The sequence below is a fragment of the Cygnus olor genome, chromosome 5 (genome assembly GCF_009769625.2).
Source record: "Cygnus olor isolate bCygOlo1 chromosome 5, bCygOlo1.pri.v2, whole genome shotgun sequence".
Taxonomy (NCBI): domain Eukaryota; kingdom Metazoa; phylum Chordata; class Aves; order Anseriformes; family Anatidae; genus Cygnus; species Cygnus olor.
The window spans coordinates 33196049-33246800 of record NC_049173.1 but is presented as its reverse complement, the minus strand read 5'-3'; the positions used below and the strand labels follow the sequence as shown (position 1 = coordinate 33246800).

Genomic DNA, 50752 nt, shown 5'->3' with positions numbered 1-50752 from the left:
ATTCACCAAGAGTCCAAGAGTGTGTGGAGAATCAAGATGATTACATTTTGTGTGTAGTAGTAGTGTAAGTCTACAAGAGGGAGAGGTTTCTGTGATTCTCACATGGGACAGATTTCTGTGAGCAATTTTGGTGACGTGTTTCAATTGGAAGCCTAAATTCTGGTCTTTTTTTTTTTTTTTTTAATGGCTGTGCTCACCCTCACAGTAGTTTCAGCTTAAACAGCTAATGTTTTCTCCCAGCTATGGACACAGGTATCAACATCTAGTTGCTTTATAACATCTGATCTACTCAACTTCTGTCAGGAACAGATTGTAGACAACGGTGCGGACGAACACATACTGTATTGGAGGTCTGGATTCCCAGGAGATTGAGCTTGCCTAAATCTGGGCTTCCACAATGCCATCTCTGCCACTCCTGGCTGCCCTGCCCAGCCCATTCTGTGTGCCAATATTAGCTCATGTGTGATTGAAGAGTGAGCCAGTGCAGCGCCACGCACCAGATGACTGTGATCCATGATCTAAACACAAGTGCTGGTGCAGAAGGGCGGGCGGGAAGATGTGGCTTTCAGAAGAGGTAAGGGCACAACAAAGGCAGTTCATATTTAAATTACATGAACTGCCCTGGAGATAACCTGGTAACCAAATTATAAGGTGAATTAAACCCTGGAATTCCTCACAGATTTTCTCTGCAGTTGTGGTACTGGTCATCCCTCTGTCTCCCTGCCTGTAGGGTATTCTTACATTGTGATCAATACAAAAGTATCCCTCATTCATAAAAACCATAGGCAAACACAAGTACTTCCCCAAAAGCAACAACCTCCGTAAGATACCAAGAAGGGTGTAATATATAGGCAGGTTCTCAGACACCCCTGTACCTGCTTTGAGGAAAATGCTGCAGATGCCTGTATCCCCCACCCAATCAAGAGACTTTCTCCCATTTGTGTCACTTCCCCAGTGATGCAAATGGTGTTTCTGAGTGACCAATTGTCTTATATGTACATACTTACTATAGGAAAAAGAAGGTCCCACAGTTGTCTAGACATGGGTATCATGGTTGCCTGTAAGAACCTCAGCTGGAACCTATGTAAGAATCTATAAAGCAATTATAATTAATATTGGAAAAAATCAGAGCTTGAAAGGAGTTTGCCAGAGCCCACCTCTTAAACATTAACCACTCTCCCATGCTTTCCAAGCTGATTGTCAGGAGCAAACATCCTGCAGACCAGTAAGCACTGCATGGAACCATATCACAGACCAACTTACTACAGCTTTTCTGACAAATCAGTAAATTTTCCCACTCCAGAGCATGCTGTCCTTCAGTTAACACACTGAATGCCCTAATGGAAACTATGAGTGTAACTTGTAAGTGCCAAAATGAGCATACAAACACAAGAGAGAAAGGACAGAAACATGTTTTTGCATTGAGAAAACCTTTTTCCCATGGCCAGCACACTCTGGCTAATCCTTCAGTTCTAAAACTATTAACTCTTCCGGAAAGTAAAAACCAGGGATGTGGCAGAGGCAGTGGTCTTACAGCATTTTATGGTTTTCCTAACTATGCATTTTCAGCCCAGCCCCTCACTGTTCAGTGTTAAGTTCCTGCCCTCCCCTGTTTCTCATGGACAATGCAACCTTATCACCTTCTTTTGCTAATTTCCTCACCCTTTCCAGTTAAGTGTTAACTCCTCTTTTCACTTGAAGTGTCTAAAAGATTGACATAATTAAATTAGCCCCGGAGCATTGTCTCTCAAGTTACCCGTAGTCTGAGGTTTGCTGTTCCTTTTCAGATTTAAAGAAAGGGCTTTGAGTGCCTTAAACCTTGCCTGCTTTTTCACATTTATCACTTGATTGAATAAAAGATACACTTTCTCCAGCAGGTGGCAACATACTTCTAAGTGATTTATAGAACATCAAAGAGGTAAAACTCATTCTGTGCAAGTCACATAAAAGATAATTTGTCTTTGAGAAAGGGGCTGAATACAATATAGGTGCTTAATCTTTCCTTGGAACAATTAAGAAAATACTTTTGAAGCTAGTGGCATTGTCATTTCTTATTAATTTATTATTCTACAATCTTAAAATCCATTATAATACTGTTGTTGTTATTTGCCTCCACATTTAACTAGTGTGGCAGTGAACAGATGAACCTGGCCCCACTTTTAATTCCAAACAGGAAGGAAGATGTTCAGAGGCCAGGACAGAGGGAGCTGTTTTCTCCCACTGTTTCTCCATATTTATTTTTTTTTCCTTAATGGCATTTCAAAATCACATACCTCTGATGCGCAATAGTAACACCCATTAGCTGCTGTAAAATCGTAAGGTATTTTTATTGCTGTGGACTCAGAAACTAAGGAGTTCCTATCAGTCAAGAAATCTATATGGGAAAGCAAATGCTACGATCTTTCTTCCTTTGATTTCAGATGTGGTAATTTTTCTGTGAATAACAGAAGCCTGGTATTCCACTGGCTTGTGCTTTGTGGCTATTTATGCCTTTGCAAGGTTGTAAGAAAATGATATGGAAAAAGCATTTGACATCACTTCCTGCAGGCTGCAGTGACTAGACAAGGTACACCACAAGGGAAACCAGACACAGGCTCTCATCTTTACCTTTTTGTCTGTCACTTCTTTTAAGTGGTAATTATGCTTGATTTTTCCCAGGGAGGATATACACTCAGGTGCATGACAAAATGCCCTGTGACTCAGCATTAGCTGTCTCCCTGCCTGTGATTATGAAAGTGGCTTGCCAGGCAGCGGCTACATTTGACTTCTTGAGCGTATCCCATGGCATCCTGTGATCCTGTTTGCTCTGGCACCTGTGCTCCACCACAGCCCCTCTCTTAACTGAGATCTCCACCCACCCTGCCCCACTGCATGTTGGCATTGCCTCCTCTTTTCATCGCCCCCCTGCTTCTTACTCTTTTATACTTCCTTGCACGCAGCAGGGTGAAAGGATTCAGAAATGTACCCAAGCGCATCGTTTACAAAGGGAGTGTGTTGACATACACAGCCCACTTGTACAAAGGGAGGGGAAGCTGTAGGCCTGGTTTGCTCAGTACCCACAGGCCATGCCAAGAGTGGCCAATACATCTTTCTCTCTCCCCTGGGAAGAAGAAAGCCCTGCTACTTTTAAAACCAAGGACGGCCATCTCCCACAACCTGCAGTGCTTTTTCTGAGGCAATCTGAATAGGGTGTGCAAAGGTCTGTGATAGCGGCTCCCAGCCTGTGACATCCAGGCAAATTGGTCTGTGGCCACACCTAATTATGAAGTTACAAATGAGATCAACAAAGGTGGAAGAATATGATGTCATCCAGGGTAACTGCTGCTCAGTGAAAGTCAAGAGCAGTAGCTACAAAAAAACTGAACATCGTAATGCTGCACTTCAGAGGGGAAATGTGGAATTGTTTGAGCTGGCCCATAGGCTTGCCCCCCCTACAACAGACCAGCCCTAGTTTCCTATTCCCCTCCTCATCCACATCGACTCAGTGTTTTTAACTTAGTCCCTAACTGGGCATTTCCTGCCACAGCTCTAGTGGGAAAGGTGGCTATAATTAATAGAAATATGCAGAGAAGCAAGTGTCTTTCGCTAAATAACTGTTCTGTTGTTGTCGTTGTTGTTTTTAATAATGGGACTTTGTGCAGTTGTATAAAGGTTGTTGGTGACAATCACGCACTGCCTAAATACATAAATTGAATTTCCACTTCAATTTGCTGTGCACTGAAACGGAGAAGCTTTTCTGTTTGATTGAAGCAGAAGCTACAGATGGTACTGGATCTCAACTGAACAAAGGTTGAACACTAACAGTACCTGAAATCTTAGTCTGCCTGAAAATAATTTGATCTTGTGCACTTTATTCCCAGTGGACAGGTATCCACATCATGAGGAATACTGCCATAATTGGTAGTAAATATAATTCCCAGGAGAGAGGCCAAATGCAGTCTTGGAGACTGAGTATTTAATACTCAGCCAAGAGCTGATCTGTCACGGCGTACCTGCTACGAGTGTGCAGCCAGCCTCCATGGCTGGCACTTCAACAGCTCTAGGAATGAGACAGACTTTCACTGCAAAACCAAAATTGTTCAAAAGCCTTGCAAAACCAAAATGTGTGACTGCTACCACCTGACTCCTTGCTGCATTGTGAAACCAAACCTGCCTCTTCTGTTAGACGTCAGGAGCAAGGCAGAACCTGAGAAAGGAACCCGTGGGAGCTGCTGTGTTTATTTGCTTAATCACTTAGTTTAAATATAGATTAAAAATCACTTAAGCTCATCCAGAAGTTAAGTGCGTGTCAACCAACAGCTGTCAGAAACTGCAAAGCAAAAAGAACACAGTCACAGAAGCCAGAGCTTTTAGGAAGGGAATGAGAGAAAAAAGGATTCAGTCACTGGAGTGGGGCAATAAGTACATCTTCCCAGTGGACGTCCTTTCCTAACAGAAAAGCAAATAGGAATCTAAAGCTGCCAGTTTCTTCTCATCTCTCCCCTCTGCTGCTGCCAACACTTGCTAACAGTGAATAACTTGGTGAATAATCCCTCATTTACATTCATTTCTTCCGATTGAATGGAAATGCCACAGTTCACAGAATGTCACCCTGTGCTTGAAACACACTGAGAAACTGCTGCGGGATGTCCCGTGCCGCGCTGCCTGCCCTGGCTGCGGTGCTGTGCGTCCTGTGCCGGTCCCACATGCGGTGCAGGCACACCTTGGGTGTTACGGAGGGTAAACCGCCTGCCCAGTGCCCTTCTGCAGAAGCTTACATATCCCCTGACTGTACTGACACTGAAGGGCTTGGCACTGGAAAAGGCTCTAATGCAAGCCTGTCGCTTGAATTAGCAGCCACTCGCTGCAGCACAGCTATCTGGCATGTGTTTTAGCAGCAGCCTAGCTTGCAATACCGTCCCTGCTAACGTAGCTATAAAAAATCAAGGGTTTGCTGGTAAAAAAAAAAAAATGCGGAAGAGGGAGATGAAAGGAAAGTGCTAGAGAAAACTGCAGAGAAAAAGCCTCCTTGCCCCAGGAGCCCTGTGGGCTGTCCCCAAGGAGCGCACACGCTTTGGAGCGTGGAATTAGTCAAAATTCTTGAACCCGAGGAGCTGCGGCGTGTGTGACCCTCAGTCAGCCATGGGAAATCGCATTTCAGACTGTGCCTGGCTTAAAGCTTCTTAAGCTTATACTAACACGGGCGAAGCACACCGGTTGCTCTCCCTGGGAGCACAAACTGCGGCTGGAGGCAGCCGCGGGGAGGGTAGGGGCGGGCCGAGGGGAGCGGGGCCGGGCCGGGGCGGGCCTAGGGAACGGGGCCGGGCCGCGGAGCGGAGCCGGCGGCAGGTGCGGAGCTGAGGAGCAGGGCGAGAGGCGACAGACGGGAGGCCAGAGGGAGGCAGGCGGCCCCGCACGGCAGCGCGCAGCCTCCTCCCGGCCGGGCATGGCAGCGGCCCCGCCGCGCCGCTGAGCCCCCGGTGCCCCCGGTGCCCCCGGTGCCATGCCCCCTCAGGAGCTGCTGGACTACCCGCCCGCCCTGCGGAGGCACAGCCGGCCCCGGGGCAGCGGCCCGGAGCTGGGCATCAAGTGCGTGCTGGTCGGCGATGGAGCCGTGGGCAAGACCAGCCTGGTGGTCAGCTACACCACCAACGGCTACCCCGACGAGTACCAGCCCACCGCCCTCGACACCTTCTCAGGTGAGGCGCCCACCCGCGCGTCCCCACTCGTGGCTGGGACACAGGGGGACATGGAGCCGGGAAAAACCCATGCTTGGACGTGGTTCCTCTGGGTCAGACCCAGGCCCACGTCGCGTGAAGTTCAGCAGCGGGAGCCCCGCTGTGAGGATGAGGTGTGCATGGCAGTGGCTGGGCACCTGGGTCTGGGGGTGCTTCTGCGGGTAGGTGCAAGGGGGCTTCGTGGCTTTTTAGCTTCAGAAACATCACAGCGTTGTGCTGCAGGGTTTCTGCTGTCAACCGGTGTTCAGCAGAAACTTGCTCTTCCCCATACATCCAGTGAAGTGAGGCTGGAGCAGAGGTTGCCAAAAAATTGAGCAGCTTAATAGGGCTGCCTAAAATGCCTTCCTTCCCTGTCAGCTGAGGAGCTCTTGTTAGTTTCCACTTTTGCAAATGACATCTTTGTTCTTGTTCTCCACTCCTCTTCTTCTGGGCTTCAGCTTCTAATATAAAACCCGGGACAATTAAAAGCCCTTTGAAAGATTGCTGATCTTCACCTGATCCAAAGAAACGTGCAGTACATGATAGCATAGATAGGTAGATTAGAGATGGGCTCAAGTCAGACAGGGAACTAGACTTGCAATGTGTCATAGTCTCATGGGCTCTCAGAGGGAACACTTTGTTTGTCTGAATGTCCTCCCAGTTGCTCACTCTTGCACCGGGAATTATTGATTGTTCCTTGACCCTCTCTAAGCTCTCCCGCTGTCGCTTAAAGGGAACAAACTGGGATCATGCTGGTGTTCAGGTTCCAGAAGCCTTTTGGGAAGAGATGTAAAGAGCCTTTGAGCCCTTCCGTGGGAAGGTTTCTGCTCTCTCTGCTTCCTTCATGCCCATGGAAGGGCTAAGAGAGGTTTGAAGTTACTGCAGCCATCAGCCTCCGTGTTTTCTGAAGGGCAAATTTGTAGTAAAATGATCCAGAAAGGTGGAGGCAGTATGAGTTCAGAGATTTCCCTTCTAGCAGCGGGTGATTCAAGGATAGCTGCACACAGGGTTAGCCCCAATCTTAATGTCTCAGTACTGAGCCTGACTTCCAGAGGTGCATAGCATTTGCAACTGATAGAAATCAAAAACGTCATTAAAAATGGGTCTTCCAAAGTTCACTTTCTTCTTATTGGGAGGAGCAAAAAAATGGGAGAAGAGAGGAATTTTCTTTCCCACTCCTACTCTTAACGTGGATAAACTTGAAAAAAGCCCTTCCCTGGATTCACAAAGCACAGTTCAGGACCCATGTTGGAAATTTCAGCCCAACTCCCTCCTGTCTTGGGGAACACTTGCAATTGAAGCTGCCAGCAGAGGTGAGCTTCCCTGTTTACATCCCAACCCAAATTCTGGTCAATGGGATATAAGGTCAAAGGGCTATAAAGCCAGTACAAGTTAAAGAAGGCAATGAGATAGGAGAAAGCATTGCGTTATCGGGAGCAGTGCCGGGACTGTGACCCAGCTGCATCCATCTGGGCGCTGCCAGCAGGCTGAGTGTCACTGCCAGGCACAGCAGCCTTGAGTGAAACGCATACCTGGTGACCTTTCCCCACCAGGCTATCCTGTTCTGCCGGCCCCTACGCTATTGTACCGAAATCCAGCCTCATCCTCAGGGTGTGTACCTGGTGCGGGCGGTAGTCAGAGGCTTGTCGCAGAGTTGCTGGCGTAGCTTAGGCTAGCAGCAGGTACGAAAAAGCCTTGTGCAAGCACTGGAGCAGCAGGTAATATATGTGGTGCCTTTCTTCTGAAGACTGTAAAACGTTTCAGAGATGCTAATTCGTTCTCTCGGCACACTTGTGAGGCAGAAGAAACCAGATACTAGAAAGGCAAATGCCCAGTGCCTCGAAGATCAAGTCAGGATCTAGCAGGTTCTTTGATCAGGAACAGGTTTCTCTTCCTCCTCTGGGGCAAAGATATGGTAACAACCCAACCGTTTCCCAGTCCCAAGGAAGCAATGACTTTCAGCTATACTCGGTGAGGAGTGGCACAGTGGTGTATGCACCCACCCCTTCATTTTTCCTTTGTTTGCTGTCTCCCACCAAATTTCAGTTCTCGCTTTGTCTGTGTCTCCCTCCTTCTCCACAGGCTTCCAGGGAGGAAAGATCTCCTCCAAGAGTTTGTTTTAAACTCTCCAGGTCAGTTGGTTCTGTCACTTTTGTCACCTGGCTAATTACTTAAAGAATAAAAGATTGATCTAATTCTCTCTCTTTTTTTTTTTTTTTAAACAACACAAGAAGAAAAGGACAATAAACCTCATTCTGGGCACAGAGAAGCAGTTTAGCTAGCTAGTGTCAAATGCCAGCCATTGTCACCTTGGCACAGGATGTCTGCCTCTATTCAGCAGAGCACAGCCCCATCCACATTGTCAAGACTTTAAAGTGATTTCCAGTTTCCCCGATATCTTTCTTTTGCCTCAGTTCCTAGCCAGTCTCTGTGGTGTCTGTGCACTTAAACATCTAACAGTTTCATTCCAGATTTCCATCAGAGGTCCTGCCAGCCCTCAGTCTGAGTCAGCTGATACCACATGAAGGCTTACTGTGATTAGGGAGTGAAATGGAAGCAGACCTTACATCTGTAACTCAGCAGTTTTTCAGTGTGCAGATAGTCTCTGAAGGGGATTTCACTAATCACCATTTCCTTAATAGCTTCTTTATTTCAAAGATGGTTTTAGGTATTTGCTTTTCCTTAGCTGGGGCACTTCTGGAATTGCTTTCTTTTTAACAGATGAGAAAAACCTCCAATAACTCATTTAATTAAGACTGATTTGAGCATCTACCCTGGGCCAAGAAGCTAGGAGCAAGTTGCTGAAGTTCTGTTTGTGTTTATCCTTACTTGTTTTCTTGTGGTATGGAAGAACAACAAGTTGTTCTCAGGGCACTGTTCAGCTAAGGGCTTTTCTTCTCTCTAAAGAAACAGTAATACGGAATGATTCTTTGAAAATACTGGAAAACAACCCAGAACACCTGAGGTTTTCTGATAAAATCGGAAAGTCTGTGAGCTGGTCTCATAACATTTTCAGTGCAAACTTCAGCTGTTTCAGTGAGGTTTGTGAGGGAGGACAGACTGAAGTGACTTCAGGGGTCTCTTTAGCAGGATACAAAATGGAGTGCTCTGGGGAAAAATGTATGCGTGTGTGCTGGGCAGCTTCCTTAGACTCATCTGTATTCTCTTTCTGCTACAGTGCAGGTCCTGGTGGATGGAGCTCCAGTCCGGATCCAGCTGTGGGACACCGCTGGCCAGGTGAGTTCTCTCAAAGGAGCTGTCAGCTCTGGTCCTGTGGGATGGGGACCGTCTGCAGGCTTTTGAGGAAGGCAGTGTTTAAGTGGGAAGAAAGGAGATGCGCCAGTACAGCATCAGCCGTTCACTGGTATGGCAGGCACAGACCGGTGAATGACAGACTGCCTCAGCTGAAGCATGGCATGGACACAAAGTCCGCATGATGCCTTTTGGGTGTTGCTGTCCTAGCTAATGTGTGAAAAAGTCTCTGCGGTATCACACTGTTAGAGTTCAGCCCAGTGAAGACTTGTTTTTTTCCCCTTTATTCTCTGCAGGAGGACTTTGACTGTTTGCGCTCGCTTTGTTACCCAGACACCGACGTCTTCCTTGTCTGCTTCAGTGTGGTAAATCCAAGCTCCTTCCAAAACATTACTGAGAAATGGATCCCTGAGATACGAACTCACAACCCCCGGGCCCCGGTGCTGCTAGTGGGGACACAGGCAGACTTGCGGGATGACGTCAATGTCCTTATCAGCCTGGATCGCTACCACGTGAAGCCCGTGCCCCGGCCTCAGGCAGAAGGTCTAGCAGATAAAATCCGCGCTGAAGCCTACCTGGAGTGCTCAGCACTGACCCAGAAGAACCTCAAAGAAGTGTTCGACATGGCCATTGTCAGCGGTGTTGAACACAAAGCACGGCAAGAAAAGAAGATGACAGCCAAAGGCATCAAAACTCTCTCCAAGTGCCGCTGGAAGAAGTTCTTCTGCTTTGTCTGAAGCTGCTTTAGGGGGGGAAAAACGAAACGTGATGCCAGTATTGCTCTGCACCTTCTTGGAGTGACTGCTCCTGTGGTCCCAGCGAGGAGGATATGATAAGCTGCTGGGCTTGGAAACCTGGCTCTTGCTGGGTTGCTCTATGAGATGCCTGGGAGACGTGAACTGGATTTCAGATGTACCAGGATGTGGAATTGCCCAGGCAGCTCTAAGTATCTGCTGGACACAGCTGTAGTGTCCCAGGCTAATGGGAGCCTTTAATACACCAAGACTCAGTACTGCAGAACAGGCAGGTACCTTGCATTGTTCAAAATGGCCATTTTTCTGTCTGAAACTAACACACTTTCAGAGTCCTGACAGAGTGAGTAGGGCAGCGGCAGTTATGGGCAACTGCAGTGGGGTCAAACACAGGCTGCTGAGTTTGTAAAGCTGGGTTTCCTCCCTGATTCTGCTTGTCAAAATAGGTAGAAGTCACTTGGCTGTGAAAAAGCAGCATTCTTTCTTGAAGGCCCTATACTGTGAGTGCCCTTGAGGTTTTTCCTAAATAAAGGCCGTTAGCTGGCTGATGAAGAAATGCACTGGGACCTGCATTGCTTCTTTAAGCAAAATGATCTCTGAAGAGGACTCTGGACTCCAGTGAGTGCCAGTGCTGTAGCACCATCTGAAGAGGCAGTCGTGAGCTTGGGACCTGTTTTTAAAAATCTGTGTGTGTGGTGATCCGAGAGAACAAACAGGTGAAGAGCAGTGATGGGTGGCTCTGTCTGCCTAGAGGAGACCAAACTGTGTCAGTGAAGGGTTTGTAACACTGCCAAGAGGTGAAATGTAGATGGGGAGGTACTGCATGTAATGAAAGAGAGAGAAAAAAGGTAGAAAAGGAAGGGAATAAAAAGGAAAAAGAGATGGAAGGAAGAAAGATGGGGAAGGAAAGAAGAATGAACATTGTTGAATGACAGCTGTGATTCTACTTAGTTGAGGGATTCAGGGACTCTTCTAGGGACTGGGAAAATTTGCTAGTGATCTCAGTTTCACAGTAATAGTGTCCATACGTTAACTTTTGAATCAAAAGGAGGTGTTTGTAGGGAGATCATTCCTCTTGGTCAGTAAAATTCTCAGTTGCAGCTCTAGACAGGAGAGCAGAATTTACCTTGTGCTGTCCTTCCTGAAGTTGCAGAACAAGGAATGGAGGGCTCAGGGCTTCTTTCTCTTGAGCTTTCCTTTTGTAAAAATCACTGCTTGATCTGCTGAAACCAAAAGCAAGGGAAACCCATGAAGTTCCTGCCAGAGAAAGACATTTGACGTGTTTGCTCCATTGCCTGCTCCCCTGTTTCTCAGGGGATTCATTTCCCGGTGAGTCTACTCACACTTCATTGCAGAACTTGCATTGATTTCGAAAACTTCTCTCACAGAGACATTTCGTTCTGGCTTATGTAGCAGAGAGTATGACAGGTTTGGCAAGCAATGCTTTTAATACTCAGGGGGTTCTCTGCATCTGGCTATGGCCCATCACTTTGGGAACGCTCTGGAATAATGTGATGTATGGGGATTGTTTGCCCTGCACCAAAGTCATGCATACTTGGGACTGTACAAGAACAAGTACAAGTAATGCAGTGTGGCTCTGGATCCAAACAAAAGCCTGCAAACATCTCTCACAACTGTCTCTTTTTGTGACACAGCTCACGTAGTCCCTAGGATGTGACACAAGCCTGCTGTTTCCCTGGGTGGGCAAGTCTTCTTGCAGAGGGCTGAGGCCCACAGCTGTGGAGCTGCTTGTAGGGTAAGGCTCAGAGACCTGAACAGACCGGTGTGTCAAAATGAGCTGCGAGCTGACAGGACTCCCCCCACCTAAATGCCATCTGGGTCCAGCGAGGGGTCCTAAGATGGAGAGTGCGAAGGCGATAGCTAGAGCACCACAAATTCAGTTTGTCTGTTGGGTCTTTATGCATTTCTTGAACCTGAAGAGAACTTCTTCATTTCTTGAACCAGAGACCATGGGCTCTGGTGTGACCTGCTAAGGACTGTGCTAACCTTGTATGGAGCAAACCCACAGGTGCAAAGAACAGCAGCTTCCCCTCATGCTGGGGGGAGCAAGCGTTTTCCTGCAGTAACTTGGTATAAAACAGGGATTCTTTCATTCTGGAAAAGAAACTGTACTGAGAGCTGCTTTCTTCCTCTGTGATTGTGTCAAATATTTGTTCAAATAAATTTTTTTAACGTCTGCAATTTGCGTTTGTCATTTTGTCAGTGCAAAGTAAGCTGGGCCTACAGATGAAGGAGGAGATACTCCATTTTACTGACAACGGGGTAAGAGGGGAATTGTCCCACTTCTCATTCCTTGTCTAAACCTACACTGGCAAGGATTAAAATTCCCCCCATTGCTGAAAGCCTCCGAGATCCTCCTGTCGCCTCACTTACTGTTCGTCTCCAGTAGCAAGTCTGCAAGGTTGTCAGTGCCTCTCCTCAGAAGCCACCATCCAGGGACCTGTCCGGAGGCCCCCAGAGCACTCACTGAGATAAGCCCATATGGGACTTGTATTGGGAGCCTTAATAACAGCACGCTGCTCTGTCATTAGCTGGTGGGTAATTTAGTCACCAGCCTCATTTAGCTTCTTAACTTGGTAGTTAAGCACTACTCGAGTGCTGAAAAGTTTTGTTCCTGACACATACGACACAAAGGCTGTATCTAAGAAGCTCACAGGACTCATCCTTTCAGCTTTATCATCAGCTCCATAGGTATGTAAAAGCTAAGGAGGGCTTCTATCTGTCCACATCTAGGGCCCCAAATGGAAAAAAAAAACATAGTGGAGCACAGGCGATGAGCACATGAGATTCAGGAACTAGAAGGGAATAGGGAATTACTCCTGATGAAAGATGATTTTTGATTTATTTTTTTTACCAAAGCCTGAGACTACTCCATCTTTCTGCAGTCTGCTGTGTGCAGGTGTAAAGCAACCTATGAGGATATTTGGAGCCAGCTCCCAGCTTCGCAGCTTCCCAGCATTCAAGCTTGCAGAAAGACCTGTGAATGGAAATAGCAGGAAAGTGTGAATTAACTTCACATGGAGTGAGTCATTCCACTGAGCCATATCCTGTCATGTGCACAATAAGCACACTAAAACTCCCTGAAACCTGAAAACCCAGCCAGGCTCCTGGGAAGGGTGGGGGTGAAGCTATCTCACTCATTAAATGGAGTGTCCTCACAAAGCCACCCGAGGCTCCCTGAAGAGAGCCTTGCAGTACTGGACCTGTGCTGCTGCTTGGCTCGGGTACAGTTTGGGCTTGTTTCTGCGTTGCAGTGCTGCTTGACCAACCTGCGCTGTGAGATGGTGCTGAGAGCACAGGATTGTTCCTGGGAGACTGTTGCTAATACAAACCACCCCACCAGGCTGGATGAAGCCAGCCAAGCCCAGTGCTAGGCCAGCACGATTCCACCCAAGTGTCACTTACTTTAGACCAGAGGGGATCCTTATTTGATCTGGTTTGTCCAGTAGCACAATGATCAGCATCAGATGCCAAAAAATGTACGTGTAGGGTAGGGACTCTTGTACCTTCTTTTTGCTTAGGACTCTGACTCGGGTCCTGGTCAGCAGACTCCTGCACAATCCTCTATCCAGCAGAGTAACTCATTGGCGGGTTCCCACCAGTGTAAGCAACACTGCAAGTCCTTCAGTGCAGGTAAGCACCACGTCGTGCTGTCAGTCAAGTCCTGCCTGAAGCCAGTGTGCTAGCTGCTGCTCTCAGCTGCCAGCTCCAAAGGATCAATGCTCTGGTGCTCTGCTGTCAGCAATAGCACGGACGTGGTATGGAGGGGGCATTTTGTTTCCTTTCCCTGAACATAGCATATCCTAAATGGGTTTAGCTGTGCCAAGTAAGTTCCTAGCTAACAATGTTTTTCTGAGCTTCCACTAAAGGGAATTAATCCCCAAAATAATACCAAATTTTGTCTGACTCAACACGTCCTTCTTCCAGAGCCTGAAGGGCAAGTCCTAAAGGTCCCTTCGGGAGAACTCTATGCCCTGCAGGTTATGTACTATTTACTGTGAAGGGACAGGATGAATTCTTACCAGGTCAGGAGCAGACACGAGCCCAGCAGTGGGGACAAGCAGAGACTCCCTGAGCCCCACTGAAATGCAATTACCACATGCGTGGCACCCTCCCCCATTTCCTGAGAGGGGTAGGACTGACAAGGTTAACAGCCTTATCGCCTTCTTAACGCCCCCAAATTTAATCCTCAGGTGCTAACTAGCTTTTTCTTCAGATTGTCTCATGGATAAATATCATTAAACTTGGAGCAACCACTTCCAGCCTGGAAGGAGGGGGCAGGCTGACTTTTCCCAGCTGCAGTGGCAGCACAAGCAGCCTGCTTCAGCTTTGCTCCTGGTGCCCCTGCCCCGTGCAGGATTAATCCCTCTTGTGTGGGCCTGGTGGCCCCATGAAAAGACACATGGGAGCCCCTGAAGCAGGCTCAGCAGCAAGTGGAGGCAATGCTCAGATAGGTGCTGGCGGCAGAAGAAATGTCAGTCCTCTTGTAGCCTACGCATTGGTGTGGCTGCTTCTCTTTCAACCCTGCTGAAGGTCATTTATGCCCAGGGGACACTTGGGCCTGCTTGGGCTGCTTAAAAATCTTGGCCCTCCTTTACATCGTTGCCTCTCTTGGAGCCATGCTAAATCATGTTTTAGTGCATCCAGAAGATAATGTGTTTACATGAAGAAACCACTTTAATTTTACAAGATAGCTCCAAGACTGACCCTCCTGTGCTGGAAGATGCTGGTCAAGACCCAGCTCAGAGCAGGCATCTGCTCCCAGGAGAGGAATCAAAGCGCTGGCCCAGCTGGCACCCGAGCCTCCTGGAAGCTGCTTACTCATGCATCTGCCAGAGTCCAGCCCTGGGCTCTCCGTTCCCACCGTATAAATACAGCATTGTACTTGCAAAGACCTATTGCACAAGACAGCAGGGTATGTTTCAACGTATCCCTGAGACAGGTTCCCTCGGCTGCGGCCCCACGTGATGCCTGTTCCCAGGGTGACACCGTGCCCTTTCCAGCTCGCGGACCCAGCCGCTCGGCACCCAAACTCGCCTGACTCGTTCTGGAGGAGCAGGAGGAGATGTGGGTCCCATCCTCCCCCTCCATCCCCTCACCCCCAGCGCTGCGCCCCGGGGCGGTGTTGTGAACTGAAATACACTGGTTTCTGCTCCTATGGAGGAACGTCAGGTGTGGGAAATTTGGCTCGGGGACAAGTTTCACCACGAGTCACTGAGCCAGGCTTTTCTTTCCCATGAGATAATCTTGGGCGGGGCAGACAATCTCTTAAAATTAAAATACAATGAAAATACACGGGCTTCCCAGGGTTTAGGGTAAATCTCCCTTTCCTTGTTTTCTCAGAAAGCGAGCCAGGCTCTGCTGAAACCTTCCCCAGGCCTGTGGCACGGAGGGCAGCGCTGCACCTAGGAGCCAGGCTGGGGTCTCTGGGCCAGGGGCTTGTGCCTGCTGCTCCCCACAGCCATCGGCTGTGGCAGGAGCCCTTCTGCAACACCATGGCAAGGGTGGCCAGCTTGGCCTCCTTCGGAGGCACCTCCACGGTCCTGCAGAGGAGGATGGATATGGCGAGTCAAGCTGAGCCCCCTTCCTGGAGCATCCCCCACGCAGGAGTTTCCTGCAGGCTGTGCAGCCCACAGCACGGCAGAGCTGCTCCTCCACCATGAGCAGGGCCAGGACAAGCTGAAAGAAGTCGTGGGCTGAGGACTACCTCCTCAGTGCTTCCAATGTGCCGCTGAGCCACTGAGCTCAGTGGCCATCGGGATGGAGGGAGTGCCAGCTGGAGGCTGCGCTGCTTTGATAATCCCCCAGCCCTGGAGACTTTCGTTGCTTTCTCATCCGGAGGGGACAGTCAGCACCATGTGCTGCAGCAGGGCCCGTCGTGAGAGGACTCGGCTCTCCCAGCAGAGGCTGGGTCCCTGCGGGGCTGTACGGGAGAGGGAGGCTGGGAAAATGCTGCCTGAGCAGCGCAGATGGGCTTGAGGCAGTATTGCCGAGCACGGGCTGTTCTCCTGCCGGGAGCCCCGGGTCCCCGCAGCAGGCTGGGAGGCAGGAGGAGCACCAGGGCATGGGCAGAGCTTCAGAAACTGCACATTCATCTTCCCTGCCAGTAAGCCAGAAAGCGCCTGGGGTGGGATGATGACGCACCGCACACCTGAGATCGTTTTCATGGGAATAGACCCGTGAGAGACAGCGAGAGGAAGAGTCAGGGAAACTCTCCCAGCACTTCAGCCGGTGTCAGCATTCACGGGGCAGATTTCACAAGATAAACAAAAGCCTTTAATAACCACGGTGGAGCGAGGCTTTGAAACACTGTACAATCTCTGCCAGGAAAGCAGAGCAGCAGAGTCCTCGCACGGCATGGGAGCTGCCGGCCAGCGAGAGTCGCAGCAGCTGAAGAGAAAAAAGCCTTGCAAAAACCAAAACGTACGGATCAGTGGGTACCCGAGCTGTACTCCCAGCTGTGGGTAGTAATATGCACAGTGCTATATATAGTGCCGATTAATATTCATGCCTCTGCTAAGGGGGTTTAATAAGATGGAGCAGATGAAAGATGTCAGCCACTCTGGAATATTATCTGGGCAACAGTGCCTAATCTGAAGGGAGGATAGGTGAGGTTATGCTAGGCTGTGATATCTTCTGTAGGGTGATTGGTTTTGCTTCTTTTAAGCCAAGCAGATTTGTAGAATAACAAGAGTTATTAGCATATAACAGTAAAATCTTACATGTATGAGACTCCCATCAAAAGACTCTAAGCCTGCAATACAGGGATTATGTGCTACACAGGGAAATGCAGCTATTACCCTGAGAGGAGTGTGACATCCTGAAACACCTGGTTAGCTGCCTTATGAGTACCAGTAGGAGCAGGGGAACAGCTTCCTGGTCCTGCCTTTCCATGCAGTGGATTTATTCATTGCCTCCAAACATGTCTTTTCCGATGATGAAGGCACTGCAGCAGGTGCTGGGAGAGAGGAAAAGTCTAAATATGGTTTTAGTCACCAGCAGCTTGGAAGTGCTAACTCAGGCTTTAACATCATTCCCCTATGTGGTCCTGGGTGAATGACTTTCCCTTTTCCATTTGAAAAAGGGAGATCCCTTCCCTCCGTGGAATGTAATACAGGTTTATTAAGGGGTCTTCACAGGGTGCCATGGCAGAGGAAGGGTTATTGCCAGGAACATCACGGCATTTCTCCTCATGTTCCTCAAAATGGGACAAAAGCCGTTTTGCCTCATGTTCCTCAAAATGGGACATAAACCCTGACGTGTCCAGACACCAGTCTTCATTACTGTTTAGTAGATCTGGGAGACCAAGCACTGTGATTATAGCTCCAGCTTTTGAGTTCAGATTATGGGAAAAATGCAATATTTATTTACATGGTACCTTCATCAAGTTCTCAGAGAAAAGTGAAGTGATGGACCCAAAACACAGAACATAGGACATCCATGTCAGGATCTGCTGATTCTGTAGCACAGGCAGGCAGGCCTACGTGGGCACAGCCACGGCCCAGATGGATGAAAAGCCACCATGCCAGAGGTCTGGGAGCCCAGCAGCAGCAGGAACTGATCCTGAACAAGATCAGAACTTGTGGGTGGAGAACAGCATCCCATCCTGAGTCTATCATCTTGTAGGATGGGGAGAGGAGAAGGAGATTCTGACTTTTGAGACACCTCTGCGTAGTTTAGGAGAGAAGATCAGCCAGATGAGAGCAGCACAAATTTGGGAGCAGATTTCTGTGTAAGCAGCTGATGGTTGAAGGCTTTGCTGCTGGGCTGCCATGCTATCTGCTGTGGCTAGGTCAAGCTAGCTCACAGCCAGCAAGCTCTGACCAGCAAAGGAGGTAACGGCACGATCTGGAGCCCAGCCTGCCTCGTGGTAAAGGGGCAGCTTGCTTCTGCTGAGTGCTGACTTCACCGATGCTGCCCTTCCATGTTTTGTTGGCACCTGCTGGAAATCTCTGGCCACATCTGTGGTCTAAATAATTACAGAAAGGTTGAGGGGCCAGCATGAATATTTAATTGTTACAAACAGAAGTCTACAGCAAGAATTAGCTGCCCTTCCCTAACCTCCTCTCTATGCTTGAAGGAGTGTAACAGAGTAGGAAGAGACCAAGTCCTGCTCTCCATCCTTGAGCATGGCTTTATTGGTAATTAAAAACTACATCTCAGCTTAATTTTCTTCCCACACTTGGCTGTACTCTATCTTACCCCATCTCAAAGAGGCATGTCAGTCCTTTCATATCCTCGCTGGAGTTCACAGAGGTTTGCCAGCATTAATCAGAGGCAATTACCTTTGCATCTTTAGGCAGGGATATCAGACCTGAGCCTAGGGTGATTCATTGCAAGATCGCTTCCCCCTGCAAGGTTCTTCCAGACATCTCCTTCGCCTGGAGACCTCAGCACCTTTGGTCATTCCACACTTGGGAAATTCTCCTGGCATGGAGCAAGCCCCAAGTACTTCACATCCCTGTCTTTTCACTTCGCCTGGTGGAACTGAGAACAGGGTTACAGGCTGGTTCTGGCCAGGAATTATCTAACTGGCATTTTCAGATTTCGATAGATTATCTTTTTCCGATGAATTTTCAGGTGAAACCGTCCTGTTTTGGTGAACATCCACTGCAACGCAGACAGGGCTGCTGGACCACAGACCCGTTCTCGGCAGCCAGTCTGGGTGCACCCTGGAGCAACCCAACCACACTGACCGCTCCTGACTTGGACAGCTCCTGGATTCCCATCTTCCCGCTGAGCAGAAATGAGTCGCACCTGCAGCCCTTGCAGCTCTGAACCTAGATGCCCTAAGAGGCCTGGCTGGAAGGAGGGCTTTCAAGATCCCTTGGCTTTGTGGGAAGGGATTCCCTGGCTCCTGACATGAAACGATCCCTCAGAGGTGAACAGCACATGATGCTTATTTGGGAGAGAAGGGATTTATGGTTTCCTAGAGGGAATATTTTCTGTCTTAGAGAAATCCCAGGGAGCTGTGTGGGTCATAACAAAATTAGAAATATACATGCCAGAAAAGAAATGGAGAAATGCTCTAGCAGTTGAAAATAAAGCAAAATTCATTGTTATTACTATTAATGTTGTCATTACTTACTAGTAAACATTTTTGTTATTAAACTCATCCTGCCAACATGGACTTTGTAAGTGTTGACTGTAGGCATCACTCACTGAAACCTGTGTCAAACTTGTAGAGATGCCAGCTGTGCAAATAAACACTCAGGTGCCCGCAACCCACCTACCTGCACATCTCTCCAGTGCTCTAAGAAAGCTTTTGCAGGAGAGAGAAAGAAATCTGGCACTTCAAAGGGACACAGACTTTCAGCACAACCTCTCCAGCTGCTCAGGGAGAAGCCTGCCATGCTATGAATGAGGCTGGAGAAGTACAAGGGATGGGTGCCCACTGGGATGATGCCACGAGGACCACTCCCCCTCTTTCTCCTCTTCCCCTCCAAGCAGTCCACCAGCCAGGACAGATTTCTGTAATTTTGTGATAATTTGAATGTGTTGCGTGTAGATCTGGCATCGGGGTGCTGTTGTACAAATACACTGGGCTAGTATTCTGGGGTTGAGAAGGAAAAATGAATAGGGAGGGAAGCAATTGACTGAAAATAAACCATGTCTCAGCAAACACATGACAGTCATTAAGGGATAATCGAGTTCAAAAATTTTTACAGCCTCTCCAGGCCACCACAGTTGGAGTGATCACTGTCTCATCAGTGCTGACTGAGTGGGGCACAACTGACCTAAGCAAAGCACTTATCTGCAAAATAAATACCGCTCTGGCTCTGCACGGTCATAACGTTGATTGCTGACTGACAGGTTGCACAAGAAGCTGGATCTGAAGTCAGCAAGAGCGGCATGGTGAACACCCTGCCAAGGCCAGGCCTGGCCAGGCGGCAGGTCACGTCCCACAGGGTTGTCCACGTCCTGCTGAGCACAGAGAGGTCGCGAGTCTCAGTAGGGTGAGTAGGGAGGGAAAGCAAACAAATGAGGCAAAAACATCTTCTGCACGCTCACTCAGGACAATGTGCTCAGCTGTTGGCAGAGAGGGCAAAGTAAATGAGTTGTCACTTCCATCTCAGGGTCACTGCCAGTGACAGAGAAATCTTCTGATCACAGGGACAGATTTCCAACAAAGCAAACAGCCCTTCCTTTGACTGGCACTTTCCTTTTTGCTAAAACCTGTTTTTCATCTTCTTAGCCAGCTGCTGTTCTTAAAAGGTGGACAATAGCCTCCTTACTGGCAGGAATTACCTCTGTATTATAAAGAGGACAGTCACATGAAAAGTGGGCTTGTCTGACAGGGCAAACCTTTCCATCGCAGCAAAACACTGTGGTGCATAACACACAGCAACACTGTTTTGGTGCCCATTGTTCCTTTGCATAAAAGTCTTTGAACTGGAGCTAGTAATTATGGGAGCCGCGCTGCAGACAGCTCCTCAGCCGCTGATATGTTTATCAGCGGAGCATCAATCTGACTTGCTTCCAGGAGGTGTAGATGGCATGGGGTCATGCTTGCGTCAGCTCATCAACCCCGCAGAGCTGGGATGATCTCTTTCTTCTGACTCTGTGAAGCAGACAGCATCAGTGGAGTCCCTGTCCCTGATTTAAATAGGTGCCTCAGTTCAGCAGTGACAACATGCAAGGCTTTAAAGCTTGGGGATTGAAGATGCATTGCCAAGGCACAGGAGTGCTTCCTGACACTTTGAGGAGGCTGAAAGCAGAGAAGCTTTTAAACTAAATGAAGAAACAGACCTAGCTAGGTTAAAATACAGGTTGTCATGAAAACACAAAGGTTCACTTTCCTCTCACCTTGTCTGAACTTTGGCTGAGTGCTGCTGGCAGACAAGTGACTTAGAAACAGTCACTGGCCACAGCAGGATCCTTCTGGCATCTACGCTCAGGAGGGAGGAACAGGGATGCCCGGGCAGCAGGGCAGGCCTTCTGACTTAGCCTAGGGTGAATCAGCAAGCCTCAGCCTCCTTAGACACCCTAAGGATTTCTGAAATCTCTCTTCTTCTTTGAGATTTATAGCTAATCCTACAGGGCTAGAAGATTCAGTGCTCTAACCATCAGATATGTGAGTTGCTACAGTTTGGGATGATCTGCAAGGAGAGCTCAAGACATAGCTACTGGCTGTTTGTCACTGGATTCTGAACTTTCTCAAGCTGGGGGATAAAATTAACTTTTTAAGCAAAAGAACAATTTTTATGCAAATTAAATGGGTATGGAGTGGACACAATTTAGGGCAGGTTGGAAACTAGAAGATGGTTTCTTGTTCACAGAGCCTGGAGGTTCTGGAAAGGTTTTCAGCTAGAATACCGTGAGGACAAGCCCCTCCCCTTGAAGACCGAGCCAGTCTTGTTTATGAAAACTAATAGATGACAAAAGTTGTCGAAAATAGAAAATAAGTGGGCTTGAGTCAGGAGGCCCTTTCCAGCCCTGCATTCAGAAGCGTTTTCAAAGGATTGACGTACCTTACAATTACCACCAGGTTGGGGACGGCTCCTGAGCTTTGCCCAGCTCCACAACACTCATCTCCATGAGAAATTTGGTCCGTACTATGTGCAACATGTATTGCTCCACTCTAATTGCAGCACCAACAAGCATGGACTTGGTCAGGAGCCGAACACGGTTTGTCTCGTTGCTGACTGCCAGTGGCCAGTTCTGAGAAGTACCTGCACATCGGCTCTTCCCTCCTAACTGGGTCTTCAGGAAGGACCTGGCCTCCCAACCATCACTTTTTCCTTGGAAAACTGGGCAGAGAGCTGATTTCCTTACTGCCAGGGCTGGGACAAGGACTCTGCCCACATCAGCCACCCACAGGTGGCTCACAAAAATCGACAGCAGACACTGGGGATGGGAGCACAGCACCACAGAAGACAGCCCCAAAGCCATATCATGGAGGCAGCAGCCATTTCTGGTCACAGGGAGGTGGCCAGTCAAGCTCTGAATGTATCGAGGCCAAGTTGTTTTGTTCTCTGCTCCAAGGAGATGAAAGGCACCTTGGAGGGGAGGGTTTGGTGTTTACGTGTGGCTCTGAGCAGCTGCAGCATGGAGAGGAAGCTGCAACAGCAGGCAGAAAGCAAGAGCTATGTAACGGCTTGGTGGATTCCCACACTGCCCTCTTTTAATTCCCACATTCAGGCTCAAGCTGAATCCCAGCTCAACGTGTAGATACAACACGGCAACGTTTCGTTATCTTGGATTTTTCTGTAGGACACTTGGCTGAAGTTAGCTTTGCTGGTATTAGAAGGACCATTGTTTTACAGCCGAGGCACATTTTCATTCATTAAGGCTCCCATGGTGCTTTCTGCAGGATTTGCAAGTATCCCACACCGTGCTCTGCACGGTGCCAGAATCTCCTCAGTGGTTCAAAAATTTATTACTACTTCCTTTCCTGACACCGTTATGCCTTGCGCAGAAAGGGTCCCAGGGACATTCAGAGCAACATGCTTCCTGTGTGACCAGAGAAAGATGCTATCTGATCACCTGGTGCTGTTATATTGAGATTGTGCCACACGGTCTGAGCGGTTCCAGACATCTTGCAATGCATATCACAAGTTCCACTTGCATCTGGAAAAAAAAAATAAAAAGACACAAAAGAAGGGAGTGCTGAGAGTCAAACAAAGGTAGAGTTTATGGGAAAGTGAAGGGGAGGGGGCAAACAGGAGGAATAGGAAGTCAGGCTTTGAACAAGCCCCGTCATGCCGCAGGGACCTGTTCTACCTGCCCGCTGTGTGACCACAGCTCCGCCTGCCCGGTGGCTGCGGTGGGAATGGGGACGCGCAGCAGCGCTGGAGGAAGGGGTTCGTTTGCTGGGGATGTTCCTGCGGAGTGGAGGGAGCCGATATACCCGGCAATGAGAGCATTAGTCAGCCGCAACCCTTGCCAAAAGCACGTGTATGAGCATCAGAGGTGGCTCTGGAGGGAAAACGGCTGTTTACATGTGACATCTCTCACAAGGCTTGTGAAGCTGGCTGTGGGATGGTGACAGAAGAGGATTCAGTGATCTCTGATTTAGATGTGCATACGGTTGCCAAAAGGAACCGGGCGTATTCACAAGTCATCGCAGCTTAGCCTCCTTTTCCCTCTTCACAGAAGAGAAACAATCCCCCTACCCAGAACATCTGCCTTTCTCCTGCCCTACACTGCACACGGATCTGGCCAAGCTCGGTGACAAGAGGCAACACTCAACTGAAAAAGAAAACACCTGGACACATCAGCCATTCTCCATGTAGAAACAGAAGCAGCAGACTCCAAAGGCAACTGCAAGCTGAGCTTAATTGTTCTGTGTTTCATTAGATATGTATCAATGAGGCCATCCCAGGAGGAATAGTCATTAGGAGCTATAGAGTAGAAAGGGCATTTGTTGGAAGGAGAGAGGTAGGACAGTTATCTCCAGGGAAGGACAAGCACCCTGTGCTCCCTGGCATCCTCTTTTCCCAGGTTACTTCTCTTGATTCAAGGTCCTGAGACAAGGACTGGGCGTTTTGCACTTTGTTTCTGCTGAAAACAGTAATCAGGAGGAGGCCAGAGTACCCAACCTGCAGGTGGTCTGAGAGTGGAAAGCACCCCAACCACAAAGCCCTTCTGGAGGAGCTTCTCTGAAGTGCAGAGAGTGCAGCAGGGGACATAGGGCTTGGTTCCCTCCAGCCTAGAAACCCACGTAGCCCTTCAGAGCCACCCCTGCCCACCCCCCAGAAAAAGTGCTGCCACCATTTTTCCCCCCAGAGAGGACTTCTGACTGAGCGGCCTCCTGTACCTGCTTGACGCATGACACAGTGACTGCGCAAATTAAATGGTGGTTGCCAGGGTGTGGACCCTGAGAGCTGGGGCTTGGCCTTCTCCCCCTGGCTCTGGAAAGGGCTTTTCTCCTGACACATCGACAGTCACATGCACAACCCAGCCAGGCAGTCCTCGTCCTTGTTACTTGTGCAAAATAAGCAGCCACTTTTGCCCCAAATGCAGGTTCTGCTTGAGCCTTCACACCAGGCCTCTCACACCCAGCTGCCTTCTGCTGCAGAAGTCCTGGCTTCGAGGGAGAGACTGCCATCGTTTTACCTCATGGCCTGCTCGGAGCGGGCTGTAAGAAGAGTTTCCAGCCCACAGCTGGTTAATCACACACAATTAAAATAAACCCGAATGCAGTGGGGAATAAATGAAAGCTGGGAAAGCCCCCATTTCCCAGCAGCTGGATGAGGCAATTTGCAGAAAGCCTGGAGGCATGGGGAAGAAGGAGCCTTTCATGAGGCTGCTGGTCCATGTGAAGGGGTGGGTGAGGGCAGTCTGGGGCAGCGCTCCTCTCAGCCCCAGCGCCTAGGGCCAAGGCAGGACAGCAGGTGAGCTGCCTGCCCTAGACATCAGTGCAAACGGTGCGCCGCGGGGAGGGTGTGGAGGCAAGATAGCAATGTCATTCTCGATCTTCAGGTGATGAGACTCACCAAGCAGGCTTGTGGCTTCAAGAACAACCAGCAGAAGCTGGACACAGTTTTCTAGAGCCTCAATCCAGTGCTGTAGGCTCAGGGCATACAGGGCCAGGAGAGGCTCTGGAGCTCATGAGGATAGTTGGATGTTTCTAGGTTAGCTACCCCCAAAATCACCACAGTTTCTGTTTCTACAGTAGCCCAAAATGTTTCTTCCTGCTAGCCCTGGTGCTCAGCTGGTGCCCCCAGGGGTTGGAGAGGCATGAGCAGGAAATGCATTCCTTGAAGTTGATAGCTTTTTGCCAGCATGCTTGGGGGGCACTGCTAACATAAAAAAGGCAGATGCAGCCGGGGATTACCCCTTCATTTAGCAGCCTGGGAGAAGCTCAAGTGTATTGTGAAACTTCATGCGAGATTTTAGATCAGCTCCTTTCCTCCGCGGCCTTGCGGAAGAAGAAGAGCCTAGTGGTGAAAAAATACTGATGAAAACAAATAGCTATTTTCTTGGTGCTCGGGCTTCCGTCTGGGCCTCACCCAGCTGCCCCAGGGTTGGCCAACAGTGGAAGTTTCCCTCATACACAACACTTTTAGTATTCAAATGGCAGTACCTGGCTTCGCTGATGATTTGCAAGCAGAATCCTTCAGATGCTTACTCATTTTCCTGATGGCCAGGTAGTTTCATGGGATTTACCGCCTTGCGTGCCTCAGGAGTGTGACTGGAATGCAACAGAAAAGGAAGAAGATAAAGTCTTGCTGTCTGAGAATGTGCATGTATAAGACAACAGGCAGGATGATATTGGGCACACACGTTGTGCCAGCTCTTCCCTTTATCTACAAGCTTGCTTTCTGAGTAGATCCTGTCTCCGATCCATCTCTTAGCAGCTGAACAGGGAGATAAGTGAAAAAAGGGTGGAAATGATATGGCTATGGCTGAGGGGCAGTGGAAGGAGCAGTCAGCAGAAGACATGGCAGGAAAGAGGCAATTCCTGGGTACATTTGTTTTGCATTTAAAACAGATTAGCTCAGGCTTCAGGGAAAGGTAAAAAGACCTCCCCCTCTCCCAGAATACTAGGGCAAGAGGGAAAGGAAGATTTGTTGACATGGTGTAATTCTACAGCATGAGCATGGGTAGTTTCTAAATAAGAGAGAGAACCAGTTCAAACTGGTTTAACAGAAACTTTGTGCACCAAAAACCTCTAGTGAGGGCATTAAAATAAGAGCGTTGCGTCCTCGGCAGCAGCTCCGTCTGCTTGGCTGTGGAGCCACACGGTCCATGCAACGACCCCACTGATGCCCAGTGTCTGCCCTGGTACTGAAGCCTCCCTGAGTGTGTGAAAAATGCCCCTTCATCCTCTAATATGGATTTATAGCCTCCAAGACAGAGAAAAGGGGTGTATGGTGAGGTTTGGAAGGCACGGCTGCAAACTTCTGAATTTGATGACACTCTACAAAAGGATGGTTTAGGCTTGGTTTGATTTTAATGAAAACTCCACTTCCCTAAAGTCCTGTGATTACATGAAGAAAAATCTCTTATTTCTACCAAAACATACTGTATGTTTTAGGGGGAGGAGTAGAAGTTGGAAAAAAATCTGGGAAATGTATCCAAATAATAGAAAAAAAAAAACAAGAGGGAGAAACACCCCCAGACTTTTTTAAAAATTTGCAAGATTTTGCTGCTGGACTCATGAGCCTGGGAGTTGAGGCTGGCTCTGTGTAAGCCACATGAAACCAAAGGGAAGAAGACCCAGTGTATGGAGGACCCACAAGAGGCTTGGGAGACCTGCAGTCAGTTTTCTGCTCTTTGGAAGGTTGCACCATCTCTCCCCTGCCTCCGAGGTGGCTATGAGGCTTGGAGGCTGGCTGGAGTATGATAACATGGACCATAACAGATGGGGAGGAAGGGAACAAGACCTCATAGCTTATGGGGCTCATAGATGGCCATGGCACCTCACACCTTAGAGTAGTGCCCAGTGCCTGCAGCACAAGATGTCTCTGCTGGTTCGACATTGCAATGTCCAAGATAACACCAGGCGGGACATTAAGGTATTGCTGCCCCCTCTTGTGGACACCTCAAAGGGGCTGGCAAACCGCTTCGGAAACCTGCCCTGGCCGAACAATAACCCTCAAATGAATTAAAAACACATCAGTGCAGCCGGCAGCCTGCATTGGAGGCACAGGCAGGAGGCAGGCACCAGCACTCGGCCCCTGGGTGCAGCTGGGGAGGGAACGGCTCCCCCCATGCCTACATGAGAGGGACACTATGGCTTAATTTAAAGAAGTTTACGGCTGGGAGAGTCCCAGCAGCTCGAATTCCTGGGCCAGCACAGACAATGCGTTGCTTCAAGAACAGCTGCAAGTATTTTTTGACAATCTTGAAGCATGTGGCATGTGGGTCAGGTGTGTCAGAGCAGAGAACAAAGCCACAGACATCTTGTCTATGCTGAGATTTGTGGAAATTTCCCCTCTTCTTTCTGGAGCGCCTAGCTGGCTCCACCAGCCTTGCTAGCCTCTGTAGCTCACATCAACTGCTACCTGTTGTTTTGTGTAACCTCTAATGCAGGCTGGCTCTGGGCAACTTGGAGAACACAGTAATTAAACGCTGGGTCTGGCCTCTGCCAGAAATCTCCTAGAGCTCTTACAGGAACCAATCGTGAATTTCAAAACTCCTGACACGGCTGCAGATGAGGGCATTTCGGAGAGACAATCATTGTTGAAGGGCCACAGAAACTCTGTCACACCTAATGTGGCACCTTGCCCAGGAAACAGTCACTTCCCTGTGACACTGGTCAGCCAAGCTTCCTTGCAAAAAAGCTCCTCCATACCTTTCTACAGGCTGTGTTGCAGAAGAGACTGGATCTGCTATAATTTCTTTTAAATAAAGGTTGTCCTAGCTGGCTGTATTTCCCTGTGACTATAAATTATTATAGTAACATGGTTCCGTGCTGAATGGCCATGGGAGAGTGTTTCTAATTTCTCTCTCCATTTCTTCAAGGAGGAAAAAAAAAAAAGTGTCTGGAAAGTTTTCATAGACTGTTTCCCACACAGGCACTCCTTTAGCAAGCAGTGTTTGCTTACTAAAGTCTGGAATAGCCATGACATTTCAAATCTGTATCTGATCTTATTCTGTAAGAATGTCTTCACATAGGACAAGTATTGTAGATACAGGCTCCAATTGATGCTGCTGCCTTGTAAAGAACCCTCCAGATCAGTTTTTCACAGCCCTTTATTCAATGTTTGCCAGAAGTTCACTCACTTATTTAAACCCCAGGAGGCTGTGTTACCCACATGTGGAAGGAAAGATAAGGCTCAGAGCAAAGGACACTGCCAATTAACTTGCAATGGAGCCTTGCATCCTTCACCTGAGCAGCCTCCTGCTGTTCACCCCATGTTAGTGTTCTTGAGGCTTTAGATATCATCAGTTGAGGAATCCCAGAACTGGCTGGAAAACATGCAACGCTGTCCCCCTGCTGGCTGCATGCAAAGTGCTCTGCCACGTTGGCCCTCAGCTGCTTTGGCCACCTTAACCCCTGCACTGGGGCCAGAGCACCCTGGAGGAAGGCCCAGGTTGTCATGGGAAGGGGTGGAAGAGGTGGTCTTCTCCAGCACTAGGTTGGTGCCACCTCTGCCAGGGGGGAATCTGGTTGTCTTCCTCAGAGAAAGATGTGGTAGAGATGGGCTGCAACCCACAGTCCCAAGAAAACCCTGTTAGATGTATAAGAAAGCACACTCCACAGTGTGCATTCAAATTTCTTTTTACATTCTGCAGAGCTCGAAGACAAGCCCATTCCTCCTTACTCCTTCTTTTAGAACTCTGTCGATAACCTGAATGAACTGTTTGACCTCAAAGCCAAAATAATTTCTTCCTTAAGCAATAAATTAAGCCAGAAAGCAGAAGCAACTTATCAGAAAGTATCACATCACCGTGGCCTTTGTGCAGGAGACAATATTCTGGCCTGCCACTGTGGAGCCATCCCCTGTCCTGCCGGGGGCAGCTGCTGTGTTTATTTACAGAGCCATTGTGCCACGGGGAGGCCGGAGACACCTGATATCGAACTGTGAGCTAATGCTTCCTGCCGCCAGCCTGGCAGCCACACAAGGCGTCCGAGGATTCCTTGAGCCCACTGGGATTAAATCACCCACAGCCTCAGGCAAGCCCCCCTGGCAGTGGGAGCGAGGTGGGTAAAAAGCTTTGCTGGACATGAGCGGCTCTGTGGTCTTCCTTCTGCAAAGGTGGAAGCCACAAACAGATCAGACTGGATGCTGTGGAACAGGCAGCGGGTTGCCCTCGGTGGAGCAGCACAGTCCTGGCAGCAGTGCCTTACACAAGTATTCATCTCTGGCTGCTGCCAGGGGAAGAGCTAGGGCTGTCTGACCATCAGGGGTCTGACCCCGCACCATACAAGCTGGGGAGTGCAGGGCTGGGGTGCACGCCCTTACAGCCGGCAGCACTGGGGCCTGCTGAGGCTCCGAGCTTCCCTGAGTTGTGCTGACATCCTGACACCCCTCGTGCCCTCCATCCCAAAGAAGCTTGGAACAGGATGACAAGCTTTAAGTGAACGTGAGTGTAACACACATAGCCCTCTCTCTTTGGGTGTATCAGAGAAGCAGCTTCCGTTTCCAACATCCACACCATGGGTTACCCACTCCATGCCAGGACTGGTGACCCCATCAAGATTTTCTCCTGGGGCAGCCCCTCAGAGGGCACATGGGGGTAGCGTGGGTGTAAGCAGCTGCACAGGACGGCTGGCGTAGGTCGGGCATGAGCGGAGAGATGGCAGTGACAGGGCAAAGCCCGGAGCAGAGCGCAGGTCAGAAAACCTTCCTGATGGGGAGCAGCGCTGGGACGCCCAGCATCACCAGTTTGGTGATGCAGGGGCAAGGCAGCCCAGTTTTAATGCATGTCCATGGCCCATTAGCTAACCTTACATCGCAGTAAGTTACATCTCACCAGCCTGGAGATGCAGGAGAGCAAGTCCTGTTTGAAGTGCAGTGTCTGCTCTTGGTTTCAGACAGAAACCAGTCTGACCAGCTGGAACCCAGTTTCAGGTTACACCCTGCCTCATCTCTCCCTGACTTAGTGGGCAATGATCTCACCCCCAGCCCTCCCCAGGCAGGATTGCTCTCTCCAGTTAACCCTACCTGCTGCATTCACCTGTTCGCGCTGCGCCCCCCGCCCAGCCCTCCCCAAACCGCGGCACTGTGGCTGCAGCAACACCTGCAGATGAAAGGGTGGGAGATAGCAGGCATGGGAACGGCACCTTCCTCCTCTGCAGGTCGTTGCTTCTCAGACACCACTCCCAAGCCAGATAAGACAAACAATTCCCTTTTATTGCAACTTGCATTATCAGAGTGAATGCACAAAAAGTAAATCAAGATGGTAAGTTTATTGCATAGGCTGTGGGAAAATCGGAGCGATGGAAGAAATGATACGAGACAGACCGTGAAAAGCCATGGAGGAATCTGACCTGCCCCAGGGACACTGGGGCAGATGGCTGTGAGCACGAGCCCTGCTGTGACAGGGAGAAGCGTGCAGTCAGATTGCCACCAGTCTGTGGGCAGCAGTTTCTTCCCCTCCAGCCCAGGCACTGGCACAACTCAGCACTTCTCCCAGAGCTGCACATGGGAGATGAGCCATTCCCTGAGCCATCAACAGAGCCTTCCAGAGCCACTCTGCCCTCAGCCCTGAAAGGGTCCAAGCATTTAAACTAAAATCTGTACATAGATTTGTGCTTTGTTACACACACGCACGCACGCACCCAATTTCCTCTCTCTTCACAGCAGTTTTCCAGGAACAGTAGGCACAGGGGGCTCAGGGACTGGTGCCAACCCCATGCCTGACAGGGTGTACCAGGCACTACAGAAACAGCAGTTTCAGCCCACAGCTGAAGCCCTCAGCAACCAGAGGCACAAGCCTGGATGCTGCAGACGTAGCCGTACAGAGCTGGGGGGCACCCTCCTACATCAGCCTACGGGGAGCACGCAGGACCTCAGCGAGGTGGGGATGTCACGTGCTGCCACGGGGCCAGGGATGAGCTCTGGACCTCCCAGGGCTGGGCTCATCTTGCACCGGGAGGGACAGGCCAGCAGGAAAGAGGATGTTAGCTGGCCTGCTCCTGATGACAGGGACTCAGGTCAGCAGCTGTGTGAGGAGAGGGCAGTAAAACCAAAATAGCAGCACAAGCTTCCTGGAGGGAGCAGCAGCCACCGGCACTGCTCGGTGGCACAGCCAGGACCATGCAGATGGCCTCAGTACCTCCAGGGAACCCTCTGGTTCCTTCACTGCACTTCTCCCCAAAATCCTCTCCTTCCCTACCTCCCTCAAGGATGCTTCCCAAACACCAGGCAGTGCTTTCCCACGAGGTTTCTGGGCAGCCCCTTTGGGAGCACAAGGTTTGCCATGGTCACCACTGGCTGGCATCACAGCAGCAACGGGGGGAGCTGGGTCCTTCTGCCCTCCCCTCACCATCAGCAGGAAAGTCAGGACATTCCTTTTCATTTCATGTGAGAATAAATAGATATTGTGTCAATGTGCTCAGGGTCAGGCTGAACACTGGAAAAGCAACCAGGGCAACTCAGGGAGAGAAAATGGTAGACACATACTGTATGCAGGTGGCTGTAACGTGACAGCCAGGCAGAAAAAAAAATCTAGGTGCACTTTTCTGTTAAAAAGCAAAGCCTAGTGATTAAAACAGGTATTTCTGTTTCCTTCCATCATGAGAACAGGAACCACCGGACAGTGTCGCAGAGCTCTCAGAACAGGTCCAGCCAGTTACCTGAAGCACACAGTCCCCACGAGGCTCACCACGACCAGGAGGACTGCGGGAAGGCAGGGCCACCTTGCAAAGTGGGGAAAGGGCAGAAACTATGAGGCTGGGTGGAAGGAAGCGGCACTGCAAACACAAAATTGCTGGCTCTGGTGAGCTTGCACCATTCACCAATATGAATGCTACACAGATGCAATCTCAGGGTCCTTCAGTAAGTAGAGCTGACTTGTGCTCCAGGTTTGAGAAGGAAGAAAGTTGTCATTCAGAGTTTTCACTGGATTGTTTGAGGTTAGGAAGGGATAGACATCAGAGAGCATCAAAACGCTCCCAGGTCCTCAGTCCAGAGCAGCCATTTAGCCAGGACAATCACAACCACTATTACTGCCAAATCATGGCTAGATCTTGGCCTCATGCTACAAATGTCTTTAAGAAAAAAAAAGCCCTTCAGGCACAGGCCCCTGTCTAAAAACAAAACTCCAGAAGTTCTTGGGAATGTCCCAATGTGTGGCTGGAGAGAGAGAGGCTGTAGGTCAGACTGGTTTGGTGGCACCATTGTAAAACAGATGCTCAGTGTCCTCTGTGGTGGAGAGGGTGGAGTTGGTAGCGGTGGTCGGCTGACGGCGACGGCTGTTCTTCCTCCTGTTCTTCAGGAAGAAGTAGCCGATGATCACCAGGACCACCATGATGCAGATGCCGAGGAGCACAGCAATCACCACCTCAAAGGCACCTGCAGGGGATACACAAACGCGTTAGGAGGGCTGCTCCATGAGCTTTGGCACAGCATGGGCGGTCAGGAAGGAGCAAGCACAAAAGCTGCTGCAGAAGTTTTTATGGCAAAAAGGAGGAGGGGTGGGCTGGCAACCGAGTGGTCACTTCAAAACTGGGTGAAGAAGGAAGAGAACCACACGGCATAAGGGTATGGCCAAGGTACAGGCATCATCTCTCTCCCAAGTCACAGCTCCCATCATTTCTCAGATGCACCACGCCCTCTAAAGGCTGTTCGGTGACTTCGGCAGACTTCTCCATGTATAAACACCAAACACTTCTCTAATGCTGACCTTTCTTCATACATCAGTGGGGTGGTCACAGAGAAGCACCCCCTGGTTGGAATAAAGCCATGGGAGCAAGCTGTGGTGGATGGTCTGGGTCTGTGGGGAAAGAGCTTGTAGCAGTGCTGTAAGCACAGCAGTCAGCAGTCTTACAACTGACCAAACTCCTACGTTATTGATGGACATGATGGCAAACATGATGCATTTGAGAGCTGGGGTGAATGTGAGGGTTAAATCACCCTCTAGGTTTGAAGAACAGAAGGGTATAATTCCAGTTTTCTACTAAAGAAAGAGGTCTTACAGTCCTGTGGTGAAAAAGGACACCAAGCTTAATGTGTTGTTATTTTAAGAACTTGTAGTTCAATGGCTTTGGTGTTCTTTACAATTGCAGAGAGGAGGTATAGGGTCATGAGATGTCCCCACAATCAAGCACCAGACATTATTCACATAACCACTTGGGCTTTTTTTTTTTTTTTTTTCAGAAGCTAGCAGTTCTTCTGTAAATGTGGCCATTAGGAAGAATCTTCCTTTTAATTTTTTGATGTTGAACGTTCATGCATGTTGATAAAAAGGAAATCAGGAGCCTTTGCTATGAGCTACCGAGTCACAGATGAAGGAGAAATTAGCCCGGAGACACACAGTCCACAGAATAATCTCTTTGGCCACTGCTAGTGTCCCACAAGTCCCACATTGCTCCCTCAACCCCTCAGAAGGGGCATGGGGAATAGGAAAGAAGTTTATTATTTCCAAGGAAAGGCACTTTTTTTTTTTTTTTTTTCAGGACAGGGTGAAAGCAACAAACAAGCTCTGTATGAAGAACTGTTACTCACTTAACATAGCACTGTGGGGCTCAAATGATTCCCATCTTCGGCCAATGGCATCTGCTTCTGAATTGAGAGCAGAAACAGGAAAAAGGTTTTACAAAGAAAGGTGGGAACAAGGGCTAAGACAGGTTTCTGAGGAGTGCATTCCTGGTACTGTGAAGTGACTACATGCATACACCACCCTTCCTGACAGCCCTGGTGCTGAGCTCTCAGGGCAGACCTGTGAGGCACACTCTAGCTGGGGCTGTCACTTCACAAAAGCAGCAACATTGCCTCCTAGCAGATGCAGTTTGTCAGAATTCCTCCCATGTCTGCTGTTGGTCTCCACAGCAACACCTACGGGGCAATACAGTGTGAAAGTTTTTCCTCTTGTTTGTTTAAAACTTCTGCCTCATATGTGTCATTGAGAATTTTCTTCATTTCTCCCCTCCCTCTTGTGGAGAGCTGGAGCCAAGCTAGAAAATTATATTGTTTTCAGAGAAGCCATACCATATCTCTGTCTGGTTTTGTCATGCTCCTCTGAATCATTTTTAAACATCAGCACCCAAAACGTCTTTTCAGCTCTGAGAAGTGACAGACTGCACTCCAGAAGAGTGCTGTAGACATGCACTGTTCCCCGCAAGTACTCCGTACATTGCGGAACACTGTGGGGCATGGCCAGGGGTTGAGAACAGAACTGCTTTGTCTGAAGGCTCCCAAGGCACTGCCTCTTTGTCACCACAGAACTTAATCTTGAGGGATTTTCCAAGACTGATCAGTAAAACTCCAGCCCTCGCTATGTCTGCTTACTTGTGATGCCCGAACACGATTTCATGCACTCTCCCTCTTCTTCAAAGTTGTTCTTGTTGCCACCACAGCCCCCATAGGTGAAGCGGTCGCATTTCTCGGAGAATGGGTTATAGTACCAGCGGGGGATGCTCTCTGTGCACAGACCAGTGTCGGGCAAGTCCACACAGTGATCTGGCAAAGCAAGGGAGAGATGCTCTAGCCCAAGAAGCACATTCCCAGAGCTGCAACATCTGCTCATGGCAGAAGAGCACAAGCACTGCGGCAGAGGGCATCCATGGTGAGACCTGTGGCTCTCGGGTGCTCCCTGCCCAGTTGGCAGATGCTCAAATTGGCATTGCCAAGGTGAGCTGCCACTACAGAACTGAAGAGAAAGGCAGAAGCTGGCAGATGTCAGCCTAGGTGCTCTGTACATACCCTGCTTTTGTGTAACGTTGATTTTCTGCAGTCTATTGAACTCACGAGCATCTGCAAGAGAAACATTTTGTGTTAGAACTTCTCTCACCAGTTGAATACAAAAAATAAAAAATAAAGAAAAGCTTCCATCCACATAGACATGGGCAGACAGGGCTTTCCTGAATATTTATTTACTATTACAAGCCAAGGAAAGAGAGATGTAACCTGAGGTCCTTAGATATCTCAGTGCTATGAAAGGAACATGGGAAAATAAAATGTAACAACTAGAAACTGTTCCCAATGTCAGTTCCACAAATACAGAGGAGAAACTAAGAAAAGCAAAGGCTGCTTTCTTAGGTTTTTCCATCACGAAAAATGGGGAAACTTTTCTCACTCCAGATTTTTGAAAAGTATGAAAGAGCATTAGTGCAGGAAATGAGAGGTCAAGAGAAATGAATCATATGCTTGCAGCCTAGAAAGGTAACAATGCACACAGATAGGGAGGAGATTATGGGAATACTGTGAGAAGAAGGAGGGAGGAAGAAGGGATTAGAAATTTCAGCAGCTTGCCACTGTGCATTTATATTAGCTTAATGTGAGGATGTTGAGGGGACTGAGACGCTGGACAAATTGGGAGAAATAACGGTTTATTTTCCCATCTCCAAAGACGAGGAGAGCAGGTAAGGTCATTCAGAGATAAAATATTGGAAGAGGAGGAGAGAACAGGCTCTCAAGTCTCACAGGCAGGCACAGAGAAGAGAGTGGAAGGAACATCCCAGCAGGAAAAGCAGCTGTAGCAGTCAGCAGCAACCAGGGAGGTGGCAGAACCTGCAAATATGACAATACTGCAGAAGAGTTCATGCAGGGTCAGGAGTAAGAATACAGGGCAACGGAAAGCATTGAGTCAACAGATGCAACTTATATTGTGCTCATCCCTGTGCATATACTAAGTATTCTAACCCAGAATTTGAAGAACTTACATTGTTCACAATACACCTCGTCTGATCCATCAGCACAGTCTGGAGTTTCGTCACACTCCAGATAGGCATCAATGCAGCAGCCATCCTTGCATCTGAAGGAGGGGGCCTGACAGTTCCCATTGCATACTGCATCAGAAACAGTTCAGATAGTTCATTAAAATTCATTCTTTCTCCCTGCCACATAGATGCTTTATGAAGGACTTAAAAGCTGGTGATAGGGCTGGCAAAGCTCTCTCTTCAGTGCCACTCTACTCAAAAAAAAGAAAAAAAATGCAATTTCTTGTTTATAAGGCAAGCACTCCTCTGGGAACAGCCTTGCTTCCTCTCAAAAAAATAAAAGCTCACGGAAGGTGGAAGCAAGACAGGTTAATGCTCCAGACACCATGGGGACATGGTGACAAAAGACCCAGAAAAGGCTGAAGTACTCAATGCCTTCTTTGCCTCTGTCTTTACTGGGAGGGTCTGCCCGCAGGCTTCCCAGTCCCTGGCTTAAGGGCAGAGACTGGGGCAGTGAAACCACTGAAAGCTTGTGAGTAATATGGAATGGGGGTAGCAGGAGACACAATGGCATGCAGGGAGAGCAGGGTAGGTGGGAGAAGGCTTTCAGCTTTGCTCATGAAGTGCAAAAGCAAATGCCAAGACAAAGCAGCAAACTAAAAGTCCCACACCTGACACAGAACAACCCCATGCAAGAGCACCAGTCCGACACCAAGAAGAGAGAAAGGAGTCCTGCAGAAGAGGCCCTGGGGGTCAGGATGGACGCGCCAGATGTGTGTCAGCAGAGAGCTCTTGTGGCAAGGATGGCCAACTGCACACTGGGCTGGGAGAGCTGGCGGAGACAAGTGGTCGTTCCCCTCTGTCCCAGAGGTGGTTCCAGCTGGTCAGTGCTGTGCCCAGGTCTGAGCTCCCCAGTCACAAAAGACACTGGCATACCAGAGGGAAGCTGTAGAGACTCAGGAAGACGTTGGAGCACATGACCTAGCATGAAGTTATGGAAAAGACAGAGACAGACTCTTTTTGGAGGTGCACAGTAATAGGATGAGCGGCAACAGACACAAGTTGCAACAGGGGAAACTGATTCCATAGAAGGGAAAAAAAATATAATGAGGGATGTCCAGAGAGAGCATAAAATCTCCTTCCTCAGAGATACCCAAAACTGGCCTGGACACAGTCCTGAGCAACCTTACATGACTCAGATCTGGCCCTGCTTTGAGTAGTGGGTTGGACCAAGTGACCTCTAGAGGTAATTTCCAACCTGAATTATCCTATGATGTGAAAGTGAAAGGCTTGGTAGAGAAATTAGTCTCCAACACCTCACTTCCACACTGACTGCTAATCAAAAAGCCACAGGAATGGATATGAGACACTAAGCCTGAGCTTAGGGCAGGATTACACAGGGGTGAAGGAGGCTTACCTGGCATTTGTCGCCCACCAACAGAACCTGAAGAGATAAGGGGGAAAATAAAATAAATTTACTACCACATCACTTTGTCAGCTTAGGATCAGCTTTATATTGCCTCCATGTTTCACCTAAGAAATGTACCTTTTCTAGAACAGAGACCTGTAGCAGTGTGGGATGCAAATACTGAATTTAGGCTTAAGATGTGGCACAAGTTTTTGGTGAGGGTTTCTGCAGCCAGAGACACACCAGGTACACCTGGTCCTTAAGAGGTTGAGCCAGAATGAGCCAGCTCTTGCCACTGCCTGTCCTGTCTGGTTACACCAAGCCTGTGGTGACGCTTGATGCTGACTGAGTGGAGCTGACCTGGCACTGAGCAGGGGAGCAGAACTCCAGGAACTGGGTTAGACACATCAGCACTGCAGGACTCCTCATCCGTAATTAGCCAGGTCTCCTCAGCTCTACCACTAGCTGCCAGCCAAGAAGCTGCAGTACCTGCCCACATGGACATCCCAGTCCTGTGAGAAAGAGGGGGTCGATTTTTGAAGCAGACTCACCCTTAACATTCTTGCAGGCGAGTTCACACTCCTCTTCCTGTAAGTAGTTATTCTTGTTGGCCTTGCATCCGCCAAAAATGAACTCCTCGCACTGCTGAAGGGCTGGGTTGTAAAACCAGCGTGGAAAAGAGCCGCGACACCAACCCACCTTCTTTGGAGTCAAGCAATGCTCTATCGAGAAAGTTAGCACAGAAGGCTCTGGTTAGCTTGCTTTACATCCACACCAACTAGAAAATCTTTCAAAGGAAAGTTTGCTAACGGCGTAGACATTTGTCTGAAAGATTTACATAATAGTGAGTGGTATGCAGAAAGCAAGTAGGAAATCACATTATATGTTTACTTATATGAGAGGCAGGCTTTTATATATACTTACATGAGAGGCCACAAAATTAAATTAGAAGGTGCCACATTCATAAAAGCACATAGCACAGTTTATCTGTGAAACTCCTTGCTTCAGGATGCTACTGCTATGCAAAGACTCATCCACGGATATTTAACACAAAAACATCCTCTTTTGCTTAAAGAGACTGTAAATTCCTCACATAGCTGTAAATAGCTGTAAATTCCTTGTAGCCAAGCATACTAGGGATTTACTGATAGTATGTCATGTTCTAGCTACTGTCAAGTATCAAACTCTGGATGCTGTTGGATGCGATGTACTGGATTTCTGACAGACTTTTTAGAGTGACCTGATATGCCTGTTCTTATATTTTTATGGTACCTGAGGTAGAAGAAATTCTAGTCAACCATTTGTCCAAGAATGCTTTGCCCCTAATGTAGTTGTCATACTGAACGTTTTGGGGTGACTCTGAATGTCATGCAGACAACTCCACCTAACTTGTGGCTTAAGGGAATTGGGCCCTTCACAACAAAACCGTGGAGTCAACAAGGCCTTTTGGGTTCTCCTCTCTGTCCGTCTCTTGACGGACTCCAGGCTCCAGCCACTCTGGTGTTACCCAGTAGAGGGAGCAATGTCGTACAGAGAAGAACAGATATTGCAGGGCACCTCTTCTGCAGAGGATGAGAAAAACCTAAAATAGACCACTGTGAATGCAGAGACTTTCTACTATTTGTCATGTGCAGGCTTTTACTGGGAAAAGCTGACATGCAAGCCCGGTCTGTTGGCTGTGCTCTTTTACCATCTACCCCCTGAGAAGAGCACTGGTAATGCCAGAACATCACCCAGGCTTGGGGACTCCAGCTGTATGTTTGTGGGCTCAGGCTCACCTTCAGTTTGCTCAGCATCCAGCACCACGATGGTGATGTTGGTGAAGTCTCTCTGCTGGGCGGTGTCTGTGACGGTAAGCTGGAAGACGTAAGTGCCCACCTGTAGGTTGGAGATTTCTACTTGGTCTTCCTCCTGCTTCTGAGAATGCAAAAGAAAGGCTAATGGAGAAGAGGCACACGTAATGAGGGCATGAGTGAAGCCATGCAAGACCCATGCTGCATTAGGAAGAAAGAAGCTTGGCTGGAAACCCTCAAGCAGAATTTTGGCATTAAAAATGTCTCAGTGCTGTATAGTGCCCCTGAAATCCACGGGCTGGATTCTGACTGCTGGTACCCAGCTGGAGTAGCAGAGTGAAAGAGTACCAGAAGCCTAATTAGAATTTTCATATCTGGGGATGTTGTGAAGGCATGTGGGAAAGCAAAAAACTTTGGAGAGGCCTAAAATATCTGCAGCTTTTATTTTACTTCTTTAAAAATGAAAATTGTCATGAATAATTTATATAGCACATAGGAAATATGCTAGGTATATTTAAGAAATATATATACTTTCATTTTGAATATGGAAAGTATATTTAGTTTCAGAAATGGAATAGAGTGCATATTTCTTTGCCTGCTAACAGGTTTCTAAAGGAGAAGAACTTATTTTGTCAGAAAATAAAGTTTTGTTATTATAGACACAAACTTTTTCTCAAAGTTTGTTGACAATGCTGGGCCTCAATTTCTATGCTGTTTCTGCCTTTTTAGTTACATTTCAAGACAGTGTTGCTATATAACTTCTTAAGGTAGTTTAAACACTGAAAACACATTAGCTTAATACTAAAGGCCAGTGGTAAATTTGTCCTGGACCTTGCAGCCAGTATCACGCAGGAGATCCCATGGCCAAAAAGCAAAGGCAGACTTGTTGATCAAGAAGAGCATTTTGAAATGTAGCAGTTGTGATACCTTTAGGCATTGCTCTAAAATACTCACATATTTCTTAATTGTCTTCACGTATTTCCTACTCTTCCATAGTAGGTAAGAGGAGTAAAGATAAAGATGACTCTTTTTGTTTTGGTTTAGTTAGATAGTTATTGTTTTTGTTTTGTTTTATTTGGGGAGTGTGGGGGGAAAGTTGCTTTGGTTGTGCTAGCGGAAAGAAAGAAGGAGAGCAGCATTTCCAGATTTCCATAGCCCCCTCAGCATCCTAGAGCTAGATATTGCTAGTCTTCAAAACCAGCTGTAGGCCTGGTACACTCCTTTGCTAATTCTCCCAGAAGGTGCCACATGAGCTCCATACAAGCTCCAAGGCTTTCTAGAGTATTTTTCAGAAGTTTAACAGCAACCATTTGCTCTTCTAGAGCCACAAGTCACATTTAACATCTACAAGACAGTGTTCACACTCCAGAGATCTTGGAGCTTGTCAGGAGACATGGTTTCTGCTCCAGCTCAGCTAAACGTGGAGAGCCCAGCCTGGAGCAGACCGCAGGTGACACTGACCAAGCTGCTTCCTTCATGCATCTCCCTACCTTCATCTCCACAGAGGGGTCACCAAGGATCTGTTTCCATTCATAGCTGACAATCCCACGGTCGTCTGTGCTCTCTGCGCCTCTCAGCATCACTGGCTCCCCCGGCTGTACCCGCATGTCCCTGCCAATGCGGGCTATCGGAGGACGGTCATCTGTGGAAGAAGTGCAGAGCAAGGCTCGGGTAAGAGGCTGAAGGGTCCAGTCCTTGTCTCCATCATGGGAAAGGGGGGACTCTTCCGGGGTAAATCAATACAGACATCATCCACTAAAAGGAAAAACACTTTTAAACAGCTGTGCTTCTTGCAGCCTGAGCAAGCAACTGGCGATCAATACCGTTACTGCTGCCCTCTGTAATTTAACAATTCCACAACCCACTCTGTCAGTGCCTTTGAGCTGTTTCTGCCCACAGGAGTCACTGGAGGAGGGTGTCCCTGTGCCTACAGCCACCGTGCTTCTAACAGCTGGACCACATCCTCGCAAAACAGCACGGAGCAATCTCCACCCTGCCACTTCGGGAGATGACCTGATGTGGGTGTTCAAGAATGTGGGACGGACTCTCATCATTCCTACCACCAGCTGTAAGCACTGTGTTGTGTACTTAACTGTGCAAGGTGGGGTTTGGGTGGAAAACAGCCCTCCTCCACCTCACCTTACACCCTGACACACGCACCTTGGAAAATGCACACAAATGCCATTCACGCTGTTATTATTTTTGTGCCATCACACGGATTAGCTTACTAGCAGCCTCCACAGTCCATTAAGCACTTTTCCAGGCTGTGCGCTTAAGAGAGGAAAACTGATCTCCGTCCATACCAGCCAGATCAGACTACGCAGCGACACCGTAAGCCTGACTCATTATCCCCTTTGTCCTGAATGTCTCCTGTGTACATCCAGCCATAAAACTCCATCTGGTAGTTCCCGTACCAAGTCCAAGACACAATGTTCAAGTTCACCCTGAGCCTTTTGGAATGGCATCAATTTTCATTTTTAATCTAGCTATGTCACTCTACCATTTTGATACAATTGGGACTGAAGAAAAGTGCCCAAAGCCCTTGGAAAACTATTCCTCCAGCTAATTACTTTCATTGTTACAGACCTGCTCCTAATTTCCCATGTAAATGTTTCAGGATTCATGTCCCAGCTGTTGCCTCTTGCAAGAGCCTACTGAAGGGACCTGGAGTATAAGGCATATATACAAAACTGACATTTGAAACAACCTACATGTAAGTTCTTTCATCTATAATTTAAGAAAATATAGAGGGTTTTGCAACATGTATTCCAGGTCAGACTGGCCACATGTCCACCCAGAACCTTCTATTTTCCATATCTTCAGATACCAAAACGAAGTGAAGATGATTAGTCCCATTCTGGTTTTACAAACGCTGCTGCCACCAGAAAGTCACACATGAAATCAACCTTCCCTTTTTTCACCTCCAAGCACTGTGCTCAGCCTTTTCAAATGCAGAATTGCCGAGGGTATTTACGAGGTATTTACGTACCAGCCCTCCCAAGCTCCATCTGCAGCCTGGTCCCCAGCCACCCTCATCACCAGGCTGGAGGGACTGTGGTTTTGGTGTGTGAGAACAGCTCGGTCACTTATAGCTCGTGCAGCTGCAGGGCTTCTGGTTAACTTTATCACACTGGTCTGCTCTCCGCAGACTGTCACCGGCTTTATCTTTCAGCCCATCTTCTCATGTAAGTATTGGGTGGGATGACCCAATGAGGCTTTGACAAGCAACCACCAAAACAGGCAGAGGGGGCTGAAAGAGGCCGGAAAGATGACATCTGCATCAGAGGCAGAAGTGCCCACCCCGATGTCCTTTGGCCTTTGGGTGAGGCATCGCTGCCTGCTGCTCCCTCCCCAGGGCTGCATGCCAAAGTGATTGATACTGCCTCCACCAGGCACAGAGGCTGCTGGAAGACACTGAGCTGGGCTGGGCAAGCCTGGTGCCTCTTGGTTTGAGCAGGGCTGGTAGAATGAATAAATGGAGTTTCACTTTATTTTCAGGAGATCTTACCAAGGGCCACAGAAGCATCCATAGCCAAAAGCAGACTGCAGCTGGCAATTCTTCCCAAACTAAACAGGGGAAAACAGCCACACACCAGTATGAGCTCTGGGAAGGGGACACGTTCCTGCCATTCCTGCCAGGCAAACACCACGAGCCTGAGCTGGAGAAACGCCGTCTGCTTCTTGCCACCCTCCTGCCAGGGTAAGCCCAATAGGTGGGGGCGGTAACACAAGCGAAAGACCAGTTCTTCAGCACCACAGAGGCTGGTTGTTAATTTACAACAAGATCTTACTCCAGATCATATATTTCCTTGACATTTTTAAGTATGCACACTGTACTAAATAAATAAATAAATACATACATAGATAAAAGACAAGCCAAACATTTTACCACAGATCAATTTAGTCGCTTTGGCTTGTGGATTGCCGAGTGAAGTAAAAGGTCTGTTCTGAGTAATGGGCCAGCTACCTCTCCAGACTCCATCTCTGACAAGCGAAACTCCCAAGCCTGTTCACCCCCAGAAAACCAGAGGATTTGCTTGTGTGCAGTGACTGCAAAGGAGGACCTTTCACTAGGAATACAAGATTTCTTTTTCAGATGACTCTCTTTTCTCCTTAGGACCTCTGAAAGCTCAGCAACTTTGAAGCATTTTCATTACACTGACTATGTAAAGCCTTCAGCGGGCATTTTCCACCTGAGCTTCATAACCAAGTGCTTACTAACACAGGGTAAATACCAACAAGCTAATCTTGGAAGGGAGATTCTCCATTCAGTTCTTTTTGCTCTGAAAGGTAGTCTGAAAATGAAAGTTGCCTTTGCTATAATGCTCTTTGGTCTCTGGAAAGTTTCCGTAGAAGTCCATAATTAGTAGGGAGATTAAAGCTTTATGATGCTGTTGTGCTCTTTACTGTGAAGCACCAGCTCCTGGGGTCACATCATCAAGCAACAACTTCAGCTTCCAATCAGAAAATAGATAGGAAAAGGATTATTTTTTAATGATCCCGGAGAAAAACTTAATAGGATAAATCCAAAATGCTTAAAAACAAAATCCCAAATTTAAATGACCCATAATACATTCAGGCTTCAAGCCCCATGTTTTGCTTTTTAAAAAATTTTCAGATCTTACACAGTGAATAAGTTTCAAGGCTTATACAGTGAATGGTTCGTCTGGCTTCACCAATGCATAAATCCAAACCAAAGCTGACAGGGGAACATAAATCTAAAAGACACTGAATTCCTACAAGGTCTGTAAAAGTAAGCATGAGGTGGGGAGGGAGACCCCAGCAGGGACCCTGCTGCCAGCGGAACCAGGTGCCAGCGAAATCCTGCAGGAGAAAGCAAAGCTCACAGATAGAAGGCTTCTCTTTTGGAGCTTACATATCAGCTGCTGCCCTCAAGACACAAATTCACAGAAAACCAGATTTGCTTCATTCCAGGGCTCAGGGAGATAACACCCTGAGTACTTGAGGCTGTAAAGCAATACTTAAAATACTGCAGAATGTGCTGAGATTGCTTGTGTATTGTCACCTACTGCCTGCCTGTGTCCCCAGCAGCAGCTCAGAAGCAAGATGAGCAGTGCTAGTGCTGGGGACACAGAGGCACCTCGCTGAGGACAAAAGCCACCTCTTAAAGCCATGAGGCAAGTCAGCAGCAGAGGCGGGAACAGAAACGAGGCCACCCAAATTCCAGGCTGGTGTCCAGGCATGAGACACAAAACCTCGGAGGTTTCGAGGTGCCAGCTGAGCCTGAGCAAGATGGCAGGGCAGTAGTGCTGCTCCCCTGCCAGCACTGAATCCCTGCTCTGCCCTGTGTGCCAAGGCTGCCATGCGAAAGCAAACAGCTCGGAGCTTGGGGTCATGCAAATCTCACCCACCTGCACTAGGAAACTGCACAAGAACAGGCAAGGTAATGAAGGATGTTGTTGTGCTGTTAATTTGCCTGCGGAGGGGGGAAAAGAGAAGGGCAACAGAACAGTTGCTTGGAAAAAGAGAAATGCGGACTCTTTCTGCAGGGATTTGTCCTGGCTGGGCAGTAAATCCGGTTACAATAAAGCCATAAAGTTTTTCTATAACTCATGCAAGGCAAAGCAGCTCTCAGGATTAGTTTCTAGCGGCTTGTGCAATGGTTTACAGGAGAAGCACACAGCAGGTCAGCTTAACCTCTCTGCAGCCATGCAGCAGGGAGCTGGACCGGTCTCCAAGGGCCCATCACTGGTCTCTGCATGGGTGATGTGGTTACCGACCCTGCCGTTCCCCCTCTCCCCTCTGCTGGGCACCTGAGGATGGTGACTGGACCAAACCTTCAAAGGCGGACGTTGGCCTGGGAAGCTCTCCATTCTGAGTGTGTCACCAAAGCTGTAACCTGCAAAGCTCCATCCACGGTTAGGTGGGAGCGGGCACCTCCTGCACCCCCCATTTTCCTCCGCGCTCCCTGTCTCCCCCCCACAAGCCCGTCTCCCACTCAAATTCAAGGAGAGTGTCACCGAGCGTTTCACAACCACTGCAAGGGGTTCAGTTCATGAAACGGACAAAGGTTCAGGGAGGTTATTTTCCAGTTTCACGCCCAGAACTGGTTTGCCCAGACCAGAATAAGCTCATGGTTACCTAAACAAAAATGGGCTCCATTATTACCGACAAAGTGCACGGTGAGCCTGCCCCTCCCGAATGAGCCAGGCAGAAAACTCGCAGCAAAGTTCAGTCTGGGAAGTGATTTAAGGGGACAGTGCCTTTTAACGATGCCAGCAGAGGCTTTGGGCTGTACAGGAGCTGGAGCAGGCAAGAGGCAGAACCAAACTGCCATCGCCATCTTATACTGGACTCAGAAGCTCTTGTTCTCCAGAATACTGAAAACATACTTGGATGTGCAGACGCTAGATTGCAGCTGTGTTCTCTGTTACCAGTACCTTCAGAACTTTTCTGAAGTCATAAAAACCCAGGAGTGGCTGGAGTGGGGTAGATCAGGGGTGCCCCTGTCCCAGTGCTCAGTTTCCAGTGGTCTCTCTGTGCATGCTCAAGGAAGAGCAAGAACAGGGCAAGGATATGTGGTGCTTCCCCCATAATACTCTCCCAGCTTTCAGCTGCTTCCATGAGGGTCAGGAAACACTCCAAAATTAAATCTGTCTATTCAGCAGTCCCCAGGTGTGCTCTTTCTTTCAAGAATTATCTAGTCTCCTCTTGAACATATATAAACCTCTTAATTCAACAGGTCTTCTCCCAGTGAGTCTTGGAATACATGGCATTTTTCTTTAATGTCACCCAGTGGGGCTTCTAAACTACATAAATATATATTTCACTATTCATTAGGAAAACATGCTTTTAATCCTCATTTTTGCAGAGACTGTCTGGAGCATACCCTGGAGGCTTTGAGGACACCTGACAGCAGGTAAAGGAAAGGGACTATAACACAGTGCATAAGCTTCCTCCCATCCTTTGGAGCCCAGCCTCGGGGGGGGGTGACGACAACCCAGGCTCCAGAAGAGCTCTCCATTTTCACCGAGATGCAGCACAACAGTGGGTTGACAGCTTTGCCTGCAGCGCAAAATCAGGTCCAAGAGTTTTTTTGTTTGTTTGTTTGTTTTGTTTTGTTTTGTTTTTTTTCCTAAAAACACAGGAGGAAAGTCTGGCGTGCTGAAAACTGCTTCCTTACTCACCAGTTTCACCCTGCTTCTTCAGGCATCCTCAAAAAGTCCAGAAACTGAACCCATGCTGAACTTCCTTATTGCTGCTAGGCGCCCAGCAAGCGCCCAGGGGCATGTTGACTCGGCCTCCTGCACCTGTACCTCTGTGTCCCCCCCTCCCAGCAGCCACACTCCTCCACCTCCTCCTGGTCTGACCCCACTCCACTATCCCAGACTGGGGGGGTTGGGGGAAAGGGGGATTTGGGGTTGTTGTTTTTGTTGATTCTTTCTGGCTCTCAACCAAAATCAAGATCTGCATTCTTAACTGTCTACTCAGCTGCCCTGGGGAGGAGGGCTCAGCCAGGATAGCCTGATTTAGCCCCAGAAATGCATTTCCCAACAAAGCACAGCATGAACAGCCTGATGCAAACACACAGCAGCAAGCTCCCTGGTGTCTGTTGCCACAGCTGGAGCCCTGCCTGGGCACCCTGCGTGCTCTGAGAGCAAACACGGGGTGTAGAAGGACCGAGCCCTTCCTACACCCGCAGCGGTGTCATGGCGCAAGCCCCATGTGAGCGAGGAGGGGCATGGCAGGCAGTGGTCCTAAAAGAGCCTTTCTAGCATGTTTTCCCCCTCTCCATGCAGCCTTCCTGCTCCACCACAGCCATCCCAACCCCTCGGGAAGCAGCGTCAGGGCTGGCTCACGAGGCAGCACCTGCCTGTCGTTGGCTGGGATGCTCCGGCAGGCAGCTGGGTGCCAAACCTAGCCAGGGGAGCCAGCTCTGCCCAGCCACCCCGTCCTGCCATGGCCAGGGATAAGGCTGGAGCAGCAAACAACATCTCTCGAGGCAGCTCAGTGACCCGGGGAGGCCTCCCAGTGTCCTGCACGTAGGCCGTGCTGGGCCCTGCGACCTGCTGCTGCGGGTCTGCAGCCTCCTTGTACAGCACACCGGTCTGCACTGGTGAAGGGCTGCGTTGCTCAACAGCACATTATATTTTAATCTAACCTTGTGAAATCGGGATGCACCGGGGATGATGCATTCCCTTTTCCTCCTACAGCAAAGCATGTAGGAGTTTGGACTCCTGGAGATGTGGCTTAGCTCCTCACTAACTGCAGCTCCCCTGGGAAGGGTTTTGAGCCCAGGACAAAGACATGGGATGACTACTGCAACAGGGAGCTAGAGATTCACCAGAAGGCCCTAAAATATGACTAGTGGGGACAAAGAACAGGAGAACCACCTCTGCCATGACAAAAGCGGTCAGCCTCACAGGCTGGCACATCCCAGCAGGAGATCTAAGACTGCTCAGCTCACACGATGGGGCCTAAGCCCATGCACCAGCTGCTGCCCTTGGTATCTGCACAACTGTTCTTCCTTGCCCCCAGGGTTGGCTGGGAGGGGCCCAGAGGAGGATGTCCTGCACGGGGATCTCCTGGCAGCCCTGCCCATCCATCAACAGGTAATAAACTGGTTATGGTTGCCAAAACACGCAGTCAAGTCAGAGACTTGTTCGGCTTCCTCCAAAACAAGGGAGAAAGGAGGCAGAAGAAGGAATTGGCATGGTTTTGGTGTTTCTGAACACACTGCATGTTTACGGAGACTGCAGAGCGTGTGGCAAGCGGCCAGCTACAGATTACTTTGTTTTCCACCAGGCCAGGTGCAAACTTTCCAAGCAGGGAAGCAGAGGCTGGAAAAGAGAAACTCACCTCCAGAGGGGGAGCTTTCTAACCAAAACCCACCCAGCAAAACCACACAAACCCCAACAAACCCCGCAGTACCAAGGCACCTTGCCGGCCCGGCAAGTAAGGAAAAGTAAGCGCCTTGCGTCCTGCCTCCAGCCCCTGAGCAATTAGCAGATTAATGTGGCCCTTTAAAAGGCGTCAATGTTTAGATTTTAGGGGATTTCACTTTCCAACATTAAAAGCCTGGGGGAAGGGAGAAGAAAAACAGCACCCTTTTTCTCTGTGTTGTCAAGTATCAAAAACACAGCCTGCATTCAGTAAACACTCACTCCACCCGACTCAAATAGGTTAAAGAATGGCTCCTGCTCCTTGCTAATAGGTAAACTGAGGCACCGATCAAAGTTAGGGAAAACCTCTGCCATGGACGGGCGTATAGAAACCTAAGCTTAACACCACTCTGTCCCAGCCATTTGGCAGCACAGCTGCACAATTGAGAGCTGGAAGAACCGAGGCCAGCAGCCCTCGGTGCTCACCCAACCCCAGTTTGCACAGATCCACTATGGGCACCTTACCATTAGATCCGTGCTTCTGCATTGCCTCGTAGGCATCGTAGACATCCTTCTTCAAGAAGTTGAGAAAGCCGACCTTCCTCACAAACCTGCAGACGAAAGTATGCTCGTAGAGGCAGTTGAGGAGAAAGCAGCCCTGGATGTCATCTTCTCCTGAGTTTGGGACCTGCTCCACGAGGGCCAGGTTACAAGCAGGGTCCTTACAGCAAGCCCTCATGCAGTCCCTGCCCCGATGGACCATGGGGGACGACAAGAAGGTGGCTCCATTCTGGACAGAGGCGTCTGTGTCCAGCACCAAACCCGGCATCCCCACCGTAAAGTCCTCCAGGCAGGTTTCTCCAAAGGGTTTTGCCTCCTGCTCTTCACCGAAGACGACTGCCACTGCCACCAGCACCAGGCAGACCCTGAATCTGGACTGCGGACCCAGTCTCCTGCTGGCCATCCTGGCACCCTGGTCCTCACCACCTTGAGACCCTAGTCCTTTCCTAAAGGGAGAGAAGACAGATGAAGCTAAGAGGGATGGTGCCCAAGTGCATGCCACCTTTTGGACATGCTCCAGGTCCCCGCTCTCCCCATGGTGGCTGATGTGTCCCCCCACCCTGCAGCTCACCCCCAGGCACACGCTCTCAGCTCCCACCTGTGTGGTCTCAGGTGGGACCGATGCTAGGAGAAGGGTGTCTCCCTGGTCCCCCTGTGCCTTCACCCCTCAGGTGTGCCCTCGGCAGCGTCCAGTGGAGACAAAGGCACGGAAGGGGCAGGAAGTGAAAACCAACTCCCAGAGAGAGGAAAAAAAAATCAAGTCACTCCCCTCCTTGCTGCATTGCGTAAGAGGAAGGGGAGGAGAGCAGGGTGATACCATTTCCCACTCCGCTGGCAAGGGGAGCGAAGGCTCCCATGGGAGCACCCAGCACAGCCCTATGCATCCGAGAGTGGTACTCTTGCTCGCACAGGTGCAAGGGCACCCACCCCATCCCTATGCTCCAGCCGGCCCAAAAGCCCAAACGGGTTGTGCTGAAAGCCATGAGCACATGTCCTCTGGTAGTAGCCCTTGCAGCGCAGCATCGCCACCGGTGGGGTGGCAGGGATCCCAGGTCTCACTGACCCAAATGAGTCAGCCCCCTGGCTTGGCCTCGTAACCTGCACCCACTGTCAGGCATTTCATGCTCAAAACCATTCATTCCCTGCTTTTGGGACATAATACTCCTCTTCGGTGAAAACCCTTGGCAGTGTGCCTGGCAGCAGCCCCTGCACCACTGCAGTGAGACTTTTTGGTGCTCAGCCCCCTGGTGAGCCATGTTCCAGTGCTCCTCACTCTCACACAGATCAGCCACAAATAGGGACAGAAACGCTGCCTGCTGTAACTTGGGTACGAGTTTTACCTTCCTGCTTCTATTTGCAGAGCTAGGATCAAACTCCCCTGTTCACCAGCTACATCAGTGTCACCACTCCCTCTGCAAGCACTCCTAAACCCCTGAGTAAAGTCTTCTTAGCCCTCCGTCATAGTGCTTAGGAGGGCAGAGGGTGCTTGTAATTTGCGTGGACATTATTTTTAATGAAATATTGCATCACTTCAAAGGCAGAAGCAAATGTGAGATGGTATTGATTGGCAAATCTTTGAGAAGAGATGGTGAGCAATGGCTGTGCTTTGAGCAGCAGCTACCTTTGCAGTTTTGGGGACCTCGCTGGGGTCCCGCATTTCAATTCCTGCTGCTTGTTTCTGTCTGTGGTACCCCTGATGCTGGGGAAATAATAAATAAATAAATAAACGACAAGGTTGTCTTTTATTCTGCACAGCCTGAGGCACTCAAGCCCTCCCTTGCAGCCCTCCTCCCCCTGTTTTAAATGTTTACAGAAGAGTGAGCCCCTTCATAAACTAATCAAGCCTTACCTTAAGAGTAGGGGATTTAATCCCTTTTGCTCCGATCAGAAGGCTGTGCTAGTGTCATGCTGCAAGCTTTTCTGCTGCTCACCATAAAGGTATTTATACTTACTTTATATACCTTATATTCATTTTTCTTGTGCATTGTTGTCCTTTAATTTCAAAAGCTTCTCTCCTATTATCTTCTTCAGGTGTATTTACTTTAGTGAAATCATATCCTAACTCAGTCTTCATTTTGCTAGTGGAAGCCAGCCATGATCTTTTAATCACTTCTTTTATGGCAGAGTCTCCATTCCCCCTTTGTTATCTTAGTGTCTTTTTTCTGTGTGTTTTCCAGTTTGTTTTTTTTGTTATTATTAAATGTGTTACAAAATTATATGCCATAGGCTCAAAATGGATCACCATTATCAAGTATTTAATCTTCAGTCTCTCTGATGGAAATCCATTGCTGAATACATCTTAGGATCATTTTAGTATCTTTCATAGGTTCACTGAAGAGCCATCTTATGAACAGAACATCTTTAGTGGATCTTGGACTTGTTCTTTCTGCCATTTTCAGCTGATCAGCCTCCAGCTAAAATTCTTGTGACCATTTCCTAAAAATGTGACCTTACTTTTTATATTCTTTATATTCTTAAATTTGACCCACTTCTTCATCTTGGCAGATGGGTCTGGCTTCTTTATTTGACTTTTAAACATCATGGTTTTTGTCCTCCACTGTAGAAGTGATGCATCCCACCTCTGTGCCAGCAGCATTTCTAAATACGCCAGTTTGTTCTGGAGAGGTTCAGTAATTAATGTTTTAATTGGGGTTAGTCCCAAGATCAAGGATTTCTGTTAGGAACTGCTCTCCATTGCAGCATCTTTCCTTGCATCTCAGTAACCTGCCCCCTGCTCACCTAACCCAGAGCTCCCATCTCAGGCCTCATCTAGCAAACAAATAATTTCCCATGACTCCAACTGAGCTGTGTGTTACTCATATTAGCGTGAAGAGAAAGCAGGTTGTGTGTTTTATGGCTTGGGAGTGTTTTTAAAGGGGTCCTGAAACAGTGAGTCATGGTTAATGTTTGTCTTTTATGGGCTGAGAAGTGTCTGCTCTCGGTCCTGCAATAATAGCTACTCAGCAGCTTACTGGGGGGGTTAAAATACACAGTGGCTTAATATTTGACTAGAATTGTAGCTCTTAGACATGCACGGCTTGTAAAAAAAATGAGTAGCAGCCTGCGTCACCTACCTTGATGTGACCGCTGTGGGGACCCAGCACCCACCAGCAGGTGGGCGCCCAGCTGCTGGAAGGAAGGGTCCCAAAAAGGCAGAAAAAACAAGGAAGACTTGCTCCAGGTCCCCTTTGCCCAGCCAAGTGGCATCAC

At 48.8% G+C, this 50752-nt stretch overlaps 2 protein-coding genes across 5 annotated transcripts; one reads left to right on the top strand and one right to left on the bottom strand.

Moving 5' to 3' along the window:
• The first annotated feature begins 5309 nt into the window (after window positions 1-5309).
• RHOV (ras homolog family member V) lies at window positions 5310-9707 on the top strand. Its single transcript, XM_040559536.1, has 3 exons — window positions 5310-5678; window positions 8875-8933; window positions 9245-9707. The coding sequence occupies exons 1-3, from the start codon at window positions 5483-5485 to the stop codon at window positions 9683-9685; spliced, it is 696 nt and encodes a 231-aa protein (XP_040415470.1). The 5' UTR covers window positions 5310-5482; the 3' UTR covers window positions 9686-9707.
• Window positions 9708-29448: 19741 nt separating this feature from the next.
• On the bottom strand, window positions 29449-48313 carry SPINT1 (serine peptidase inhibitor, Kunitz type 1). Of its 4 annotated transcripts, XM_040558146.1 has the most exons (11): window positions 48141-48313; window positions 47507-47988; window positions 39629-39780; window positions 38124-38262; window positions 36897-37067; window positions 36355-36381; window positions 34941-35066; window positions 33982-34032; window positions 33568-33738; window positions 32785-32841; window positions 29449-31632 (listed from the first exon to the last, which is right to left on the bottom strand). In XM_040558146.1, exons 2-11 carry the CDS (start codon window positions 47943-47945, stop codon window positions 31436-31438), a joined length of 1530 nt encoding a protein of 509 aa, XP_040414080.1. In that variant the 5' UTR covers window positions 47946-47988; window positions 48141-48313; the 3' UTR covers window positions 29449-31435. The 4 variants fall into 4 exon arrangements, with proteins under 4 accessions (XP_040414080.1, XP_040414082.1, XP_040414081.1 ...); XM_040558148.1 differs by lacking the exon at window positions 33568-33738; XM_040558147.1 differs by lacking the exon at window positions 34941-35066.
• Window positions 48314-50752: the final 2439 nt, after the last annotated feature.

What these genes read in the sequence shown, in the direction of transcription:
- SPINT1 (XM_040558146.1), bottom strand. Translation starts at nt 47,945, where the DNA reads ATGGCCAGCAGGAGACTGGGTCCGCAGTCCAGATTCAGGGTCTGCCTG. An exon ending in GCAGAAGCACGGATCTAATG is followed by an intron (nt 39,781 to 47,506) that starts GTAAGGTGCCCA and finishes CTTCTTCCACAG; the next exon opens with ATGACCGTCCTCCGATAGCC. An exon ending in ACCCCTCTGTGGAGATGAAG is followed by an intron (nt 38,263 to 39,628) that starts GTAGGGAGATGC and finishes TTGCATTCTCAG; the next exon opens with AAGCAGGAGGAAGACCAAGT.
- RHOV (XM_040559536.1), top strand. Translation starts at nt 5,483, where the DNA reads ATGCCCCCTCAGGAGCTGCTGGACTACCCGCCCGCCCTGCGGAGGCAC. An exon ending in CGCCCTCGACACCTTCTCAG is followed by an intron (nt 5,679 to 8,874) that starts GTGAGGCGCCCA and finishes TTTCTGCTACAG; the next exon opens with TGCAGGTCCTGGTGGATGGA. An exon ending in TGTGGGACACCGCTGGCCAG is followed by an intron (nt 8,934 to 9,244) that starts GTGAGTTCTCTC and finishes TATTCTCTGCAG; the next exon opens with GAGGACTTTGACTGTTTGCG.